This window comes from Ambystoma mexicanum, chromosome 8, assembly GCF_040938575.1.
Source record: "Ambystoma mexicanum isolate Mex_15411 chromosome 8, UKY_AmexF1_1, whole genome shotgun sequence".
NCBI classification, from domain to species: Eukaryota; Metazoa; Chordata; class Amphibia; order Caudata; family Ambystomatidae; genus Ambystoma; species Ambystoma mexicanum.
Genome location: NC_090929.1, coordinates 562,128,315 through 562,200,403, shown reverse-complemented (window position 1 = coordinate 562,200,403; position 72,089 = coordinate 562,128,315). Strand labels below are relative to the sequence as shown.

At 43.8% G+C, this 72,089-nt stretch overlaps 1 protein-coding gene across 1 annotated transcript; it reads left to right on the top strand.

Annotated features, from left to right (window-relative positions):
• Nucleotides 1-32,020: 32,020 nt before the first annotated feature.
• On the top strand, nucleotides 32,021-44,851 carry LOC138472214 (uncharacterized). The gene is made up of 2 exons (XM_069610267.1): nucleotides 32,021-32,258; nucleotides 41,872-44,851. Exon 2 carries the CDS (start codon nucleotides 41,924-41,926, stop codon nucleotides 43,712-43,714), a length of 1,791 nt encoding a protein of 596 aa, XP_069466368.1. The 5' UTR covers nucleotides 32,021-32,258; nucleotides 41,872-41,923; the 3' UTR covers nucleotides 43,715-44,851.
• The last annotated feature ends 27,238 nt before the right edge of the window (nucleotides 44,852-72,089 follow it).

Genomic DNA, 72,089 nt, shown 5'->3' with positions numbered 1-72,089 from the left:
CTCAGAAGCCTGGATACAACACTCCAAATTTAAAAAGGAGTTAAAGACACTCCTGTTTAACATTCCGACTGATTAGGCTCCATTGTTCTGATTTTGTCACAGCTGGTGCTATTTGACTTAGGGTTTCACCTCAGGTATCCTCCTTCGTACCCTTCTAATGCTACTTGTTCAGGTTGTCTGTTTGTGGTCTTATGTGTGAGCGCCATGAGGCCCATGGGCATGTGGCGCAATGATATAAGAATGTTTAATAAATAAATACATAGCCGGGCCGGAAGGGTCTGCAGGTGTTTTTTTAGGAGAGGGTCTACACAGGTGTGCTTAAGGGGTTATGGGAAAGAGCCAGTGTCAAAGGAATGGTTGTAGAAGTCAGCCAAGGTAGGGGCGAGAGAGGATATGTTGTCCATGAAAGTTCTGGAAGAGCAGGTGAAAACCTGTTTGCATGAGACTTTCAAAGAGCCGACTACTTTAGAAACCTCATCTGGTCCAATGGGAGAGAAGGAGGATAGTATAGGGGAGATCAGGAGGGGATCCAAGGGTGGCATTGGGGAGTGGGAAGAGCAGTAGAGGAGAGTGAGGACAGGATGTCCTGGGTTTTAAAAAGTTCAACCATGTTATTTGTGGCCCCAGAGATGCGTACTTGGGAATTAGCTCTTTTCTTAGAGTGGATGGAGAGTCAATATTGCCTTTGGAGCAGGCGGCAGGCCAGTTTGTCAGAGGATGTACTAGAGGCCTGCCACTTCCGCTCAGCATCTCTGCACTTGTGTTTCAGAGAGACCAGGTCGGAGTCATACCAAGAGTTGCACTTGGAGGCAGACTTCATTCGGATCCTCATGACAGGGGCAATGATGTGCAGAGTGTTTGAGATGGAGAGTTAGAGTTTAGCAAGAACTGAGTCGGTATGAGAGTCAATAGCAGAGGTAGGAGGGGGAGTAAAGGTGGTGGCGAATGCAGCGACTGACACAAACTTCATCGGATGAATGACTGGGAAGGAGACTGACAGAGCAGGCAGAGGCTTTGCTGCAGAGCCTGGAGCACCCGGTGAGAGGAGAGGAGAGAATGATCAGACCAGGAGAGAGTAGTAGTTAAGGGGTTGGAGAGAGGGACATATGTGGAGATAAGCACATCCAAAATGTGTCTGGCAGAGTGGGTCAGAACGGAAGGGAGAATTGTGAGGGAAAGACAGAAATGTCACAGAAGATTACAGTGGCCAGATCCGGAGAGTCCAATTTATAAGTATCTTGACTGATGTGACACTATCCACATCAGAAAAAGAGGTTTCCATCTACCACAAGGGAAGCAAGCTTGCTACCCTGAGGGACAAGCAATGTATGTTATCTTTTTCACTGTCAAAGAGGTTCCCATTGTCCATATTCATTTGGATTAATTAAAAAGGGAAAAAAGAAAATTAACCTGGGATGACGATTGTGCCTCCCGGTCCCACCCCACAGTCATGTGGAGGGAGGACATCTGCAAGACTGCCCATATAAAGTATCCACCAACACAGAATTTACCCATTGAAATGACTGCTCTATTGTCCTGATGAAGGCAAGTCACACTGGGAGCACACACACTGTTTCTTTAGGCCGAAACACAGCATGTCAACTACAAATGTTTGGTTGTGAAGAAATATATGGAACGTATAAGATATTATGTGACAGAAAACAAGAAACAAGAAATACATACCCATAATTGTTGTATTTAGTCAACAATTATCACTAGGTACAGTGTTGGTTTTTATGTTATAGATATGCATGGGGTAATGTTTGTTTCTGTGTAGAATGTGTTCTGTTTGTCTAAAAGTGGAAATATATTGATTTGTGGTGGCATCCTGGGTCACAGGGTGTAAGACTACATGTTATACACAATTTGATTGTGTTTTAGGAATTGCAGTATCTTGAAAAGTCTATATTATAGGGAGCTGATAGCTGCCCTATAGTTAAGGTGAGTCGGAGACACATAGGAACCCTCATAATTCTATTGTTAATAACTTTTGATTTGAGTAATGGATTTGCAGAAATTTCAGAAGTGATTAAAAGTTTGCACACCCCCAGACAGCAAAGTTTCCTAAACATGTTCTTTTAAATCTAAAATTTATTAAGCGTCAACATTTTTTTTCTCCAAAAGTGTGGCCTACTTCCCATTAATTTCCCCATAGACATAAAAGGTCAATTTTTGCCAAAGTGCACAGCCCAAGCCGCTTGACGTATTTGGACCAGGTCCAAAACAACTTGGGCACAAAGTGTTGACTGGCGATCCATGCCTGGTTTGGGGTTCTTCTACACCGTGGTTATTTTAAAATTTTATGGTGAAGGGGATGCACCCTTCTCCAAAAATGATAGTTATATCTCCCATGGTACATTGCAGGATCATGGTTTTCAGAAATGAAACGATAGCCATCTTGCATTCTCTCGATGTGCGAGATATTCGTGGCTATAACTGAAAAATGAAACGCAGGAAAAGTCTATAGGCAGATCAAAAACCATACAAATGCGATCAGGGTAGATGTGGGGGTTGGCTAGAAGGCACTGAGTGAAATATCAGAGTTGGAGGCTGTCTGGGGACCGAGTTTGCAACACAAAGCTTTCTTTAGCCTTGGCTATAGCCACATATAAATGACATCAGAAAGCAAACTGCGTTACAGAAGCAGTGTCTGTTCTGGGGTGAAAGATAGAGGGCAGAGGGGTGAAGAGACCATCTTATGAGTGAGGGAGCTAGCACAGATGAGGCAGGCTCTCGGTAATGGTCTGGGGGGCTGGGAAGCATTTATTTTCAGTCGGTTTGCCGATACTCGCTGCTATATCCGAGGCTATGAAGGCCATGGTCAATGACCTGGCATGTATCAGAGAGTCTTTTTTATTTTGGATGTGTGTTTTAGGACATTTGAGCATGTGAGACTTTGGAGCAAAATAGAAGAAAATAGTTTAATAAAATTAATTTTAAAAGGAGCAATTGTATTCTAGTTTTAGATGTGCCATAAAATGGGCCTCATTACGAGGTGGGCGGTAAGGGATTACCTTACCACCCTATTCCGAGTTCCCTTAGCGGGTCCCTTCCTCAATGCCTGGTTTCACCAGGCGTTATGGAAGGGACCCGTTAATGGACTTCAGAGGTAATAACAGGCCCGCTAATAGTGGGCCCGTTATTAGCTCCATCCCCATTACCATTGAGCCCTATGGGGGCTCGAATGGGGAATGGTTCCTGGAATGGGGACTTACCGGTTGCTCCATGGTCGGAATGACCCGGTAAGTCCCTATTCCGAGAACACGGACCCGGAATGCGGTAAGGGGGTAGCCATGGCGCTAATAGCACCATGGCTACCTCCTACCTCGTAATGAGGCCCAATGTATTTGAGGTTGTGTATTCTCACTTATGGTATTATGTGAAATGTTTGCCTATCTAGTTCATTATGCATTTTTCTATGCTTTCTTATTTTTCAGTTACTTTACATACGTACATGAGTAGAGTTGTACTGTCTGTATTGATCATTTAAGTTAGATTGTACTATGAAACTTGAAGAAAATCAGCCTTTTGACTGACTTTTTGTAGCTGCGGTTATGGTAAAAGTCAATGAACTGTAGGAGCTAGCAGTGAGTATTATAAAAAATATTTGTTGTTATTATTTATTGTATTTGTGTATTTATGTATGATGAGTAGTCCATAAAAGTATTGTTTTGGGGTACACTAAGTGTAGAACTTTGGAACATCAGGAGTAATGTTTTGATGTTATGAAGAAACACTGCATTTCCTTCATTGGTTAGGTGTACTCCCTCATGTCAATCGAAATTGACCATGTTGAACTGTATGTTGTTGTTCGAAATCCATAATTGGTTGTGGTCTATCATGAATGCTGAAACTGCTTTACTAACATTTCTCCAGGATTTCTCAATTTTACTATTAAATCTGGTAGTCCATCTCCAGGTTTGCCTTTGAATGAGATTGGAAAAGATAAAGATGGCGTGATGAAATAGTTCCATTAGTTTTCCCATGTCTTGTTTTATCATGAACATAAGAGACACCCCTCGTAAATTCCCAAAATCATTACGTCCACAATGAATTAGTATGGCATCTGGGTGCCCTTTACTTCTCAGACTTAACAATTATGAAACAACTTGGAACCAACGCATTACCCGCAATCCAAACCAATTAATTATAAAGGGGCCGATTCATGGAACAAATGTGTGCTGAAAATCTTGGCGCAAGCTGGCGCAAGCGTGAAAAAGCGTGCGATTCAAGGAAGAGCCTGCGTGTGTTTTCCCTTGGATGTGCACCAAATTCGTGCGTGGCGCACACAGGAGCACATGTCATTGCAACATCCTGAACGCTGTGCGCGATGCGCACAACGTTGGCACACACACCAAAAAGGGGACAGGACATGGGGCGTAACATGCGGAATGGGGAACAACGTGTGAAAAAAAAGGATTAACTCGGGAAGTACTGCAGGGAAATACACGGAACGCCCACACGCATGCGAACAACACGTATTCATGGAATCGAATACGGGAAACCCGTGCACGCTAAAAGAAGCACACAGGCATCAACACGTCCGCCACACAAAGGCAGGCAGAAGCGTCCCCGAACACAGTATAAAAGTGCGCGCAAACAACAAACACGTATATACAGCTACGATGAATGCCCCATTTGTCGCAGCACTGATCGTGGGACACCGCAGGAGGAGGAGAATAGCCAGGGCCTGCATTTTTCCCCCTGGACTAGCCTTTTTGGGATGTCTGACAACCAGGTCTATGGCAGGTATAGGTTTCCACCTCGTATCATCCTAGACCTGGTCAGGGAGTGGGAAGATGACCTTACATCCCCCACCCTGTGATCCCAGGCGTTGAGCCCCTTGGAGAAAGTGCTCAATGTCCTGCATTTTTTGTCCACTGGGTCATTTCAGCGGACAACTGCCATAGTGGGGGGGTCTCACAGGCCATGCAGTAACGCTGCCTACACTAAGTGTTGGCAATCATGACTGCGCGCCCATCAGCCCGCAGGCACATATACTTGCCCAGAACACCCGCAGAAAGGCAGGCCATGGTCCAGGACTTTTACAGGGTGGCACACTTCCCCAAAGTGCTCGATATCATAGATTGCACCCATGTGGCCCTACGTCCACCTAGGGCCACTGGGCACATCTATCGAAACCGCAAGCACTGGCATTCCATCAAAGTGCTGGTCATATGTGATGCAAAGGGAATCATCATCTCTGTTAATACAAACTACCCTGGCCCCTCCCATGACAGTTTCATATACAGAATGTCAGACCTGAGCCGGGCCCTGGAAGCTGGGCAGCATGGCGGCACATGTTTGTTTGTTTGTTTGTTTATTTATTTATATTGCACAACCAGACCCGGAGGTATACGGGCGCAAAGGCAGAAAGAGGGTTGTTAAACTTAGGTTACAAGTTGCAAGTAATCATGAGATACAGCTTGTGGTTACAGTGCTGTAGACATGAAGTGTCAGGAATCATAAGAATATATACAGTACATGCAGTGTAAGTATGATAAATAGATAGTGCAGAACAAATATACAGAATATGCATGTGATCCCATATGCCAATTCTGAGGTTACAGATCATGGACTTATAGGCATTGGATGAATTTGGATCTGAATTGCTGGTATGGGAGGTCTTCCCTTAGTTCAGATGGAAGGGAGTTCCACAGTTGTGCCGCTTTGATAGCAAAGCTACTTCCGCCAGATTTAGTACGTTTGTATCTGAGTACTAGCAGTAGGTTACAGTTGGCTTTTCGTAGGGGGTGGAGGCTGTCTGCTTGGTGAATCTGTCTATAAGGTATTGAGGGGCTGCCTGGTTAAGGCACGTGTGTGATGGAGGCTGTTTTGAGGCGGATTTTGTCTTTAGTAGAAAGCCAGTTCATGGATCTCCTGAGGTCTGAGATGTGAGCATTTTTTGGGAAGTTTAGGGCGGCTCTTAGGGTATTGTTCTGCAGAGTTTGAATGTTGGAGATGATGTATTGATTACTGCCTATATAGAGGGCATTGCAGTAATCTAGCTTCGACAGGATTAGGACTCTAGCTATGGTGACACAATTATTGGGTGAGAGGAAAGGCTTGGCTGCTCTAATTAGTTTATAGGAGGTGGCTGAGGCCATGGACTTTACTTGTTTGTCGAAGGTAAGCGTGGAGTCTAAATAAAAGCCAAGGGTTTTGACTACTTTAGCTACAGTGATGGTATTGTTATCGATAATAAAGGAGTCGTATTCGGTGCCCAGTTTTTTTATGTTAGAGGAGGTGCCTAGAATGAGGAGTTCGGTTTTGTCATCATTCAGGCATAGACCATGAGCGGCCATCCATGTCTGGATGATGAGGTAGACTTTGTTCACAAAGGCCAAATCCTTGTCATAATCTCCCGTCAGCGGGATGAGGATCTGGGTATCGCCTGCATAGTTCGTGTAGGTGATACCAAGACCATCTAGATCATCGAAAAGGGGCTTCGTGAAAATATTATAGATGGTGGGCGATACGCAGGATCCTTGGGGTACGCTGCACGTAATAGGTGCAGGGTCAGCAGCTGCTAGGGGAGAGAAGACTCGCATGGTCCTGTTATCCAGGAAGGATTGGATCCATGTGACAGCTTCCTGGGAGAAGCGGGCTGCCGTGACCAGATGATTTCATAGTATTCCATGGTCTACCAAATCGAATGCGGCGGACAGGTCCAGTAGTAGTAAGAGAGAGGTTATGCCATTGTCTCTTAATAAGTCTATTTGAGCTTTAAGGTCCAGGAGTGCTGTCTCGGTGCCGTGTTGTGGCCTGAAGCCGGACTGTCGGACTCCTAGGAGGTAGTTTAGTTCCAAGTGGTGTTGAATTTGTTGGCAGGCCACTTTGTCTAGAATTTTTAATAGGAACGGCACAGTAGTTATAGGGCGGTAGTTGGTTGGAATGGCGGGGTCCAGAGTTTGTTTTTTGAGGAGGGGTAGGACCCAGGAATGTTTCAGGTTACTGGGTACGGTGCCTGATGTGAAAGAAGCATTTATGAGTTTCGTAATGAAGGGTGAGTGTTCACGGGCAGCGTCTTTTATGATTTGGGCTGGACATGGGTCGCCCTGGCAATTAGAGGGTTTGAGGGTGAGGATGACTTTCTTGACTTCTTTGATGGAGACTTTCTGAAAGTGGAAGTGGGGGGCATTCATTGGTATCTGAGTCGGTGGTAGAGTTTGTGGTGGTTATGGATGCTTTTTTGTTGTTAATCTTCTCTTGAAGCAAGGCTATCTTGTTGGCAAGGGCGTTTTGAATGCCTGTGCACCAGTTTTTGTCCTTGAGGCAGGAGTCGGGAAATTGGGTGGGAGATTCTACTTCCTTCAGGATGGCGAACAGTTCTTTTGTATTGGATTTGGCTTGTGTGATGCGAGTGTTATAGGAAGTTTGTTTTGCTAAAATGATTTCTTTTTTGTATAGGGAGGCTATTTCCTTAAGGTTGTTTTTGTTGGTATCCGAGGGATCTAATCTCCAGGATTTTTCGCATATTTGTTTCTTTTGTCTGATGTCTTTCAATAAGAGTGTGAACCAGGAATTTAGGTGTTGGCGAGGTTTGCTCTTCCTAATTTTTAATGGTGCAATAATGTCCAGAGAGGCAAGCATCACTTCATTATAGGTTTCTACCATGGAGACTGGGTCAGACTGGTTTGGGATGGAGTTTAAAGTGGGGAGGATAAGGGGGATGAGCTTTTCGACTGTGATTTTTTTTTGTTTCTGGTGGGTGCGGTGGGGCTGAGGTACTGTTATTCGTAGGTATGGTGGCTTCTAGGGTAAAGGATACCATATGGTGGTCGGACAATACAGATGTGATGGTGATGGGGCAATTGTGTACGGCGATCCAATCAAGGGTTCTTCCTTTGATGTGTGTAGGAGCTGTGATCTTTTTGGCAAAACCTAATTCCTCCAGGGTGTTGCTGATTTGTAGGGGATTAGGGTCGCATGGATCATTGAATCCGAGGTTAAAGTCGCCTAGGGTGAGACTCTGAGTGGAATTTTTTAGATTATCAGATAAGAGGTTTGTGAGATCTTCCTCGAACGAGCCTATGGGGCCTGGTGGGCGATATATCAGGTGGATGGTGATGGTTTGATTGTTGTCAATGGTAAGTTTGGCTGTGAGGGATTCACATGAGTTGGCTTTATGAGATGTGGAGCGTCTAAGGGCTAGGTTATTTTTGACAATTATAGCCAGGCCGCCACCTCTAGATGTGGTACGATCCATGCGTATAAGAGTGTAGTTATCTGGGGTAGCTAGCATAATGGCTGGTCCTGCTGCGGGATGGAGCCAGGATTCTGTAATGGCCAGGAAGTCCAGTTTTTCATTTAAGATTGTGTCTGCTATTTCGGTGGCATGGGCTACCATAGAGCGGGCGTTAAGTAAGGCGCCTTTTATTCCAGGGAGGGTGGGTAAGTTCGATGACGGATGGGCTTTGAGTTGGCATTTAGAGGGGGCATCTCTGAAGATTCGACTGTTGAGTTGTAGTCGATGTTGGCTAGTGTGGAATGTAGATGAAGGGGTGTAGGTGGTGGGCAGGGTGTGTGTGTTGTGGATAGTGGCAGGTTGTTTGTTAGCTAGAAGGTCGTAGATTCTTGGGAGTCTAGTCTAAAGTTTCGCTGTTGGCAGCTACATGATCTGGTGGGCATGTTAGCTAGCTCTGGGGGTGCATTGCCAGGAAGTGGCTGATTGAGTGGTTGAGCTAAATTCATGTTGTAGGAAGTGGACAACTGGAGGATGGTTCTCAGTAGGACTGTGTAGAGTAGTGGGAGAACCATGGTGGTAGGCTAGTGTAGGTTAGGCAGCTTGAGCACTCATTACTAGAGCAGGAACACTGGATACAGGTGGGAGTCTGTGCTAGGGATGCATGAGCAAGCAGTTCACCTAGATTTAGGGTTCAGGTTAGGGCTTAAAGTGCAAACAAGGTACCCTTAGTATCAAGATTCCAAGTAAGGCTAGGAAGCGTGTGCAAACAAGGAGCACCTAAATTTGACGGTCAAAATATGGCTAGAGATGGAGGGCAAACTGGGTCCTCCTAGATGCAGGAATCCGGAGTTTAGCTAAAATGCATGTGTAAAGAGGGTACATCTCAAGTCAAGAATCAAAGACATGGCTGAAATACATGTGCAAAGCAAGGTCCTACTAGATGCAAAAGACAAGAATTTAGCTAAGATACATGAGCAAACAGGGTACAACTGGCTGCAAGATTCAGGAATATTAGCTAATATGCATGTGTAAACAAGGTACATCTCAAGTCAAGAATCAAAGACATGGCTGAAATACATGTACAAGCAGGGTACAACTAGATGTAAAAATCAAGAGTGTAGTTAAAATGTGTATGTACGCAGGGTCCTACTAGATTCAAAGTTCAGAAATATGGCTGAGATGTATGCACAAGCAGTGTACATCTGGGTTAGAACTCTTAGCGAAGCTGAAATGCATGTGCAATCTGAGGTTCACATAGATTTGAGTTAGTACTGTAGGTGGACATACCTATATATAATGGTGCGGTAGGTCGGGGATTGATTTATAATTCCGGAGTCACATTAGGCTAGAGGCGGGAGGTGGCCGATATAATTGCATAGATTCAACGCGGTACCTGGGAGCAGTGTGCGAATAGGCAAGGTAGTCAATCACTGCTGATGAGAGTGAGCGTAGTGAAAGTAGGTTTGCGTATACAAACAGGATAGATAAGTAATATCGGGATGAGGTGGGGCCTGCACCTTCGAGTCTGCAGGATCTATTAGTAGCCGGGAATTCTGTCGGAATGGAGATTAGAGTACTTTGGCATGGTCGTGTGGGCACACAGCTGTCAGAGGGTAAAGTACCTTGAGGGCGCCGCACTGGGAGAGCCCAGGATGGGCTCACATGGCTCCTAGGTGAGTACAAATGCCTGTGCACATGCATGCATGTCACACTCAGACAAATACACAAACCCTAATAATCACAACCATTATCACCTCCCCAGGGGACAGTGCCTATCCTCTGAGCAACCACATGATGACGCCAATCCGGAACCCCACCACACCACCCCAGGTAAGATAAAATGCTGCCCATATTACAACTTTTCTTGCTGACACCGCTAGACACATCTGCAAAGCAAGACCCATGAATGTACCACATGCTCCCAGGGTCTGCTCCATTTTCTTGCAGCACGTCTCGGTTTACGGGAACACATCCCCCGTTACGTATCTTATTCTGACATTTTCCTAACCAGGTGCAGTTTATTCGGCAAAATGTTTGTTGCTGCTCCGACTGAACTATAGCATTTAATTTCACATGATCGCGGAACTTTACTAGAGCTTTCACACCCCTTGGTCCCGTGAATGGTAGAGTCCTACCACACGGCATCATGGGGAGTGTAACATCAAGGGTTTCCTTGACTACCAGACGCCTTCGAACACAGCGTATTGTCAGCCTGGCTTACTTTCTCTCTGGTGCTTCGTGAGCCTCATCCCACTCGCATTCAGTGGAAGTTCAGTAAGTGTTTTTTACACTTGATCACGTCTTTTGTAGTGCGAATCTTATCCACTTTTTCTGAAGGATTCGCCTCCCTATGCCTGTCTTGTCTCTACCGACACCTCGCCGCCACCAGCGGCGAACGAGAATGTGAGCCAAGGCGGTTTTTCCTTGTCACATGAACTTTGTCATCACTTGGGACATCTTGCCCAGCGACCTCCACATTTAAGGAGCGCCCCAGTCGACAGCAGTTTGGTGTACTCATTTCTAAGACACCTATACTTCGGTATGCATTTCCCTTTTTTTCACTATGCCACCGCCAATTCCTTGGCTAGGTGCGTTATGGCTTTATCTGCCCCCTTTTACAAATTTCCTGTCCCAAGTTTTTAGCTCGGTCACTATTAACCCTTCCCGCATGACATCTTGTCTTGCCTCTTTTTCACCCACCTCTTTTCACTAATTAACTTGTGAATTTAATTCTTGATATATTTTTTCTACAAAATAGTGCATCCATTTTTGGATTTTAAAGTGTTTCGGGATTATTATTCGGAGACTCATCCCTCGCAGCTCCAGGGGGATAAGGATTTCTGCCACCTACAAATCGGAAAGACTGATAAGTCTGCACATCCCTGTGCCACATACAGGGTGAGTACAGTGCAGTCCTTTCACCTTTGTTTTAGCTAGCAGTACTGTTATTCTCCAACAATGTTTTAACCTCAATAGGAAATACTGTTGACAAACTGGGCTGATTGCATTTATTGCATTTACTGACCTTATATACCTGCCTTACCCCTCCCAATGTTTTGTCTTCTTGGACTCTATTTAGATCCAATTTGCCCTGAGGGAGGCTCTTCAATCAATGCCAAGAAAGATGGCAATAGCTGAAACGTGCCTTTAGTACAGCACATATCAAAATCGCAAGAACTAATGTTTCTGTATGAATTACTACTTACCCATAGTTTCAATACTGGCATGTAGGCAGCTCCACAAAACCTGGTCATACCTTGATCATGAATACACACAAAGGATAGGAACCTTTGATAAAAGACAGTCTGAATAACACTCTGCAAATACAAAATACTAAGTCTAATTTTGCAATTTGTATGCTAAATGTGATTTTTTGTCCATGCTTTGAACAAATCTCTCTCTTAGTATGCTTTAACCATCTACTTTGACAATTCTGTTTAATTCACTGTTTATGTATCTGAACAATCTATGTATAAAAAAATCCTTATTGTACTGTTTAGAACTATTTTCTTTCATTTTTGTTGTACATCAGACATTTTAACCAATTTGCTTCTTGTTTCATTAAAATTTATGGTCAGTTTCACTCCAGTTGTTCTTCTTGGTACTTTCCTATTTTCTGACTCTTTAGGAGCAGAACATACATTGGTTTGGTAAATTTAGCATAAATTAGATCTTAACTTCCTTGTCAACTTACAGTGTGAGTTATATTCTTCTTTGTTTACTTCATATTACAACCAGGGGCATAGTGGAGCGCACATTCGAGTGCTCAAGTCACGCTTCCGCTCCCTTGACCGCTTTGGCGGGCAGCTACTATATGCACCCCCAGTAGTGTGCAGGATCATTGTGGCAGCAAGTGTCCTGCACAATGTCGCAACACGGCAGGGTGTACCGGTGGACATGGTGGTGCACCCACATCCCCAACCACAGCCACAGGCGCTGCCCATGGGAGGGGATAGGGCACGTGGCGAGGCAGCCCGGACCCAGCTTGTGGCCACATCTTTCACCTAAAATCCCACCCCTGCGGAGTGCACACAGGCCTGGCACATACCAGGTGACAATCGATGATGACAAAGAGACAGTCAACTGTCACAACCTTACCACCCTGAGAATGTTGCCATGGAAGTGCTACATTGTGTGCATCCCTAGCTACTTGAACCTAACCAATCCTGTGTGACCAAAAGGAACACATGCAAGGTGTGTATCACACACCCCCACAAAACAGGCCATGACAATCCCTGGTATGTCACCCAAACCCTTCCAACCCACATCACCCTTGTCTGCCACACGATGACATGGCAAGCAATAACAAAAGCCCAACACATCACCAATAAGATACAAAGTGGCATGTGATAAATGGAAAGTGGCTTGAGACAATGACGCCTGACATGGAATCAGATGAAATGACTGACCAACAACCTCCCACACATGCCAAGTCATACACAAATGCTTTCCACCAGTCGTAGCATGAACATAACACTGAATGCCTTTTCACATGCACATTGGGCAAGGCTAAATCCCTAATCCCGAACCTGTGTGCTGTGTGTGTCTCCTGCAACACACTGCTCAGCACACAGCACAGTGAGCAGCCATTGTTTTGCAGATACACCTTGAGCATCACATGAAAAGGACTAATTAAATAAATAACCAATTGACGCATGTACAGGATCCGCAAATGGTCATAGATAATGCGCCGCAGGGACACAGCGGGCCCCAGAAGGCAATCTGTGTGCACCTGTGGCCATGGAAGGGTGGTTGTACATGTGGTTGATCATTGTGCAACTGTGTGTGTCAGTAAGGACATGTACTCAATACATGCATGTGAAATCAAGTGACCCTCAGTGTCCTGTACACATCACATGTGAACATTGCCCATGTGTACACCCCAGCATGTCAAACCACATCAATCCCCTGGCACCTGAAAAGTAAAGACAACACAGGAACAGGCATTGACCAGCAGAACACATTATGTACATAATACCCCACAATTACAATGTCAGAGTGCCCAAAACACTGTAGCCCAAGCCAACTGTCCAACAACAAAAGGCTCTCCCTGATTTACACATCACCATGACCTACTGAACAACTGTGTCTGGGGTATGTAGCCTCAAGTCTACCTGGCTACAGGATCACCCTACCCCTTGGTCTCCATGTTCCACCTTGCATGTAAATAGGGTCCAGCCCCCTCAGAGGCCACCTTGACTGGCCAAAAATAGCAAATCGCAGATAACTCCAAGGAGCCAAACCCACAAACCATGGAAAAAGCCTGTAGGCACCAGAAAACCCTGGTAGAGTCTCCAGTAGATGACTTGAAGTAGCAGAAAATGTCCAAGCACATGTCCAAGCACAATGATAGAACAACCAAGGTAGCACAGTTCAACAATGCTCCAACAGGATGGGTACCATGTTCGGTACAAAATATACATTGATGATGCAACAACTGATGGGTAGTGTCACAGTTCCGGTGTCCAGGTGCAGGAGTGGCACGAACCGACCATCCCCTCCGTAGTCTGGGCGCCTGCAAGGTCAAACTTACACAGGCCTCTGAGACCCCAGCGGGGAAGGAGGGTCAGGGATAAGTTGTTCGGACAGGCATTGGTATTCAGGATAACCGGAAAGAGAGGGGAGTAGGATTGTCAAGGGAGAGTAGGCAAAATACAAAAAAACAACTATTGACAATAACTCATACTCAATCAGTCAAAACATGTTCATCATGCACATTGTACCAAATGAGTCAAATGCAAGCCAAAGAGAGACTTATCTCTGGGTTGAGTGCTGGCCTCCTGCCTGCGCACTCTCAGGTCTGGTAACAGGAGCAGTTCAATGCTGCAAAGAGAGTGTGAGTTACTAATCTGTGTGTGTGTTTACAACACACACACACAACACCATTCATGCCCCAAAGTAAGTGACTCCTCCACAAACAAACACTCTTGTCTGCTGTTTTGCACCCATACACTGTCAATGCAGTAAGGCAGGCTCATGTGGGCGCGTGGGAAATGGAAGACCAATGCATCAAGAATCACACATCATACAATGGTCCCTGGGTGAGCAGCTAGACGCGTATAGCGAGGTGCAACTTCAGTTAAAGTTGTTTTCTGGCATCCGCAGATTTGAATATGTAGTGCACATGTCAATTTGCACATGCAAATGATATGCACTGCAAACAAGTCTGTGCCTCACTGGGTGTCCCTGTGCGCTGCATCAGTTTCTGGCTAGGAACACTAATGCACTCATAACTCTGCTTCTATGGAGCAGAGGGGACCATAGGATATGTGTGACAGCCCCTGTGTGTGCCACTGACAACTTGGAAAGCAGCTTGCCATTTTTCCCCCAACGCATCTTAGCTGTACTGTGTGCTTCAACAACAATATCTGTCCAAGCTCCCCATCAGTGGCACTACTCAGCATGCATGTGCAAGTGGCCTGGTGGAAGGTTGGCTGCGGTGTGGCCCCCTTGTGCTGCTCACCTTCCTTGGAGCTCCTGGAAACACGTCTGCTTCTGTTGGACATCTGAGCACAAGCCCTGTACCACAGCTTGCGCACACATGTGCATGTCTGCCCCACTGAACGTGGCCAGCTATCTGTAGAACTATGCCCCATATCTGCTAGCAAAGGTGGCCTGTGTGTGTCTCTTCATGCTGGTTGTGACTGAGCCATGTCAGAGACCTACATCAGAATTCCTCCCACCATCAGTGTGACTTTGATAGGCAAAGGGTGCCGGCCACTGTCTACAGCATGAAGTGCATCAAGCACATGTACAGCAGAGAAAAGAAACATACATCACAATGTATATCAATTAATGGACACAGCAGCAGACAGGCCATAGATATGACAGTCCAAAGCCCTTGTGTAAATGACTGCAACACCGAACCATCCCTGTGAGCCCATGGATAAGGGAAGCAGGAGTGGCCTATGTGAGTCAGGACCCCAAGCTGCAAACACATACACGAGACAAGCTTGAAGGGCCCAGCTGGAACAGACAGTGGATGCTTTCAAAAGCCACAAAGCACCACACTGTCACATGAATGCACAATAGGCAAGCAATTTTAAAGTATTTTAACTAATTAAACTAACTATAAAAAACCTACATTACCTAATTAAACTATCAAAAACAATTGTAACTAACTAAACTAAAATGAAAAATCAAAAATGGCCACATGTGACCCAGGGGGGGGGCATCCAGGAGAGGGGAGGTACAGGGTGCACCTCAACGCCCACATGCGATGACGTTGAGACAAAAAAAAACCTCCATGGGCTCAACGCCTGCACAGCCCGACCTGTGTGGGAGATATCTCCTCGTCCTAGAGACGTGGCACAGGAGCCTGACCACGTCTAGGCGCGGATTGGCCCTCGTCGGCAGCAAGTCTTCTGGACGGGTGAGCCTGGTTCTGTGCGGCGATGACACGTAGGTCAGCATGCAGAACCTCTCGTGATACAAATGCTTCCTCTTGCAAGGTAGCACGTGTAACACAGAGTTCTTCCTGTATGGCCTGGCTTGACAACTGATGCACCTCCCGGCAAGCACGTAGCTCAGCTGAGATGGTACACTCAAGCTACGCAAACCTCTCCTCTGACCGCTCCCTCTGGGACATCAAGAGCACACCCAGAGTGGATCTGAGGGAATCATACTCAACACTCAGGGCCTCCATGTGTGCCTATGCGTGAGCAGCAATTGCTTGACGCAAAGACACCATTTCAGCCCGGCATGCCCTGTCTGAGGCTGCCATGCCCAGCCTGAGCGAGCGGGCCGTGTACTGTGCCGCCCGCTGCTGGAGCTCCACCTGCCTAGCAGGGATAGCACAGATTGGTCCACACGCTCCATGCTCTCAGCGATGTTATCAATTGCTGCCCCTGGTGTTCTGAATTGGCAACCATGGCTTGCTCCTACTAGGTATACCTCGGTGGCGCACGGCCACTGGGTTGCTGGGCTTGACACCTGCGGGGCCCAAGGCGCCGGCGTCCTTGTTGGGTTGGCACCGCCCGCGGCTGCAGGACTACATTCCCCCATCGACGTGATGCCCCAGGCACATCAGCAACTGGTGTGGAGGGTGACCCTGCATCCTGATCCACCACAGGCGGAGGTCCCACCACCGTCTGGCCCCTCAGTGCAGGTGTCGCGGGCAGGGGATCGTACAAATCAGAATCACTCACCCCTGACGAATGGACCCGATGCACATCCAACTCATTGTCGTTAGAGTGATCAGCCGGGCTTGACTCGTTGCCAGCCACAGACAAGATGGTCTGTAACACATGTGGGTTCTCGTGGTCTACCACCCCACGACCCCCGCTTGTGCTGGGTTGCTGGTGTGATAGCAAACCTGTGTCTGGCATGACAACACCATCCTCTGGCTCGATTGCGTCATCATCTGGAAAGTAGAGAAAAAAATACATTAGTACACATGTCAGAAGCACATAACACACACACACACATATACATCACATAGACAGCCAACCCATGAAGCAGACATGTCACACACAAATGTGTGTGACATGGCATGCATGCCAGGTCACTTTGACATAGCATCAGGGAGTAGGCATGTAGAAAGGTGTAACACAGCTCTGAAGTGGGTTGATGCAGTGCAGAACATGTGTACGTTATCCACTATCTACATGAACAAGTACGTCATGATGTGTATCAATTAACTTGAAGGCAGTGCAAGGGCAAGTTCAGGCATCACATGCAATGTGCATGCTATGTGTTGCATGGCTACAAGCAACCCCTCCCAAGTTAAAATACATGGATGCATTGCATGGCAGTGAAAGGGCGACCAGAGACCTGTGTATTGGCAGGCAGTGCTGGCTAGCATCAATTGCATCCTCTGAGTCAACTGACAACACAGCACATGATGATGGAACTGAAAGCAGGACACATGATGAACCCTCAGTAGTACAGCCATGTGTGCAGAAGCTGCTACACCGGTTCAACAGAGTCAGTGGGCCTGAAACAGGGGGAGGCCTGTGCCCCGCACAGACTGTGACACCCTAAACATGTGTGTGATGCAGGACTGAGCCAGAGTGGGTATGGAATGGATAATCAAATACAAAGAAATGTAGGTCATCCTGGACACGTATTAAAATGATCATCCAGCCAAGAACACATAGGGGCATGCATGGAATACACATGGAGCATGAATGGGAACTCATGTCCCGGCGGAGCATCTGACATCTGCACGTCCAAGTGAGAAACCCTGCATCAAGAGCAGAGGATGTACCCCACTGCATGTGTCTGGCAGGTTGGCTGGTGGAAGTTTGCATGTACACAGGAGTCTTGAACAGGCCATTCCAGTACGCCAACATGATGCACACCTGTGCAATGTTGAAATTGGGGAGCAGGGGTGGTGGAGGGGCAAGGGAGCATGCCTACATGGAGTACCCACATGCATTCTGAGGACACATGCACGTCAGTCATGCAATGACATAGTCCCAGTGCTGAGAGGAAACAAAACACACCCCAGGCTACATGCAGAAGGGCCATTGAGCTGGAACATGGATTGGTGGGGTAGCTGGGTGACTAGCATGTGATTAGGGTGCAAGTCTGGTGGTGAGGACAGTCCCCGTCTGCTCTACATGTCCACTATCCTGCACAGCAGGCACGCATCAGTGAAGCATTGCATGACTTGCACATGAGAACCATGTACACATGACATGCAGTGGCAGTCAAGCACAACACATCACACAAGCAAAACACACATGTCCTTGACGAACAGGCGACAACACTCACTGGACAGGGCATTAAAGTCCTGCATCTCTCCCACTCCTTCAACCATTCCTGTTGGTATGAACAACAAGTGCCTCGTGCGCAGTGAGGTCTTCCTCCTCAGGTGGTGGCCCACCGCCAGTCACCAGAGTCATGTTGTAATTAGAGGCACGCCTCGCCTTAGTGCTGCGTTTGAGGTCATTCCAATGCTTTTTGCACTCTTGCGCTGTGTGCACCTCATGGCCGAATGCACTCACATGATCCGCAACTTGCTTCCAGTGGGTATTACGATGGGCAGCCGTAGTTTGACAATTCGGCCCCACTAGCATGTCACGGTTGTGTTACTGCATGTAGTCCACAAGGAAGTCCAGTTCCTGATTGCAGAAAGGCTTCTTCCTCGAGGTGCCAGAGGCCGTAGCTGTGTCTGGGGTCCCAGCCTGTACTGAAGGTGCAACCTTTCTCCTCTTGGACGCTGGTCCGTTCCCTGAATGGCAAATGCCACCCTGATCAGTATGGGCAGTGGCGCTGGTGGAATGAGCCGAGGGAGTGGCCGGTGGAACATAGAGTGAAGCCCTGACTTGCGTCAGTGGCTGCTGGGTGCCCTGGAATGGACCCTGTGCAGCAACTTCCGCTATGCCAGGGTCATTGACCGGGACTGTACTGGTTGGTAGACTCACAACCGGGGTGGTGTCGGCTGCATCTTCCCCTGCACTTGCAACACCCGGCTGGTCGGGGCGGCAGATGACAATACTGCCCCAGGGACACGTGCCTCGGTCAGGGCAGTTCTGCGTGCACCTACGGTGTGCCTCCTGACCTCCTGGAAATCTTCCATGGACTCTTCAAGTGCCAACGCAGCCTGTGCTGGCAGACACTGAGCCTGGGTGGTGGTGTCCACAGCTGCACCTGCAGCTACCACTACCCTTGGGCCCCTGGCAGTCGATGACACTGCATCTCCCAGAGCTGCAGGGGATGGTGGCATGACTGCACCAACACGTGGTACAACATTGTGCCGAGCTGGTGCACCCCTACCCCTTCCCCCTCTGCAGTCAACCTGGACACCCTGGAGTCCCCCTTCTTCCTGGTCACCCCGGCCACCTCCCTGACCACACCTACCACGTGGGGTATGCCCAGCTGAGGCACCCCTCACCTTTCGTGGCCTCCCAGCCATGGCACAGATGGATAGTGCGGCACAGATGGAGTAGTGCCAATGGGAGGTGTACACAACAATTGAACAGGGCAAATGGAGTGAAGGGGGTGGGATACAAGATGATAACAGCACCCCTGCACCTGCAAGGCTGTATGTGACCCCGGTGATAAAGTGATGGGTCACGGAACGCTCAGGCACTCCAAAACTGCATAAACCGTGCACGCAACCCCCGGTAGCCCACGTGGGTGGAATTAACCTCCCACAGTATGTGTTGGCACACAGGGACACGAAAAACATGTACGCGTGGGAGACGCAGGCTACTATGACCTTGAAAACGGGTACACGATACACAGGGGCACCCGCAGTGGGAAAAATAGCATGCGCGACTCATCATCAGACTAGCGTGATAATGAAAAACAAGCGTAGGCAATAGCACCGCCAAAAGAAGAGGTATGTCCTTGATCCGCAGTGAAGTTGTGATGGCGCGTGAAACAACATGAAGTAGCAACACACTCGTCGGTCTCCACGAAAGGCACGTACAGCGAACAGCCGGGACCCGCTCACCTTTAACCCGTGCTGAGGGACACGCCTGCACACATCACTTCTCTTACATGCTTAGGCCCTTTCCTCGGATCACACGCATTCACACGCTGACGTGTATTTTTTTCACATGCTGAATCACTATGCAAACTATGAAACGCCGGCGCACGTAACGTCACATACGTGCTTACGCGCTAAGGCCCTTTCCTCGAATTACATGCTGATGTGCAGTTTTTTCACGTGCCAAATCACTCTGTATCAATCCTGCCACGCAAGAACACACAAAGACCACACTCCTGCCCAGAAGGCCATTTTCCTGCCCCCCAGATCCCCAAGCAGCCTCCCACAAGCCATCTGCTGCTTCCTGCCTGCTTGCTGCCACCGTGCCCTGCCATTTGGTGCCTGCACATCTGCCATCTCCAGGGGTCCAGTTGCTGTGACCACCCCTGCTGGAACAGAGGACCCCCGACTGGTATTCCATCGCTCCACAGCCCAGCAGCAGGACCCAGTTGCCCATACACACCTGCCTCGGGGGTTGCCATGTCCGACACAACACCTTCCCGCACCAGTGGCAACCCCCAGCCAGAGAGGCAGAAGGCTGCCAGCTTCACTTACAATGAAGTTGGTACCCTGATGGAGCGAGTCCTGGGGCAGTATGATGCCCTCTTCACACCCTTGCGCGCCGACAAGGAAGGACGGAGGAGGATCTGGACGGACATAATGGGTGCCATCAATGCGGAGGGGTGGTACCCCTCGACATCAAACACGTCCAGAAACGCTTGGAGGACTACAAGTCCAGGACCCTTAAGAAGGCCCGGAACCTCTTAGATGCAGAGGATGCAGTGGGGCGCCGGGGCCAGCTTACCAAGCAGATGAGGGTCCTGGAGCGCATTCGCCCAGTGCTTCACCACCAGATCCTCAGGATGCAGGCCCCTTTGGAGTCGAGCGGTAAGTGGCAGGGCATGTTGCAGTGTGCTGGTAGTCAGCTAGTTGCCTCTATGTGTGACATAGGCCATGTATGGATGTGTGTGTGCAGGGACATCATGTTGCTGCATGTGAGACCAGTCATGCGTGAACCACATGGATGCAACATGCGGAGCAGCATGCAGAATTCACACATGAATGCATGCCTGTCTCTGTTTTTGGACATGAATGGGGTTTGAGAGATGGGTGCTGATGTCATGGACATGTATGGTATACATGTGTGTGTGTCTGAGTAGCGTGTGTGTGACTTGTAAACGCCATGGATGCATGACACATGTCCGTGACAATGTTCTGATTCACTGATGCAGCCTAGTCATCCTTGTATCCACTGTGTCTGGGGTGTAAGAGGCCAGATGGATGAAAGTACGGTGATGTGTGTGCATGTGATAGGCATGACCCATGATGCATGTGAGTTTCAAACCACCATTGTATGTTTCAAGAGTTGCTTGGACATGTATGCAAATGTTCTTTGCTTGCGCCATGCCTGTTTCTGCATGTGTGTTGCACTGACCCATGTGTTGTGGAGGTACATAATGGAAGTGACGTTTAACAGTGCCACTCATCTGCTATTGCTTCCTGTCTAGGGGACTATTGTACAGTACCCTGATGCTTGTGATCTATGTCTCCCTTTACACAGCGGCAAGTGAAGAAGAGGGCGGCGACGGCGCTGTGGAGCAAAGCAGCGGGGATGCCTCCACCGGACGGCAACGCAAGGCTCAGTCACCCTCCCAGGAATTACCATCATCTGGGAGCGAGGAGACTGGTGCCACATCTGCCACTACGGCTGCAGCGGAAGGGGTGGGTGAGCCCCCACAGGGGCTTGCAACGGCGGAAGACGATGTGGAGCCATCCAGGTTGGTGGTTCGCACAGAGGAGGAGGTGGCCACTACAGAGCCGCGCATGGGGCCTGGTGGGGGTGGTACCACTGGTGCAAGTGGTGCAGTCCAGGGGCAGGAGGCAGCACAGGTCGCCGTGGAGGGGCCCGTGCATGTCAATGTCCCTGACACTGTGACTGCACCACCATGCACCAGCAAGGATGCCCCATCCCAGGCCAGTCTGCAGGTAGGGGGGAGGTCCACGTCATCTGACACTCCTCTACCTGCGGACGAGGAGACCCATGACCGTATGGAGACCGTCCTGATTGGTGTCGCGTTGCGCATGCGTGACATTCGTGATGACGTGCACGCTTCCTGGGGGGAGCATGCACGTCATCACGAAGAGCTGCGTGCCAACGTGGCCCAGTTGAGAGGGGCCATGTTCGGGGGTTTCGTACATGTGTCGGGCACTCTGGCGGCCCTCTCCTCCTCTGTGGAGACTATGTGCCAGTCATTCTCCATGCCGTCTTCTGGCCCAGATGCCACCAGGGCCCCCTGTGGACCAGCCCCGAACAACACAGCCACCTCAGTGGAGATCCCATCCCTGCCACAGTCGGGAGTCAGAGGTCGAGCAGGGGTGGACACTTGAGCAACTGTACCCCAGCAGATGGAGGATGTGCCAGCATCATCGGGCAGGGCACGTGCACAACGGTGCCGGTGGATTCCATCAGCCTGGATGCCGTCATGCTGGCAGAGGCAGTTGCGTCGGCGGCAGCGGCAGGCTCAACGTGGGAGGCATCAGGGCTCGGGGCCATCAACATCAGAGGGGCAGGCTTCGGCCGGAGGGCAGGAGGACCCTCGAATTGGAGTATCTTCCATGTGGCAGTGGCTGGGCCAGCGGATAGATGCGGAGCGGCGCCGGGCGGAGGAAGCACGGCTCACTATGGTCAGGGTGGAGAACTCCATGTGCAGGGCGCTGAGGTGGGCTGAGCGCCGCAAGGGAATTCGCAGGGAGTTGGAGGTGGACATGGCGTTATCCCTGCGAGACCTCGGAAATCAACTTGTGAGCCGTAGAACTTGCCCGCCGCCATTGTATATAGTTCATTAGTGTTAGGTTTCCTTTTTTGTTTTATTTTGGAGTTCATGGACTTTGCTCCACTTCATGTACATAGCAATTTTGATAGGGTTTTTTGGTAGGTTTCCTTTTGTTTGGCCATCATGGACCCTTCAAAAAAACCTTCAGTGTATATAATTCAAGACTTGTACATACTTTGGTTATTCTGTCATCACCATGGATCAATGTTTTTTTTATTTATTCAAGTACTTTATTTGGACTTTTGAAATGGACCACTTCGCTTTTTTCCACTTGTGTTTTTTTGGTTTACATTGGATTCATCATTTTTTGATTTTGTCTTTTCTTCATTTACTAGTTTGAATTTTCTTTGTGTTTTTTAATTACGTATTTTAATACACATCATATTTCTTCATTATTGGTGTTGTGTACTCTCATTGGTTTTGGGCATTGCTCAATGAGCATTGCCTCTGTCATGTGTTGCCACTTTGTGGCTCTGTTGTACATTTATGCATGCCCATGGTGGTTCTTTTGAGGCTTGCATGTGAAATTTGTGAGTGGGGTCAGTGGCTGTTTACGTGCTTGGACTGGGGGCAGGGCGGATTTGTGTAGGCATTAGGCCCATGGGTCTCTTTTGAGAGAACATGGTGTTTGGTGAGCCACGTATCGGGGCCTGCTGGCAAGTGCCCCTCACTGGGGGTGAGGGTGGGGGGACATGAGTCGGGGCCTGCTGGCAGGTACCCATCACTGGGGATGGGGGTGGGGGGACATGAGTCGGGGTCTGCTGGCAGGAACCCGTAACTGGGGGTGGGGTTGGGGGGACATGAGTTGGGGCCTGCTGGCAGGTACCCATCACTGGGGGCGGGGGTGGGGGAACATGAGTCAGGGCCTGCTGGCAGGTACCCGTCACTGGGGGTGGGGGTGGGTGGACATGAGTCGGGTCCTGCTGGCAGGTGCCCGCCACTGGGGGTGGTGGTGGGGGGACATGAGTCGGGGCCTGCTGGCAGGTACCCGTCAGTGGGGGTGGGGTTGGAGGGGCATGAGTTGGGGTTTGCTGGCAGGTATCCATCACTGGGGGTGGGGATGGGGGGCATCAGTCGGGGCCTGCTGACAGGTACCCGTCACTGGGGGTGTAGGTGGGGAGACATGAGTCGGGGCCTGCTGGCAGGTACCTATCACTGGGGGTGGGGGTGGGGGGACATGAGTCGGGGGCCTGCTGGCAGGTACCCGTCACTGGAGTGGGAGGACATGAGTCGGGGCCTGCTGACAGGTACCCGTCAATGGTGGGTGGGGTGGGGGACATGTGTCTAGGCTTTCAGGTGCATGGTGAAATGCGGGCTGCCTGCGGGGCATGGCCAGGGGTGATGTGCTGCCTGCGGGGCATGCCCAGGGGTGTAGGGTGCTTTCCTGTAGTGTGGCTTGCCTGCAGGGTATGGGGAGGGGGTTAGGGACACACAAGGGAGGGCCCTCACTGCCAAAACACATGTGGAACTTTCTGCGCACCCCTCTGACTACACGTACCCCTCTCGCGCAAGCGAAAACTTGTGTAAAACTCCCCACGCACCCCAGTAATACACGTACCCCGCTTGCACAGTGCCTATCGTGTGCGAGCGGGGTACATGTATTTGGGGGATGCGCTGGAAGTTTCACACGTGATAGGCCTTGTGTGAGCGGAGTCGTGTATTACTGGGGTGCGCGGGGAGTTTTACATGCATTTTCGCTAGTGCGAGTGGGGTACGTGTATTCAGAGGGGTGCGCGGGAAGTTTTACACGCGTTTTTGCTGGTGCGAGCGGGTTACGTGTATTCAGAGGGGCGCGCAGGGAGTTTTACAAATTTTTTCACTGGCGCGAGCGGGGTACGTGTATTCAGAGGGGTGCGCAGGGAGTTTTACACGCGTTTTCGCGGGCGCAAGCGGGGTACGTGTATTCTGGAGCGTGCGCAGAGAGCTTTACACACGTTTTTGTGGTTGGGGGGCTGTATGCTGGTCCACTGGCCTTTGCGCCATGTACTGGATTTGTGCGCTGTTCATGGCGCACAGGGCGGGGTTGTGGGCGTAACTGGCACTGCTGCAGGGTCGCTGCGCCACTCTGCACCATGTGCACTCTGCACCATGTGGTTATGGATGTTGAAATCCATGAATACGTTGTGCACTGAAATGGGTTTTGGAGCAACGCGGCTGGCGCAGACTGCCGCACGCACACACTGTGCGCCAGCCGCATGCGCCACTTGTGCACTGATTTCTATGACTTACCCCCAAAATCTCTCAAACCTATGTCCATGTTTATGTTTTGTTTCTCACAAAATGCCTGTAACCAAAACAGCCAACTGTCTCCAGGTAGCCACACAGTTTTCAAACGAGCCATGATATCTGTAGTATTTCTCTTTTTCCAGGAAAATGATTCCTAGTTTGAATTTCTAGTAGTTTGTATGAGCAGGGTACGTATGTTGTGTGTTGTAGTTTCTAACTGGTTGATGGTGCTGTTGATATTATTCACGACTATACGGCAGCCACCGAGCACAGCATTGCTATTTGTGGGTAGATGCCCACTCCTTCACCTCTCCCCCTGCAGCCGCGGCTATCTGATATTGTGTGTGGGGTGGAATCTTATATGAATTGAGTGGGGGATTGTAAGAGACTAGGGGAGTAGAGGAGGACTATGACGAGTGGATGAGGAGCTGGTAGACATGTTGGGGACAGTTTTGGGAGTTTGGTGTAGTGGAAATGCAATTTTGAATCCATAGTTTTTGTGATTAGCCGCGGTTATCAGCAAACATCCAGGAGTTTTTTTTTTGTATAACTGCAGCTATGAAAAGTGCGTGCATAGGCATGTCGATATTATTCTGCATTTCATTTGTTGTGGCTGGACCCGTGGTTAAATTTAAAGTTGTGTCTATACATATCAATTTTCAGTACAATAATCAGATTCTTATCCGGATGATACAGTACATTATTTTATTTGGGTGTGTTATTTTATGTACTTAGTTGTTAACTTATTTGATTTGAAAGGTTGAAGGCCACTTTAGTTTGATTTGCGGCTTGCAGAAAAATGTGCGTGTAGCCATGGATACAAACCAAGATCAGTAGCCACTTTGAATAGCTGCAGCTATTAAAGATGCTAGGTGGGGAAAAATAGATTTCTGCCAGTTTCATTCTTTGTTATTGGTTGTTGGTACTTTTCTATTTGTGTAGCTGTCTGTGATAGGTCGTGGGGAAAATGTGTTATCCATTTTAGTAGTTTTATTATTATATAGTCCTCTTTTTTGGCATTCATTTTGGAAAGTATAAAAGCCACCATTTTCTCCAGTTTTATCCTTTTGATTCCAGAGCTCTCACTGTGGAGATGGCAAGAGTGTGGCTAGTGTGAAATTAAGTGTTAATAGATTTTAAAATGTTGGAAGGTTTATTTACAGTCTTGTGTGTGTTAGTTGTATTTATCACTGCTATTAGATGGTGATTATGATTGGTTTCATCTGCTTTGATTGTGTGGCATGCATGTAATGTATTTTTCAAGTTTTAGAAATATAAAATTAGATTTGTCAATGAATGACGTTTATCTGCAGGCATTTCGTTTTTGTATGTATGTTAGTAAGGTTGTAAGGTGTGTTTAATTGTAGTGTTTGTAATTGGAATGCACTGTCAGGTGTGCAGTACTGGTAGTTGAATTGACGGTGGTTTGCAAGTTTATTTTAGTCATTTTTGTTTATTTTGTATTTTATTGTAACTGTATCATTGCCTCATCCCAGTGGAGTCTCACTAGATGTTATGCAAATAACTCCCATGAAAGGTTAACCTATATTCAGAATGTAGTATCACAGTTGAAGATGGAGCAGCTGGTAACATTGGAAAAGTGTAGCTGACACTGCTGCTGAAGTTGAGTTTTTTTTTCAGTTTTGGTGATGCTGTACCTGTAGATGCAAGTGCTGGAGGTGGTGCTGATATTTGTGCATGTAATGCATGAGCTTCATGCATTTTTACTTTGTGGTGTTTGTGTGATTTCCAATAGGCATCATCCACATCTTTGCTGTGGATTCACACTAGATGGGTTCTCATTATTGATGTTCCTAGTCTTTGTGATAGGACAGTAGAAGGGGGAAAGTACTGCCACTTAATACAAACTAAAATAAGGATGAAAGGTAATCTGGTGTTTGGTGATTAACCTCTCCCATTCCTTCAATGTGGCACCTCCCTTGGCTACCCATTTCAGCATCGCCTACACATGACTTGGCATCATGGAAATATCGGGACTGCGTAAAATGGGGGGCTGTGCAGTAGGCACAGCTGCAGAAGTTGAGGCTTCATTTGCAGTTGGTGATGTTGCACTAGTGGTTTGAGGTACTGCAGGTGGAGCTGATCTTCGCCTATGCAAGAAATGGGACCCATGGATTTTTCTTTTGTGATGTTCGTGTGATTTCCGATAGTCATCATCAACCTCATCCCATAGTACTCGCAATAGATCATTAATAATAATAGATGATCCCATGCTTTGAGACAGAACATTGGAAGGGCAACGACGTAGAGGCTTGTTGCAGAATGTGCAAAGTACCTTCTCTGCCTCTTTTCTGGAACAGTGTTCTTTGACTTTAAAGAAGCGTAAACTGTCAGCAGTGGTTTTCATCCCAGTTGCTTTATTCCAGGTTGGCAATGGATTGGGTACCCAAACGATAACGTCATCACTACCGCTACTCTCGTGGTCAGACATGTTGGAATGTCCAACTGGGGAGGAATATGTAAAACAATAAAAATAAAAACACCAGAAAGACAATGGGCCTCATTATGAGGAAAGCGGACACAGAATGAACGGTGCCAGTAAGGGACCAGCACAGTTCATTCCGGGCTGCCTCATTACGAGGTCTGCATCGTGTCCCCCTTTGGATGCCTGGCCAGACCAGACATGCAGAGCGGGACCCGCTAGCAGACCAGTATGCTAACAACGGGCCCATCACTAACAGGCCCGTTGTTAGCATCCTCCCCATTCCCATTGAGCCCTATGGGGGCTCAAATGGGAATAGGGATGTACCGGGTATGAGTCCAGGGAAAGGGAATTACCAGGCCCTCCAAGGTCGGAATGGCCTGGTAAATCCCCTTTTGTGGGACCCGGACCCAGTACCCGGTTTGGGGGTAGCCATGCCGTTAAAAACAGCATGGCTACCTCCAAACTCGTAATGAGGCCCAATGCCTCTATATTGTCCACTATCTGTAGGGGTGTTCTTTTTTTTAAATGACAGTAGTAGTGTTTCTACCTGTGTGCGTGTTTTCTATCCCTTGTTCTCCAAGTTGTATTATACCACTGTTTGTATGTTTTTTTAAACCAAGTTGGATCTTTTTCCCAATGACCCAGTGATTAGTCTATGCAAAGAAAACAACAGTGTACTATGCATTAATGTTGTATCTTATATAGTGCATTTGAACCACTGCATAGAAAATATGAGGATGATACAAACTTCTGTATTAAATTGGGTTTATTTATATTAAAGTGAGTGTATCATGAAACTGATTATGTTTTCTCTTTTTGCAGATAGAAGGATACCATTTTTTTTAAAAACATTGATGTATAACCATGGCTACGTTTGTGTAAAATGGGTGTTGGATGTTGGGGGCAAGGTTAACTGCAGCAATGACTGGGAGTGGCCTAGTCGCGGTTTCGATGACTGTAGCCGAGGTTGTAGCTGTAATGTGCAAAAAAGTGAATTATTTACGTACTCTTTTTTTACTGTGTCTTCTGTTATTCATAGTGTGTGCTATACTTATGAAAAGAAAAACAAGCAATAGCATAGCCGCAGTAATTATATTTGGGGCCTCAATGGTTTTTTGGTAACCACGACTATACATCATGAAGAAAAAAACCTAATGTGGAAAGAAAAATTAAGATGTATTGAGTGCAGTGTTTGCAACATTAGAAATACTTTTTATTCATGAATAATAGCTATGTGTACATACTTGAAAATGGGTAAATAAATATTTCAACACAGTTTGTTGAAAACAGGTTTATTTTGGGGGGGGGTATGGTTGTGGACTTTCTTTTAGTTGGAATGCAAGAGACATGTTCTTCTTTAGCCCAATTATCTGGATTTTTACTGTCCATGGTTTGTCTTACATTTTGAATGTCCTTTTCCATTGATTGTATTTCTTGTTGAATATTAAGTGATAGTTCGTTTAGTTCTGTTAAGGAATCCATCATTATATGTGTGGGTACTTGTTGAGAATGGTCTGAGAAGCAGATAGGGAGAGCTGAGACAGAGGATGCAGTAAACAATGAAACAAAGATCAGATCAAGGGTAGAACCAGAAGTATGAGTAGAAGGAGTATGAAGTGGGGACAGTAAATATGAGTCTAGTATAGAGAGAAAGGGAGAGGTTGTATGAATAAAGGAAAGATGGAGATTAAAGTCTCCAAGCAAAACAAGAGGAGTGGGAGTGGGTGAGGTGTGACTGAGGAGATGGTCAATGTCCTTGTAGAATGACCCCAGAATGTTATACACCACAGTACCCACTTCTTACATACCACACTAATTTGACATCCACATCGCATCCAGAAAAAAGGGTGTGATATGTCAAAACCCAATACATGCCATATAAGAGAAAACAGGATTTAGAAAATAACAGGATGTAGATAACCTGACACAACAGATGCTGGAAATTCAACCATTTGGTCAACCTGCAATGCCAAATATAGCACATTAAACCACCAAAATAACCTCTACCACTAAGGATGTGGACATGACTGCCAAATTCTCTGAAAGGAAACAGAGGTGCAACTGGCTATTAACTTTGCCAACTTATCTGTGCTTGGAACTAAACCTAAATGAAAAGTGACCTAATCGTATTCACCACATTAGTCATTTCTTACATAACATAACAATTCTTAATAAAACATATGCATAATATACATAAACCATTATTGACAAAGGTATCAAGAGAGAAAATCTGTAAAATAATGCACTAGCACTATGATATTCCACCCAGCTCCAGTTTCCACACCTAACAAACCCCTGCTTAAGGACTGTAGGTCAACTCCAGATAGACAACATTCCATCTACTGCTACTCACATAACTGTGCTCTGTCACAACCTTCATCCTCCTAACACCCATTTAATCAGTCCTTCTTAGACATCTTCATCCAATAACATGTAAAGTCAAATGCATCACATGTGTCTATCTATTCAACTATCTATTCAACTATCAATGGGGCAATAGCCAGTCCCATTATCCTACATTTCACCTACACACTAATCACCACTAATCAACAAAACATATCAACGTGTATGTCCTCCCTTCACTTCCCATCCCCACTGCACTAAACTTCAATGGCCATGTGACCTAAGCAGATCCAGAAAACCATTTTAGCAAACCTCATCCATACTACTGTTTCCCCCAACCCACTATGCACCCCCATTCATTTTACATCTCTCTATGTCAGTGCATTGCATAGCAACATATTGCATTACCCAAATGCAAACCCAAATAGATTTCAGTACTTTTGAAGCACACTGCAAGCAAATTGGAAAAATGCCTAAAATGATTGCTCATTATTATTTCTAAATTCCTACCAACAATTACATGATAGTTAACATCCTGCAGTATAAAAATATTTCCCATATACTATGACAATATACTATTTCCCATATACTATGAAACCCTACCCCCTTAGCCACTATAACTTCACCTTCTTCTTTTTGTAATTTCACACTTCCACAATTCTAACACAGTAGAAAATCATCAATATAGGGTCACAAAAATAGCTTAATATCCAACTACAAAGCACACACACAGCCTACTTTGCAAACAATACTTATCAAATTGACCAAATGAGACACCTAAACATAGTCCAGTTATCTTAAAAATATAATATTTCAAACTATACATATAATATATAAAAACACACTTTCACTCACCTTCTGCTACTCCAAATAATGAATAGATCTTCACCAGAGCCAAACACAGAACATATGCACACTCTGAGTACTCAAATCAAACTGTCAAAAGTTCACACAAAAGTCACTTTCATAGCTTTCACAATTCAATAGCACAAAAAGAGTACTGTAGAAAACAAACAAGTACAATGACAAACACATTTCTATTACAGGCTATATCAGTCAATATACCCCAACACAATCTTTCAAGAAATACTTTGCACAATATTTACACACAAGATTAAAAAAACTTTTAATTTTTTTCCTAATTTTCCCAATAACATAACCAAGGCTATATAACACTGGTTACACGATGAAAACAAAAATCAATTCGCATTAGTCTTCAGGTGAGAGCACCCAAGCAGAAACCCATGTACAAATGTGAGCTAAATCAACGATAATAGAATATGATCACTGCACCAAACGACAATCAGCTATAGTTGCGGGTATAGTGACAGATCCATACCCGCGGCTATGAAAGACCGCCAAATGTGTGATTAGCCCGTTCATAGCATCAACCAGCATTAGTTGCGGCTACCCGTAACAGTTTTATAGATTCAAAAATACATATTGACAAGCTGTAACAATTCAAACAACATAAAGGTACACATGAGGGCATGGAATCAGAAACACACGTGAAATTGTGTGGCGGGAAATCAATAGAACAACATGATCAATGCATAGAAATTGGAATGGTTATACCCGCGGCTAAAACACGATAGTTTTAGCTGTGGCTGCACCCGCCAAAAATACAAGACGTGCCCTTTGACTGCCCGTACCCACTGCTATAACTGATCTTGTGATTGGTACCCGCGGCTATCAAAGACTGGCAAAAAACATGCCGTGCGTTTGCTCGTTCATAGCCAAGAACCCCATCAACCACCAGTAGTGGTGGCTACTCGTACCATTTTTACAGATTTGAAAAGACATACCTGTGGCTAAAATGTGATAGTTATAGCCACGGCTGCACCCACCAAAAATATTTGACATGGCATTTGCTTGCTCATACCCGCAGCTATAACCTATCCTGTGATTCGTACCCGCAGATATAATACACCTAACAGGACACAACGTTTCACTGGCTTGTAAGGATATTTGGCATGTTACAGCACAGAGTACAGTACTACTGCACAAGTAGCATTTTTTTTTTTGCAGCACCACCACAAGGGTGCGGTGCATTGCTATATGGGTTAGCAGATTAACAAGGAAAGACAGGCTATTCAGTCAAAAAACGATTTTAATATATAAGATGCAAAGCTATTTTACAGTTAAAAGCACACGTGTTCATTTAAAAATGCACACTATTTTTCACCTGAAATGCCTATATTGCTAGAGACACATTTGAAAATTAACAGCTAACATATTAACAATTAACCTGACTAATAAAACCTTATTTTAATATAACCCACTAATAAAATGTGTTCTCTACTGCAGAATTAGGCATACTTTGAAAACCATTTAAATGAGTGTGCAGATTTTTCTCTTCTCTGCCTGATTATCCGTGTTGTTGTGCACAGTAACGGCAGGAAGGAGGAAGTCAGATTTGCAACAATTGCAAATGTATAAGCGAAGCTATTGTTGAAAAGTAGGAGGATGAGAGATGATGGATTTCATTGGAACACGTCATAAAGAGGGCTGAGAGGAAAGTTTTAGTGGGCAGTAGCAGGGAAAAAGACAGGCAGACATCTTTCTGCACTACTGGGGAGAAGACCTGGCTGTGGGGGTGTCCTGCTGCAGTCGAGACTGGGGAAAGCTGAAAGAATTACATTTCCACTGGCAGAGGCTGTCCTATCTGAAAAAGCTGAGAATTCCAGGCAATGACCCCGGCTTGAGAAGGCAAGCGTCCTTTTTCGTTGGAGTTAAGCCAAGAGAGCCACATTCACAGAGAGAATCCTCTAAACAGATAAGGTAATTACCTAACTGGGGGAGCTGTGTGTGTGCACGAAAGTATGCAGTCAGTTTAGAAAAATGAAAGTCCCGTGCGTGTCTTTATCAAGTGCTAATGTTGCAATTTAAGTTCTGTTCTTCGCCACTATAATTGCAGTGTGTCATTGAAAATGCTTTGATTGTTCCCTTTTATTGCTGTAAAAATGAGATCATGCCTAAATGCAAATTTTATAATACAGAAAATATTTGAAAACAGACGGGTGGTTTATTTTCTATTTACCATTACAATGCCAATGATGTGGGGAGATTTTTAAAAAGTGCAATGGTCATTTTAAGACAGATGTGTGTATGTCAGAATCAGTATGAATAATTGTGAGTGACTGTAGTATAACTTGTTGGAGGTACATGAGCCAACGGGAAGAGAGACTCTCTGAACATAGCTCCCTACCGTATATAAGGTAGTGGAAATTACCACAAGACTACCACATATAGCTCTCTGTCGTAAATAAGTCAGTGAGTTTGCCCATGGTGGCGCACCAACACTATCCCTGGAAATTGTGGTTTCCCTAGAATGCAGGTCTGAGGTCTCTCTAGTGATCACACGAAAAATCTAAGCGAAGATAAGGGATTCTGGACATTGGGGCCACAAATAAAACAAGGGAATTATGCTCACCAAAATACCACCAACCACGTATACCAAATATGCAGGTCTGGGTGCTGAAATAATGCATGTCCATTGTATTATTGTTGCACATGGCCAAATCTGAATACAAAGAGTGATTATTGCTAAGTTATTTCTCGGCGGTAATAAAATACCGTCAGGCCCCAAATCTCCACAAAATACCCTACATATTTATGGTGCGTTGCAGGCCGGGAAAGTGATCATAGAGTACCTACTGGGCGTGGCAAGCGTGTCTCACACTGCCATTTGCACATTAAAGGGAACCCATTTTATAATAGCAGTGTGCCACTAAAAACGAATTTCAGAATGTCACAAAGGGAAACCACATTCTCAGATCTAGTGCAATATTTAGAGGCAAAGTTATTTGCACATGGGAATTGGTCTTCGAACAGTACCTTAGAATGGAGTAACCGCATTCAGGGTGAGGTGCAGAAAGAAAAACTAGACAATATTTTTGCAGAAGGCAGCATAATTCAGGTCTGCCTTACGAGATTATTGAATGCAGCCGATAAAAGTGCAGAGAAAGACTGTTTAATACGGCTATGCGGCAAAATATGGTTTATTTTAAACAAGTCGCTGCGAATGCAAGAGAATGATACTCAGCTAATTAACAGGTTAAAGACTGAATTAGATGGGGCAAGTAAAAATCAGGAAATGTTGAGAGCAGAATTGGATGTATGCCAAAAAGACATGCAATTAAAATGCAGAGACTTTGATACTCAGTTATCCAAAAGCAAGAAACAATTTGAAGATAGTGAGCAAGAATTGACACACTTAAAAGCCTTAGTGGATCACATTAGGCAGGATAAAGATGAGGTTGTTTCAGAAATGCAGATTTTACAAAAAGAACATTGCGAAAAAGAAGGTGATCTCCAGAGTGTAGAACAAGAAATGATTAAAATGATTCAAGAAAGAGACAAGAGAAATAAAGAGTTCAATGAATGCCAAATGCAAATGTGCGATATGCAGGAGGCAATTAATAAAATGAGTGATGAAAATAATTATTTGCATGATGAAGCCAACAGACTCCTTAAAAAGTGTAAGGACTTAGAACAGCAAATGTGCATTCCCAGGTCACAGGAGAGGCGGCAGGGTACCACATTCAATGGAGTGGAGGTGAATTCTAGCTCTGCCCAAAGAGCTAGTGCCCCAGTGACTGGGCCGGTGACTGAACTTGGTTGCAGCGCCCTTGGGGGATTTGATACTCCCATTGGGGGCAGCCACCAATCTCATACACCTGAAAACAGGATTGAATCACAAAATAGTGCAATTCCATGCATTGCAACAAGTAGCCCCATAAAAATAATGAAATCCATTAAAGCCCTGATCAAACCATTTAAAAAGGGAGGTGAATGCTGCATTGAGGATCACTTAGAAGCGGTGCATGACATTTTTAAAGCACTCCAGATACCTAAGGAACAGTACAGACAATATTTTCATTTAACTTTAGATGCCCCGACGGCCAGCATCATAAGGGGATTAAATGAACAGCAGAATATGACATGGCTGGAGTTTGAAAAAGAAATTAGGCGCCATTTTTCTCCTTTTCAGTCATTGCAGGAGGCAAAGAAAGTTGCGTACACTATTACTGCTGGACCTAATACATCACCTCGCCAATTTTTACAAGACTTAAAAAGAGCATTCTCTCGCTTTGATGTATCTTTTGACTCAAATTCCAATGAGTTTAAAACCGCATACTTCTATGGGCTACAGAAAGACATCATATCCCAATTGGTCCGTGAATTTGACCGTGACAAGTCCCTTGAATGGATTGTACATCAAAGCACCAAGCTATATGAGGTACTCTATTGTCAGGGTAGAGAAAGTGATAAAATGAAAGATACCAGGCCTAAATCTAAAGAACCCTCAGCCACAGTAATGGAAATCAGGTCAGCCAAAATGTCCCTTGAGTCTGCTCAAAGCCAAGGTAAAAATAATGTGACACCTGAACAAAGGGGTAATCAACAAAGATCGCCATTGCCTGTACCAATGTTCCAATCACATGATCCTAGTAATAGAGAGAGCTACATCAGCCCTAGATATTTAGGAGATAGACCCCGGGTAAGATACCGGTCTGATATGGCAGGTATGAACAATAACCAGAGACAAAATCAAGATCAAAGAAATGATGGTCCCTACCAGTCATTGGGGACACAGAGCAGATTTGATCCCAGCACCCTGATATATGGTAATCAGGATAGGCCCCGATATGTGGATCGATTTACTGATAATGGAAATCAATATAGGGGCCAGTACCCACAATCTGAGAGACAGGACATGAGGCAAAACGTGAACTACAGTCCACGCCAGTACAATGATTCCCCACCAGGGGACTATAATCAAAGGATGGGTGCAAACCGCTCCCCTCCACAAATGAATCAAGAATTCAGAAACCATCCCAACCGGTATCAATCACCTGAGAGGTATCAGAATAGATCCAATCAGGGGGAAAACAACCAATATCGACCTAGGCCACAGAAAGAGGATCCTAGAGAGGTGGAAAGGTTCCAATGCCTTGAGGCCCAAGTGAAAATGTTAGCTGAGCAAATAGGAAAGCTCTATACAGCGCAAAAACAACCTTCCAAAGAGGGGGCTGATGGCCATAGCAATGACCGGGGGGCTTCCGAAAAGTGACTAAGTACTCATGATAACTGCAGTGCCAAAATGACAGATTGCTCTGATATAACTTTGCATAACGACTCTGAGATGACTAATGGATTAAAAATGAAAGTACCAGTAAATGAAATTGTGACAGAAAGTGCAAATACTTCTAAAAAAGAGGTACGGTTTAACTTAGAGCTAAATAAAACAGTAAAGATTTGCACAAATGAAAAAGAAACATTAGGAATTCCAAAAGAACAAAGGGACAGATTTAAGAAAAATGACTCATGCATGGGGAATACCAGTGAACAGGGAGTAAATGGGGATGCCATAGCTCCTTCCCTGGGCAAGCAAAACAATTACCAAACACAGACAGAAAAAGGAAATACTCACAAGGAGGGTACAAGTCAATCACCTGAAAAATTCTTTGAGCCACATATTTTTGAAGAGGCTGAAAGGGCTGGTATTACACTAAATGATCACAAATGCACAGAATTAAAAAATGACAAATTGCTGAATGATGTTGTGACACATGTTCAGTTGGAAGGTTGTAATGTGGTCTCTGATGTTACCCAGATGGATGGGCGAACGGTGGCCACACTCCAAAAAACCTCTGAACATGGAGAAATGAATAAAATATCTCGCACAGAAATGGGTAAAAAGGAGGGAAAAATGTCTTTTCATTTACCAATGTGCTTAGCCAAAAGTGAAAAAGGCCTGAGAAAGGTGAGCCCTGAAATCAGTAAGAATTCACATTTCTTATGTGTATTAGAGGAAGTTGAGGACAGATATTATGCACCCATCACTGTAGAAGAAAAATGCCACACCTTTGCTATGATTGACACTGGCGCACAGGCCACAATTATGTCCAAGGAGCTGGTAAAGAGTATCAATGAAGGGAGGCCTCCACAGAGTCAGATCACAGTGAAGGCAAATCAAGGCCCAGTGCATAACTTTAATGGGGAGGAGGTGCCCATCATAGGTGTAACTGAGGTTGACATAAAAATAGGAAAGCACAGAATGAAACAAGAGGTATTGATCACATCTATTTGTGAAATTCCATTTCTGATGGGGACAGATTGCCTGAAAAGATTGTCTCCTCTCATAGATGGGGTGAATGGAGTGCTGTGGTCCTTAACCAAAAAACCATTGAGGCCTAAGAAACTAAAATCACAAAACAGCAATATAAAAGAATGTCACACCGTTGCCAAAACAAAGGATGCTGTGGAGGTATATCTACAGAATAGCTGCATACCTAGTGTCACTGTTATATTAAGGTGTCAAGACAAAGATCAGAGCGACAATGAAAAACTACCTGTACAAATATACTTGGACCCAAGGAAAGATTGGCAGACTGCCATAGACGAACACACATTACGTTTCTATTTAAAAGAGAATACATGCAAACAGAATATTGTTCCTAAAACAGATTCAGAAAAACACATTACCACTCTGGCAGAGATACACATGGAAGATGAGCAACCATGGGTTCACGCTGGTATAAATGATTATCTTAAAACAATAAAAGCCACTTTAGCGCTTGAACATGAAAGGAGTTTCATTAATGAGAAATTGTTGCAAAAAATTGTGGAGAGGGAAGAAATCCCGAAATTTAGGATTAAAAACCAATATGTTTCTGGGTTGGACAGTCCAAACTTTGAAAACCGAATTACAGGCAGATGCATGCTTAAAATTAGCATTGGGCAGAAAGCAATTTACCATAATGTATGGATAGTGAGTGGAGCACAAAATGAATTTTACATGGGCAATGACATCATGCACAGAATGTGTATGGTGTTAGATTTCCTTAATCAAAAAATATGGTCGCGCCTAGGTGGGCCGGCGCCTGAATTTGAAGACAAAAGAAGGGCTTATCATTGTGCACAACTAGTTCCTTATGCAGTCGAATTACAGATGAGGAAAAATACTATTATTCCTGCATTTACAAAACAGTTTGCAATAACACTGAAATGCAAAAATGGACAGCAGATGAAAGGCTCTGATGCATTTGTATGCCTGAATGGATCCATAAAACAGCAAGGCCTGGATTATGAATACATTCCATTGGTAGACATTGGTGAGGGATCTGTAAAAATCATGGTGAATAATAAAGGTTGTCAGGATATTCATTTAGAGGAAAACTCCCCATTAGGAATGGCCATACAAAAATCACATTATACGGCAGATTTAAATAACATGGTGATTGGGAATATTCCTGAAAAATATGTAGATGCCAAGGGCGAGTTGCCAGAACACCTGGACTCTCAGCCCAAAGGAATGTTTAAAATTCATTCTGTGTATCCTTATGATTCAAATGAGACAGTGTGCTGCCATCAAGAGGATTGCATAATATTTAATTTAAATGAAAATGAAACAGGAAATCAGCCCATTGAAGTGGAAGCTGATATGCCAAAATATTTGAAAGTGGCAGCTCTACAAAAAGACACAGCCACACAGTTAGAGGAAAGCGCTGAGATTCCTTTACCAGAAGAGTTTCCAGAATTTTCCAGAATGGTAGAAGAGCAGATCTCCTTAGCGGATGCATGTAACAGCGATGAGGATCGACGCACTCTGAGGGAAATATTTATGGAGTTCAAGGATGTATTTGCAAAAGATGCTTATGATTGTGGTTTAACTGATTTACATGTGGCCACACTACCAGAAGGTTGTAGCAGAAATCCAGTGTTTGTACGCCAGTATAGACTACCGCTGGCATGTTTAGAATCATTGGCAGAGATTATTAAAAATTTGGAATCACGGGGAATAATTAGGCCCATTCATAGCACATCCAATACGCCTATTTTAGGTGTGTTAAAGCCAAATGGTCAATGGCGGCTGTGTGCAGACTTAAGAGAGTTAAATAAAAGAGTACCAGTATCTAGATGGCCACTACCATTCATTGATCAGGGCCTAGCTCAGATACATGGTTCAAATGTATTTACCACGTTAGATCTCACATCTGGATATTGGTGTGTGCCATTGGCAGAGGAGATACAACACCTATTTTCCTTTACATTTGACAGGACTCAATATGCCTGGCTTAGAGCTCCGTTCGGGTACATCAATAGTGGGAGTGAATTTGGCATATTTTTGAGAAAGGCCATGCCGGATGCAGCGGAAAGAGGGACAATAGTTTATGTGGATGATGTCTTGATAAAAAATGAAAACCTTAAAAGCCATTTTGATGAAATAAGACATGTGCTTGGCCAATTGCAGAAAGCAGGCGCCAAAGTATCTTTGCAAAAAGCACAATGGTGCAAGAAAAAAGTGAACTTTCTAGGGCATGAAGTGACTGAACATGGGCTAAATCCACAAAGGAAGAAAATAGAGGCCATACAAAGATTAAAAGATCCTAAAAATGTGAAAGGAGTAAAAAGTTTATTAGGGATGACAGGCTATAACAGAAAGTTCATTGAGAATTATGCAGAAATCACTCAACCATTGACTAAACTGCTTAAACTAAATACTCCCTGGAGATGGGAAAGAGAGCAATCTGATGCAGTGGCTAGATTGAAGGAATGTCTTGTAAAGGCACCATGTTTAGCATACCCCATAAAGGATAGGGATTTCTTTATAGAAATAGGCTTTTCTGAACATTGTATGTCAGCAGTGTTATCACAAAAACACGATTTGAATCACAAAACCATTGCATATGCAAGTAAGGCATTTTCCCAAGTTGAAATGAAATTTAATGAATGTGAGAAGGCCCTATTAACCACTGTGTGGGCGCTACAACATTTTCGCCCCATTGTTCAGGGAGAAAAGGTGATTATTGAAACAAATCATCAACCTTTGCAATTTTTAGAAAGTAAAAGAATTAGATCAGGCAATCTAGCGCAATCCAGAATCACTTCATGGACGCTGGCATTACAAGGTTTTCCCGTAGAAGTAAGATATGGACAAAATAAAAAGAGCCCAATTGCTCAAGGGTTAGCTGACTTACATGACTGTGCAGCTGAACAAATAACAAATGAAATGGATGTGGAAGCTAGTTTACAGGAATTTGAACAATCACCACACAAAGCTTTTGATGAAAAAACATGCAAGGATTTGCCAACTGTATACGTGGATGGTTGTGCTTTTCACATTGAAAATGACAGTAATAAACAATTAGTGGCAGGAATAGGAAATGTCTGGTTGAAATGTGAAGGCGTTCCTAGTATAGGGATGAGGATTGGAGATAGGAGCAGTCAGGTGGCGGAATTGGCAGCCATCTATAAAGCAATTGCTACTGCAGTTGATAAAAAGTTCAGTGAAATTGTCCTGGTGACTGATTCTGACTATGCACGGAATAGCTTTGTGGAGTATTTGCCTGGTTGGAAAGCAAGAGGCATGGTTACATACAACAAAAAGCCACTTAAACATGGAAAAATGATACAAGCCATAGACAAATTGGTGTCAGAAAATAATTTAACAATATACTGGAGAAAAATTCGTGGGCATTTAAAAACACCAGGAGAGGATAAGGAGGGAAATGATAAGGCAGACCATCTGGCTAAGATTGGGGCTGTGATGGGAGAATTGCTACCTATTGATTATTTAATGGGTGAAATACAAATTGATGCAGTCACACGGTCTAAAGCACCAAAGGAGGTAGATCAACCGGTGGTGCAGTGGAGTCATGACACGCCAGACCAAGATTTGATTGAGGCACAAAAGAATGATCAAATTTTGGGAATCTATTATAATCATTTGATAGATCCTGAACAAAATCCTTTAACAGAAAATGATTGTATGGGAAAAGAAGAGTTGAGGGTGCTATTAAAGAACAAAAAACGAATTAGATTACAGGATGGACTCATGATTAGAGAGTCCATAACAGGGCAAATACAGTGGGTAGTACCCCTTTCATTCAGAGGACTAATGCTACACCATGCACATGATGCCATAACTGCAGGCCATAGAGGTTCACAAAAGACATTAGAAATACTAAAAGATTATGCTTACTGGCCACATATGTCCCAAGATGTGGAATTATATACTAGAGGATGTCTAGTATGCGCCCAATTTAAACCTGCTTCACCAATGCATAGAGCACCATTGATGAAAAGAGGCCTAACTCTCCCATGGTCAGATTTGCAAATAGACTATGTAGGTCCTTTAAAAAGGTCGAGCAGGGGACACCGCTATATTCTGAGTGTGGTATGTTTGATGTCAAAATGGATTGAGTGCATTCCCGCACCAGATTGTAGTGCGCAAACAGCAGCCACATTGCTGGTGAACCATGTGTTCTCAAGGTTTGGGTTGCCACAAAGAATTGAGTCAGACAGAGGAAGTCATTTCACAAGTACTCTAATGAGCAAGGTATGGCAAATACTAGGTGTGAAAAGGAAACTACATATCGCATATCGGGCGGCGTCTTCAGGTACAGTTGAAAGAAGCAATAGGTCTGTTGTGGACATTTTAAAGAAATTTGTGGCAGAAGCAGGTTCCAGCTGGGATTTGCGTTTACCATTGGTTTTGATGGCAATCAGGTCGACTCCTGCCAAAGCATCAGGTGTTAGCCCCCATGAGGTCTTAACAGGTAGGAAAATGGTGTTACCACAACACCTACTATACAGAACACATGAGCAAACTCTAGTGAGTGCATCCACAGTTCATGAATATATTGATGAACTGAGGAGGCATTTGCAACATGCATTTGCTTTTGTGCAGAGAAATCTGGAAAGAGCTGCTGACAGTGCTAAGTCATATTATGACAAAAAGACATCAGTAAAGGAATACAATGTAGGGGATCAGGTGTACAAGTTTCATTTTGGAAAAAGTAAACAGAAAAATTCTAAATTTCTGGCAGCCTGGCAGGGGCCATTTCAAATTATAGATAAAGTCTCTCCTGTAGTGTATAAAATTTTGAAAAATGAAGGTGAAACAGCAATAGAGCAGTTTGTCCATGTAAATCAAATCAAACCATGCCATCCCAGACATGAGATCAGGCAGCTTGAGCATGTGGAAACGGATAGAGTCCATTGAGAAAATAAATGGGTGTAATCAGGAGGCAGTGACAAAGAAGTTAAAAAAAAAAAGTTGATTGTTATGATGGCACATAAACACTGTAATATATGTGAAAATATATAATATAAATAAATAAATAAATAAATATATAATATAAATAAATAAATAAATAAATGCACATATAACGGAAGCTCGTGGTTGGTGTACAGAGAGAAAGTGTATTAAATATTGAATGCTGTTTTATATGTGTTTGTTTTCTTTTAACTTGTGTTTAATTTCAGAAAAAAAAAAAAAAAAAAAAAAGAAGTATTTTTACCAAGCATGTTTTATTTTTGGCAAAAAGGTGGAAATTAGTATTGTGCTATGTACTTAATCTGTTTATTTTCTATTTTGATTTAGACAATTAACATTATTTGGTCGGAGGTTCCGGGATCAGAGGCCACGGGAGACGATGGAGTACTGGAGACCGCGAGGACGGATTCCGGGAAAGCCCCAAAGAGGGGTGAAGACCAAGGCTACAAAGCGATCAGCATTGAAGATGATACCGATGACATGTTTAACAATAGTGATATTTGGAGGGATCTTCAAGAATTCAGAAGCACAGGTTGTCATTGAACCTGGACCAGCATCTGGTATCGCGGTAGAAGAAGCACCAGGATTCATCATGAGTGATAGAAGGATGATTTTCCAAAATATCTACATACCATTGGATCCTGAGATTTTGATTGAAAAACATTTGAACAATACCGGAATTAAGATTGAACAGACTAAAGAGTGGCTGGAAATAAGAAAAGAGGACGCTAAGCAGTCAATAAGAGATATATTAATGCAATTGGAAAAAACATTCGTGAATTCAGCAGACATTAAGAAGAAGAGAGGAAAGAGAGGTGCGGTGATGCTCGCGATATCAATGGTAATGTCTATAATTGGGGCAATAATAGGTACTACAATATCAACAGCCAATTCTATTTCGGTAGGAACACTGAGTACTAAAGCACAACAACTGAGTATTGACCTAGAAATAATACAAAAGACATTAGATGGAATTAGAGGGGGACTGGATGAACAAGTAAGATTCATAAATGAAACTGCAATCATTCTAAATGAACAAGCGGATGTGATGCAACGGGCGACTAAAATAATACTTAAGCATGACAGAACTTTAAATGAAATATTGAACATAATGAGTCCTGTTGATAGACTATTAACGAATTATATGAGAGAAGTTCAAACTGCAGTTTCACAATTGATTCAAGGACATATTCCCTTGTATTTTGTTTCGCAGGATATCATTCGGCAAATGATAGAAAGATTGACCAGGAGGGAAATTGACCTTATACAGATAAGAATTGCATTCGAAATGGGGAATGCAATGCCGTTATATGTGGACTTGGAAAGACTAGAGATCGGATTTTTGCTATGCATCCCATTTGTAGCCCCTGAACTTATTTATCAAACGAAGTGGGTACACAACGTGGGATTTTGGCAAGAGGACAAATTCATTAAGATTAAGACTCCAGAAGTGGTGGCATTTCAGTCATGGGAACCTGAAGTTTATTTAATACCAAACCTGGAAACATGTGTAACATTTAAAGAACAAAATTATATGTGTCCAGGTAAACCGTTTGTTCCTGATGCCACAGATGCTATTTGTGGATTGAAATCTGACCCAAGTATATCAGAGGGATGTGAAGTGATTATTAGTAATATGGGGAGTGAAGAAATGGCACAGGCTAAGATGGTCAGAGGTAAATGGTTGGTCAGTACCTGTTTAAAGAACATGACGGTAGTACATTTAAACCATGGAACATACGTGGTTAAACAGGTAAAATATAATGTTTTTTATTTACAGGTTCCAAAGGATGCAATTGTGTCAATTGGGGGATTAACATTGTTCCATGTAACAAATGATGTTTGGGAAAGCCAAGTGGAAAATATCGATTTTTTTCAAAGGGATACTTTTCCAATAGATCCAGATGTGGAATATTTATTGAATCACAAAGAAAGACATGTTATGAAAATGAATTTGCGAAAAAACAATATTACAATTAGTAATCTGGGCATAATAGAAGTGGAAAGATTTAATTGGGGAACCTGGGGGGAACGCTCAATAGTGGGTTTGGCTATCTTGGTGCTAATCATGGGTGGATGGTTGATTGTGCTATCAGTAAAAATGAAAATGTTACTGATTTTACTGACTACGTCAGGAAGAGAAAGATATCCCAATACACATGCATTTTAAGAGAAAAAGAAAGAACAAGTTGTTTTTAGAGATTGGCTTGGATTATAGCCAAGTTCTAAAAAACAAAAGGAGGGTATATGTAAGGATATTTGGCATGTTACAGCACAGAGTACAGTACTACTGCACAAGTAGCATTTTTTTTTTTTGCAGCACCACCACAAGGGTGCGGTGCATTGCTATATGGGTTAGCAGATTAACAAGGAAAGACAGGCTATTCAGTCAAAAAACGATTTTAATATATAAGATGCAAAGCTATTTTACAGTTAAAAGCACACGTGTTCATTTAAAAATGCACACTATTTTTCACCTGAAATGCCTATATTGCTAGAGACACATTTGAAAATTAACAGCTAACATATTAACAATTAACCTGACTAATAAAACCTTATTTTAATATAACCCACTAATAAAATGTGTTCTCTACTGCAGAATTAGGCATACTTTGAAAACCATTTAAATGAGTGTGCAGATTTTTCTCTTCTCTGCCTGATTATCCGTGTTGTTGTGCACAGTAACGGCAGGAAGGAGGAAGTCAGATTTGCAACAATTGCAAATGTATAAGCGAAGCTATTGTTGAAAAGTAGGAGGATGAGAGATGATGGATTTCATTGGAACACGTCATAAAGAGGGCTGAGAGGAAAGTTTTAGTGGGCAGTAGCAGGGAAAAAGACAGGCAGACATCTTTCTGCACTACTGGGGAGAAGACCTGGCTGTGGGGGTGTCCTGCTGCAGTCGAGACTGGGGAAAGCTGAAAGAATTACATTTCCACTGGCAGAGGCTGTCCTATCTGAAAAAGCTGAGAATTCCAGGCAATGACCCCGGCTTGAGAAGGCAAGCGTCCTTTTTCGTTGGAGTTAAGCCAAGAGAGCCACATTCACAGAGAGAATCCTCTAAACAGATAAGGTAATTACCTAACTGGGGGAGCTGTGTGTGTGCACGAAAGTATGCAGTCAGTTTAGAAAAATGAAAGTCCCGTGCGTGTCTTTATCAAGTGCTAATGTTGCAATTTAAGTTCTGTTCTTCGCCACTATAATTGCAGTGTGTCATTGAAAATGCTTTGATTGTTCCCTTTTATTGCTGTAAAAATGAGATCATGCCTAAATGCAAATTTTATAATACAGAAAATATTTGAAAACAGACGGGTGGTTTATTTTCTATTTACCATTACAATGCCAATGATGTGGGGAGATTTTTAAAAAGTGCAATGGTCATTTTAAGACAGATGTGTGTATGTCAGAATCAGTATGAATAATTGTGAGTGACTGTAGTATAACTTGTTGGAGGTACATGAGCCAACGGGAAGAGAGACTCTCTGAACATAGCTCCCTACCGTATATAAGGTAGTGGAAATTACCACAAGACTACCACATATAGCTCTCTGTCGTAAATAAGTCAGTGAGTTTGCCCATGGTGGCGCACCAACACTATCCCTGGAAATTGTGGTTTCCCTAGAATGCAGGTCTGAGGTCTCTCTAGTGATCACACGAAAAATCTAAGCGAAGATAAGGGATTCTGGACATTGGGGCCACAAATAAAACAAGGGAATTATGCTCACCAAAATACCACCAACCACGTATACCAAATATGCAGGTCTGGGTGCTGAAATAATGCATGTCCATTGTATTATTGTTGCACATGGCCAAATCTGAATACAAAGAGTGATTATTGCTAAGTTATTTCTCGGCGGTAATAAAATACCGTCAGGCCCCAAATCTCCACAAAATACCCTACAGGCTGTTATAGTAACTGCAACTATTTTAAAAAAGCCATCAAATCGATTTTCATTTTCTAATATACCTAAAATGTTCATTGGGCAGCTTTTTAAATAGCCTTTGGGTTCTTTTTCCAACATATCACCAACATTTTCAATCAGAAAATACTCTTCACCTCTATGCTGATTGAACACATTTTGAAAAACGTGTCTGTGCTTTTTCTTTAGGGGATGAATTAATCTTCTTTTTCCAAAGAGAAAAAAAACTGTACTCCCTGTCAAAAATATTTCTCCACAATCGCAGCATATACCTCTCATTTCAAACACTCCATCTAAAATAATATTAAAAAAACAAAAAGTCTTGCAAGCCAATGATTTGAGAGCTCATCACATATGTCCCCAACATCACTATTAACCCCATTCTCAAAAGATGTTCCACAATTTTCTGAAAAAAGATTTCTCTCCTTCTGAAATTGGCCCCATATTTCAAATATCAAATGAAAAAATAAATATACCCCAAAAACAGCAGTATTTCCTAAGGGTGCACCTCACACTCAAACAATAAAAATGTACTATGTACAAAACTCATAATATAATAATACAATGTTATCTACAATTTTATTGACGTATTTAAACATCACTCAAAAAACATACACTCTCTCAAAGGCTCAATACAATTCAACAGCATCTGAGGTACTTGAAATCCTATTGTCAGCCACCCACCACACAAACAATGAACAACCAATCACAAAGCAAACACAAACATTCCACCTTATCCCCCCATTAATCTTCCTCCATTCCAAATTCTAAATCTGAACTGACAAGAAGTGATTCTCCAGACCACTACAACAATGGAACAATACATGGAATGGCTGGAGGAGAATTACCACACGGAGATAGAGATTAGAAAAGAAGACGCTCAAAACAATGCTCCAGAAGAAAATACACTGCAATCAGGATTTTGTAAGTACATTCTATATATTCATGTAAAATTAGACTAACAATTACTTTTAAAGGAACAAATATCAGTCATCAAACACATATAATGTATCTACCCATTATCAAACTATCAAATGTGTATATAGCTAACACACATATTTTGAAAGTGTATTATATCTTCAATTGTTTACAGATATTTCAAATATTTTCAAACAGATGAAGAAGTGATTTAAGTCTCTAGAAGATTCAAAGAGGAAGCACCAAAACAAGGACCCACACATATGATTATGGATTCCTAGACAGAATTAATGGTGAATATTCAAGAAAACATGCAATCAATGAAAAAGGTTATTGAACATTTAAAACTAATCATGGGCCCTCATTAGGACCCAGGCGTTAAGGGGTTTACGGCGCCGTAAACGGCGCCGACCCTTAACGCCTGATTCCAAGGTCCCTTTGCGGGATGATGATTTTAACGCCTGCTTTTTGCAGGCGTTAAAACCCATGCCGCAAAGGGACCTTGGTGCTAATTACGCCACCGTAATTTACGGTGGCGTAATTAGCGCCTTTCCCCATTCCCATTATGCCCTATGGGGCAAAAATGGGAATGGGGAAGGGTAAAATGGGAAATGGGGATTTACCGCCCCACTCACCTTGGAATGGGGCGGTAAATCCGCCATCCACCATGGCGTAAACGTAGTTTACGCCATGGTGGTAAGGGTACGACCCAGGCGGTAACTTACCGCCTGGGTCGTAATGAGGGCCATGGAGAGTAAAATTATCCAGATAAATTGGCTACAGAACAAGCTATATCTTAAAGAAATCCCACAACCACATTCCCTCTCAAATAAACCTGTTTTCAACAAACTGTGTTTGAATATGTATTTAACCTTTTCAAATATTTACACTTATATGCATTATTATAAATTAAAATGTATTTAAAATTGTACACTGTTTGCAAACACTGCATCAATACATATTTAAAACATGTTCCACATTTATATATTTTTAAAAATAAATATGTTTAGCCACTTCTACCCAAATAAAATCCAATTACGTCCCAAATCACATAGTCACGGCTATGTGATTGCATGCCTTTCTTACAATGAATTTCATGCAAAATATGAATAACAAAAAAAAAAACAGTAAAAAGGGAGTACGTGAAGAATGCATTTTTCACACATTACATTTATAGCCGCGGGTATGCGTCATCGAAAATCGTACCTAGGACACCTCTTGGTCATTGCTGCGGTTACCCTCATCTCCAAATGCCTTTGGCTCATTTGGCTGGATCGTAGCCGCGGCTATACATCTATGTTTAGAATGATATATATAATATCCTTCCATCTGAAAAAAAGAAAACAGAATCAGTTCCATGACACACACACATTAATAAACACAAATTAATACACACATTTTTATGACCCTCATATTTTATATGCAGTGCATCACAGGAACTATATAATAGATACAACATTAGTGCATAGTACACTGTTGTTCACTTTGCACATACTAATCATTGGGTCATTGGGAGAAAAAAAAAATAACCCAGATTAAAAAATCCCATACAGCAATATAAAAAACTGTAAGAAAATATCACTACAAAAACAAATGGGGATATATAAACTGGGTGAAAATAAACAAAGAATATTATACTAGTTGCATGCAAGACAAAAGATGGGAAGGTCAAGTAAACTTGGAAAACAAGAGAAAATAGGGTAAAATAAGTGCTTGAAGAACAAGGGAAAATAGGGTAGGATAAGTAAACTTGGAGAACAAGTCACCAAACAGATCAAGTTTATCAAACTACTTTCCTTCTTTTTCGCTATTCCATTTTTTTCAGCATTTTATTTTAATAGTCTTTTTAAAAATATTACTCTTTACTTCCTATGTCTGGACATGAGAGCTTGAGTAGTGACAACATCATAATTTGGGTTGACAATCCTTCACCGTCAAGGAAAAAGTACAAAAAATGAAAGAAACACCTGACAGTTGGCACTTCTTCAAAGTGAAAGAACACTGCTTCAGAACAGAACCACAGTAGGTACTGTGCACCTTCTGCAATAAAACTTGAAGCCATGGGCTGTCAGATGTTCCTTCTCCTAGCCTGGGAACATCCATTATGATTAAGCATCTAGTGCAAATCCATTGGAATGAGGTTGATAATGACTATCGTTAAGCACATGAACATCACACAAAAAAAATGTGTGTGGCTCATTCCTTGCATAGTAGGCGATCAGCACCACCTACGTAACCTCCATCCACCAGTGCATCAACAACTCCAACTGCAAATGAAGCCTCTACATCAGCAGTAGTGTCCAGTAAACAAACTCCTCTCTTACCGACTGCCAATCTAACCATGATGAAAGTCATAACTCTTCCCAGATTCAGTGATGAAAGTCCTGTATGGACAATGGCTTGAATAAGTAGCCAAAGGAAATGCCACAGTTAAGGAATGGGAGTGATTCCACTCCATATTAACAATCATGATAAATACTGCATGTCACTAAGAAGGATTTCCAAACATCTCTGGCTTCCATAAGCAGCAGTACCACTATCTTTTGAATATAGGCTAACCTTTCACGGGAGTTAACTGTACAACATCTAGTGCAAATCCACTGGGAGGATGACAATAATCCAGCTACAACAAAATGCAACAATGAGCACATTACAAACATGAATTTGCACAACACCAGCAATTGAACTACCTCAAAAAGAATCCAAACTCCTACAAGTACTGCATACCTCAAAATACATTAAAAGTACAAGCACAGCAAATGAAGAAAATAATAATGAACACCATCTGATAGCAATGGTCACTGCAACTAACACACACGCACACACACACTGCAAATAAACCTTCAAATGTGTAAAGAAAGACTAACCCTTTCACTTCAGCCACACTCCTGCCATGTGCACAGTCAGAGTTCAGGAATCAAAAGGACAACACTTTAGAAAATGGTGGCTTTTATACTTTCGAAAACAAACACCAAAAAAGTGGACTATATACCAATTAAACTACTGAGATAGCTGACACATTTTCAGCACAACCTATCACTAAGCCAATAACAAACAATGAAACTGACGCAAACCCATTTTTACTCCACTTAGCATCTTTTGAAGCCGCAGCTATTTGACGCAGCTACAGTTTCTGTTTTGTACCCACAACTACAAGCACATTTTCCTACAAGCCCCAAATCAAACTAAATTGGCCTTCAAACCTTCAAATCAAATAAGTGAACAACTAAGTACATAAAATAAGACACACAAATACAATTATGACCGATGTCATCCACATGAAAATGTGATTATTGCACAGAAAATGTATATTTATAGATACAGCTTTAAATATACCTGTGGGTCGAGCAGCAACAAATGAAATACAGAATAGTATTGACATGCCTATGTACAAACTTTTTATAAATGTGGCTATACAAGAGACCCTCCTAGACATCCGCTGCTAACCAAGACCATTCGCAAAATCAGCAAATTCAAAATTGCATTTCCACTGCGCCAAACTCCAAAACTGTCCCCAACATGCCTACAAGCACCACTTCCACTCCTCATGGTCCTCCTCTACTCCCCTTGTCTTGTACAATCCCCTAAAACACTCAATGCATATAAGATGCCACACAACCCAAAATTTTGGATAGTGCCGGCTACCACATGTCCACAAACAGACAACATGTCACTTGCTTGAATATAGCCACGGCTACAATGGGGGGAGGAGAGGGTGTGTGAGAGGACCTACCCAGGATTAGCAATGTTACATGCTAAGCAGCTATTGGCTAGCTGCAAATACTAACATTAACATTAGCATCATCGAACAATTAAATAATACAAAACACACACATCATACATACCCTGCTCATACAAACTACTAGAAATTCAAACTAGGAATACTTTTCCTGGAAACAGAGAAATACTGCAGATATCATGACTGGTTTGGAAACTGTGTGGCTGATTGGAGACAGTTGGCTGTTTTGGTTGCTGGATTTGTGAGAAACTAAATATTAACATGGCCTAGGTTTGAGAGATTTTACAATTAAATGGTTTTGGATTGAAGGGAATGTGTTGGTTCCAGGTTTTTCCAAAATTGTTAAGTCTGAGAAGTACAGGACAGGGAACCCAGACGTCATACTAATTCATTGTGGAGGCAATGATTTGGGGAATGTTATTTTATTCATTAAACAAGAGATGGGAACTAATGGAACTATTTCCCTAAACCATCTTTATCTTTTCCAGTTACACTCAGAGGCAAAAATGGAGATAGACCACCATATGGTAATATTGAGAAATCCTGGAGAAATGTTAATAAAGCAGACTGCAACCAATTATGGATTGCGAACAACATAAAGTTCTACATGGCCAATTCTATAGACATTACACAGTACACCTAACTGATGAAGGAAATGCAGTGTTCCTTCATAACATCAAAACAGTACTCCTGATGTGCTAAAGTGCTACACTCAGTGTACCCCAAAACCATCCTTTTAATGACTACTCACCATACATAAATATACAAATACAATAAATAATAACTAAAACAAATGTGTGAGTTCGATGACTTTTACCATCCTGCAGCTACAAAAAGTCAGTTAAAAAGGGGACTCACTTCAAGTTTTATACTACAATCCAAATCAAATGATGAAGACAGAACAACAATACTTGTGTACTTATGTAAAGTAACTGAAAAATAAGAATCATGAAATAAATACATAAAAGTAAACTAGGTAGGCATGCATTGCACACCCACACAACATAATACCATAAATGAGAATACACAAGCAAATTTACATTGTATGGCGCATCTAAAACTAGACAATCGCTCCTTTTTATATTGATTTAGTTGACCTAATTTCTTCTATCTTTCTCCAAGTTCTCAGATGCTCAAATGTCTGAAAACACACATCCAAAATAAAAAAAAGACTCTCTAATACCTACCAGGTCACTGACCATGGCCTTTGGCCTTATCCAGTGATTTTTCAACCTCTGGCGTCACTATACCTAAACAAAGTGCTTTCTGAAAAATATAAACCACTGAAACGACAAACTACATAGCTGTGATTACCGTACTACACATACTCTCGGTTATCTGCAGTTTTTAGTAGCCTTGGATATAGCCACGAATATCGGCAATACGCCAGAAGAGAAAATGCTTTCCCAGCCCCCATGCACCTCAACAAGTCCCCCCTCATCTGTACAAGCTGCCCCCACTTCCCAAATGGCCTCCTCCCCTGCCCTCTCCCTTTCCCCCACAACACACACTGCTTCTATGATGCAGTTTGCTATGAAATGTCAGCTATGTGCGTCTATAGACCACAGTGTGGAATAACCCCAAACCACGCATGGTTCGTGAGTCAACACTTTGTGCCCAAGTTGTTTTGGACATGGTCCAAATACGTCCAGTGGTTTGGGATATGTGCTATGACAAAAATGTACCCTTTTTGTGTATGGGAAAAAGAATTGGAAGCAGGCCGCACTTTTGGAGAAAAAGAAATGTTGACGTTTCATAACTTTCAGATTTTTCAACAAATCTTTATGAAACTTTGCAGTCTCTGGGGAGTGGGGTGGGAGGGTTTGTTGCCGCAGACTTTTAATGACTTTTGAAATTACTGCCAAATCCGTTACTCAAATCAAAGGTTATGAACAATAGAATTTTGAGGGGTTCCTATGTGTCTCAGACTCACCTTAAGACTTTTAATATAGACTTTTTAATATACTGCATTTCCGAAAACATAATGAAATTGTGTATAACAAGTATTTTTACACCCTGTGATCCAGGATGCCACCACAAATCTATTTATTTCCACATTTAGACAAACAGTAGAAATCCTACACAGAAACGAACATGACCCCATGCATATCAATAACATAAAAAACAACACTGTACCTAGTGATCATTTTTTACCCAATAAAACAATTATGGGTATGTATTTATTGTTTCTTATTTTCTGTCACATAACATCTTATACATGCTATATATTTCTTCACAGCCATTACCACTATATTAACCTGTGCCCTAGACTGCTACCACTATATTGAACTGTGCCCTAGCCTGTTACCACTACTGTGAAACTGTGCCCTAGACAGTTACCACTGCTGTGAAATTGTGCCCTATCCTGCTACCACTATATTGAACTGTGCCACAGCCTGTTACCACTACTGTGAAACTGTGCCCTGGCCTGTTACCACTACTGTGAAACTGTGCCTTAACCTCTTACCACTATTGTGAAATTGTGCCATAGCCCGCTAACACTATATTGAACTGTGCCCTAACCAGCTCCCACTATATTGAACTGTATCCCAGCCCACTACCACTATTTTTGAGGTTGTGCCCCTGACTGTTGCCAGTACCTCAAAACTGCACCTTAGGCTGATACTCCCACTTAGTACCATGCTCTAAGGACACCACAGCAGTGCCAGAGCCACCTGAATCCCGGGCACCCCTAAAGCCAGAGAGTACTCAAGCCCCAAACACACAGCCAACCCCTGCTAGAAACCTAGTACCTTCCTTGCCCTTCCCACCCCAATTCAGAAGATACTGCCACCACCACCTAGCCTGTCAACAACTAACTAACATGTCCACCACACTTATCAAACACCTCATTCACACAAGGCATGACCCTGCCCAGCTGCAGACTACCCCAGTTCAGACCCATACCACTACAACTACCAGACTCCTGCTCCACCCAGCGGACCCACATCCCACATCACAGTTTGGGATCCTTGGCAACCCAGCAATGCCTCATTCATCCCATCAGTCACCCTTGTCCCCTGACATTCAGAAACGACAACCTAGCAACCATTACAAAGCCCACTAGAGACACTTCCTATGCTAATTCCCCGATCACCCCAAGAAGGAATTAATTCCTAACACTCAGTACTGCACAAAACAGTTTACACCCACCCAACCCCCACCACACCAACATCAGCACACCTAACAAGAACATCCTAGGAGCCCTCATCAATGCCAGATCCTTACCCGCCCACGCACTAGACATCGCAGACACGATCACATCACATAAACTAGACTTCATAGCCATTACAGAATCCTGGCCCCATGCTGCAGCAGGTCCTGCCCTCTCACTCACCATCCCAGATAGTTACTCTATCTATAGCATGGACAGACCCTCAGCCAAAGGTGGAGGCGTTGCCATCATCACTAAAACTTCCCTGAACATTAGACAGACCTCTGTCACTCACATTACTTCAGGTGAGTTTCTATCAGTAAAAATGTCGCTTTCTGCAACTGCTACACTCAATATCCACCTCATATACAGACCACCATGGCCTGTACTCGCCTACGAGAATGAGGTAACAGAAATCCTCTCCTCCAATGCCAAACCTAAATCACAAACCATAATACTGGGCGACTTTACCTTGGGCCTCAATGACCCACTTGTCAAAAATGCTCTATTCATGGCCAACACCATGTCAGCACTCGGCTTCTCGCATAGGATCCAGGGACCCACTCATGTGAAAGGTCAACTCTCGACTGGCTTGCAGATATCAATTGCAACTCTGCCATCTTATCGACTCTCCCTGCCGGTCTGATCACCACCTCATAACATTCAATATCGATACCAAGATCAACAAGAACAATATCCAAAAACTGGTCCCTGCTGCTCCGTCCAGAAACAAACGCAACATCACGGCCAATAACCTACTCCCGTTACTGCAGCCCGTCCTGGCAACACATTACACAGATCATTCTTCTGACCCAAATAAAATGACTATACATTGCAATGACACCATACTCGCAGCCATAAATAAATTATCTCCACTTGCCTAACGCAAAGCCAAACAGCCTGACCACTTAAATGGATGGTTCACCCCAACCTTAAAAGCACTAAGAAAGGCTAAAGGGACGGCTGAATCTCATTGGAAGAAGTCACCGACAGTACTAAATAAAAATAATTTTGACAGTAAATAAGATTTAAGTTGGCCAAAGCTGGGGGCGGCAGCTTCCAAGTCAGAGCGGCACAACTCTGGAGTTCTCTACCACACTCCTGAAGAGCAGAGCTATCCTTCCACATGTTCAGACTTAATCTCATAAACTGGATGAAAGCTAGGGATACATAAATCATTATAAGCGGAGACTGCCTGGCAGTATAGACTGCACTGCCAACTATTTTATAGCCACCAGCCACTTAATGTAGGTTACCTATATGTATCCTTTATGTCCTATCTTTGTTATGTACCTTTCCCATCATCACTGTCTGTATATATATTGTGTCTCTCTTACTGTGTAACCATGTAACTGAAGCTGCATTATATCTGCAGCATCCACTTTTTGTCTCTGTATCTGTATATTGTACCTGTATATTCCTTGATGTATCTATTTCCTGTACCTGCTTTATTCCTATGTATATCCTGTAACATGACTACTTAAGCTTTGCATAATCTTCTCACTGCTTCGCTCTGATACCCCTGGGTCTAGTGCGCATTCTAAATTATTAAACAAACAAACAAACAAAGAGTGCTGCCAGAGAATACAAACAACAAGTACTCCTTACAAAAAGTATGTTGTATTATGACAGAATCATCAAGGCCAACTCAAAAACTAAGGAACTTTTCGAAATGCTTAGGGAACTAGAAACCCCAATTCCTCCAGTGGAAAGCTGCAACAAGGATGCAAGCTGGTGTCTGAATACACAGAACACTCTCCAAGACAAGATTTCACAACTCCAACTCTACCACCTCTGCCACAACCTACACCTGCAAACTCATCAATGCATGCAGACAATTCATATCTCCAGATAGCTGTATCACTCTGGCCAGAGGCCTAGTCCTGTCCCAACTAGACCACTGTAATGCTTTATATGCCAGCACTAAGATCCAGAACATCCGTAAACTTCAGGTGCTGCAAAGTAATGCCCCCAGGGCTGCGCTCAATATTCCCAGATTGGCACACATCTCCTCAATAAGACAAAGACTCCACTGCAACCGGTACAAGAACAAATCAAGTTCAAAACACTAACTTTGACACACAAATGCCTTCATAGGATGCCCCCCGTCTACTTATCAGGCAAATTCACAATACCTCACCGGACAAGGCCCACAAGAGCAGCATATTTGCACTGCCTTCCAACCCCAAGGGTTAAGCTCCAAAAAGTGGGCGGCAGTAGCTTCCGCACCATTGCTAGCAAGCAATGGAACACCCTCCCGGTCCAATTAAGAGTGCAAGAGTCCTTTTGGATATTCCGTAGACAACTCAAAATGTACCTCTTCACACAAGGCCTGAGTAATTAAAGCCCCCAACCTTACCTGTCTCCCACATGTAACTATGTACATTTTTGAACCTTTAATAATGCATTTGAACTGTATTTATCATACCGCTGGACTAATATAGTAGTGGCCATATAGTTATGGTTAAGTTGCTGTTTCCATAGGAAGAGCACTTTTTGGGCGGCTTATAACTTCCCTCTCCCTGGACGGATCCTCACCAAACTTTGCAAAAAAAGTAAATAAACAAAACACTCGCTGTGTCCTGAAATGTTCGCAAATATGAATGGGGTTGTGGCTGACAAGTTGAATGTGTCTTGGTCACACATGGGTAGTGTCATACCATGTACATCTACCATGATTGGTTGCATTTCTTTACTTAGCATGATTTCATTGAATTTGAAACAGCTTGCAAGAGTTGGCATTAAGGCCATACAATTGACATTTTTGTTGGCTAATTGTTCCATAACATCTGTAGCACATGCATTATCGCCATAAAGTGCATTAATGTGCCGGGTTTTCAATATTGCGTCTGCTTCTTTAGAAAGTATACCAACTTTGATACTTTTTAAAATGTTGGCATAAGTGAGATCTGCAAATTGCCGCATGTTTTCTGTTAATTCTCTGTATTGGAAATGTTGCCAAAGGTTGACATTTCCAATGCTGCCAACAGTTTTACGGCAGAGTTTGTGTCCTAATGTTTTAAAAATAGGCTCACCTTTTACTGGTGTTAATTGAAGCAGATCTCCAAAAACAATAATGTGTTTTCCTGCAAAGAGCTCTTCATAGTCTGTTTTGAGTACTTCTTGTAATCTGAGTTGAATCAAAGCTAACATCACGTTGGAGACCATGCTCACTTCATCTATTAGTAGTATTTTCATTTGTTTCAATAACAGCGTAATTCCATTGCAGTTTCTGCAGAAAGTGTGTAATAGTCTAATTTGTTCTGGTGTTGTACTTGTAATAGTAGCAATCGGTGTAATGTAAAACCACCTATGTTGTAGGCAGCTAAACCTGTGGGGGCAGTGACAACAGCTGACAGTTTGTTGTTTGTCAATTGTTGAAGGAACTTACTAATGATTTTGATTAGGAATGTTTTGCCAGAACCAGCTTCACCACTGACGTATAGTAGTATAGGTTTATAATTATGGCAGGAACATTCTTTATTTTCATGTTTTACACCATGTGCAATTTGTTTTGTTACTTCTTGAAGAATGCTACTTTGCTCATTGTTTAGTTTTGATTGTAGTATAGTTAAGTCTTCCTTATCTTCATACTGACACATGGTGTTTTCTACTTCTATCATAGCTAATTCTTCCTCATTTATTATTAGTGGTTCTCCCAGTGGTTCTTGGTTTCCTGTTACAGATGATTGACTACTGTCAGGAGTGACCTTATCCAGTTGGGCTTGGAGTTCTTCTTCGTGTTGCTGTTCATTGTGCAACATTGTTTTGTAATGTGTAAAGTTTACATCAGTTATAGTGCTTTCATTTGCTTTCAAATCATCCTCATATGAGTCATAGTTATCTAGTAATTGTTAATCTTTTCTCCATGGTTTGAAGAGTTGTAGCAGGGACATGTAATATACTTCTTTATGTTGAGGAGTCTTTAATTACAATTTGATATGATTAATTAAATTTGGTTTAGTGAGTTTAACTAAGCTGCCTTCACAGTTTGTCACTCTATATTTACCTTTTTTTTCATCAGGTTTCATATTATTTTTGTATGTGTAGTTTTGGGCTATGTGGTATAGACACATGTTTTCCAAAGTATTACTTCTGTTTGGGTAATATGTGCCCAATAAATTGTTTTTTAAAATGTCTTGGCTGTTGGGATCATGTTTGGCTATTGTTTCTATATATTCATATGATTTTAGAACTCTTTTTCTAGATTTAGCTGGACCAAGACTTAGCCATACTATATTTTCAGATTTACCATGAAATGCAGTACCCGTTAAACAATCAGCTGCTTCATATGATCCACATTCTCTATGGGTGAGCATTTTTATGCGCAAGCTGTATAATTTCTGAGATACTGTTTTATCTGATGACAGGTCATTCCAGAGGTCTTGGAGCTCTGTCTTTTCTGCTTTAGTTAAGTATGCTGTGACATATCGTGCAACTGCAGTAGAATTGTCTGCAATGTACTGCACATCTATGTTTGCATTCCATTAGTGGGCAATGATTGCATTATAATCATTGATATATTTTTCTTCTTCTTATCTTTTTATGTAATATGTATTTTTAGGTGACTTACCTTTAACACTATGTCTAACTGAAGACATGAGGTTGTTCACTTGACCCGTATTTGTAACTGGTCCAGGGAAACCAAATCGGCATTTGGTGTAGTATTTCTCTTTGTTTTTGTATTTGCGACGACAATATTTGCCACATTTGTGTCTTTGAAATTGTAAAATTTGTGCATGAAGATCACTATTTGTGGATTCTGATGGAATTTCACAAGTGACATATTTTTCAATAAACTGTAAAACAGCTGCATCACTGTCTTGACCAAATTTAGGAGCATCTTTAATCCAACAAAAGCATGTGGATATGTGGTGCTCCTCTGGCTTGGTATTCTTTTCTCCAAAAGAAGTGTTGCACTTCTCCAAGTGGAGGAACAGTTTTATTACAAATAAAATGTAGCATAGCAATGAAGTGATGGTGAAAATATCTTGAAACATTAACAGGATCCAAAGAACAAAGTTCTCCAGGTGTTAGTATATCTATGTTTGTTTTGTTTTTATTTGATATGCATAGGAAATCATGTAAATCTTCCCATGCATATTCTGCACAACTTAATGTAACAAACCAAGTGGGTGGGCCAAGGTTTCTTATCATACAACGTACATCTCCGTGACGTTGAAACCAGTACTCATTAGTACCACGCATATTTGCTAATAGATTTGTAATATTTGATTGTAAAACCTCATCCTTTTGTTGCACTTTTTCTAATATTTGTGTAGCTGTCATATTTTGAAAGTGTGATCCTGAGTTTAATATGTGTGCAACTCCGTAACATAAAGTTGCTAGTTCACTTTTAAAGAGTAGGTGGAATATGTATTCCACATTTTGTCTAAATCTGGGATCTTCAGAATACATCCGTAATGAGCGGTATTCTGAAGCTGATATTTGAATAGATCTGTCATCATACCTTCCTCCTTTGCCAGCAGGAAAGAGAAGAGGAAAAGCACGTGCTTCTATACTTTTTTCCCATATGCTGATTGGCGATCCTTTTGTTTGACGAATTTGGTAAGTTTCCAGTACATCTTCTACAGTGTCATTACAGTGCAAAGGATGAATTGTATAATGGTCTAAAGTATTTGATATTGTAGCAGGATCTAGTAGCTCAAATTGACCAGCTTCTTGTGTTTCTTGAATTATTTCAGTTTTATCTTTCAAGTTTTCTTCAATATTAATTTCTTTGTAATATTCATTATTCTCTTTAAGATATTGGAAGGCTTGCCTAACTTTATATAAATCTACCATCTGTTGCCATATTTTTTTGTCTTTTGTAGGTACTCCATTTACTAAGATAATTAAAGATTGCTGCATTGGACGTTGCACTCCTGGACTATGCACATTTTCTTTTAGATCTATTGGTAAATAAACTACTTTTCCACGAATGCCTTTTACCAATTCAGAGGGAGGTAATTTTGCTGTTTTTGGTTGAAGGCGTATTATTGCTTGAAATGGGTGTACTGTTTGAATTATGATGATATTTTGATAGCACGTGAAGGAGTTTGGTTGTTGTCAAGTTTTGTAGTGCAGTAACTGCAAAGTATTAAGGGCTCAAGGTAGAGAGCTAATTCAAACCATTTAGAATCTTCATTGTCTTCTATTTTGTGTGATAGGTCTACAGGTTTTGTGTTACTTTTATAAAAAGTTCTACGGCAACATACACATACATGGTTTGGTACTTCAGCTGATGTACTTTTAAATTTTAGTATTTCTTTTTTGTATGTGTTTAGCAAAAAGTTGCCATGTATAGAATTGTTGCTTAATTGGTTTAAAGCTACTTCATTCTGTAAATGGCTTTCACTTCCAAAATATTTTTTCTCGATATAGTGAATTTCTTCAAGTAGGTCTTTTGCTGTACCATGTAGAAGGATGTTATTTAACTTTGCTAGTGCTAAAGCAGGACTTTTAGCATAGTAAATTTTATAGACTAGATTTCTTATAGTTGAATGATGTGTTGATATCCTTTTGATATCATGGAAAGTGGTTTTACAAGTAGGTCCCTTAATGCAGGCCAATGAATGTCCTTGTTGTCCTGTGTACTTGCGCACTGGACAGGTATCCATATTTTGTAGTAATTTAATTTTGATTTTGTCTTTGCTTTTTACATATTTATTGAGGAATTGGCGTAAAGATTTGAAACATTGTTTGGGAATGCTACACATTGACGTGCATGGCCATTTGTACACTAGACATTCCGATTCAGTTGAATGGAGGGGTAATTGTAAGTTTTCAGGGCATATTTTTGTAATGAGTACTTCTTGTTCCATTATGGTATTTTTCACTTTTTCATAACCTCGACCACTGCTATGTATGGCAATTGAATTTGTTTGCTTTTGTTTGTACGCTTCTTCATTAAAATATGGTTCTGTGCTCGTAGTGTGATTCCATTCACCTGCGCAGATACTTAAGAAGTTCTTTCTGTTGACATTTCGCTTATTGAGAAGTCTTTTTTGCAATTTAGTTATTAGTAGTTTTGTTAGTGGTTTCATTTTGTTTAACAGTAAAATAAATAACTTTCTTTTCAGAAGAATTGCACTGTCCATCAACGCTTCTAAGATTAATTTCCGACGATAGGTTTTAAGCATTGAACCTGATTTCTCTCCTGTTTTCATAAGATTTTGAAGGACTTTGTGACGGTACATTTTGGCTAAAATACTTTTCTTGGTATGCTTACTTTGCACTATATTAAAATTTGAAGAAGTAGTTTTATCTGTAGTGATAGCTGATTTTCTGTTAATTGTTTTTTGGTTTGTTTTACATTTTGATAGAGGAGGCAAAGTTTTTGTACTTGAAACTTCTTGTGTTTCACTAAATGACTGTATTAGCTGTTTTGTTTCAACTTTTTTTACAAATTCTGCTAGAGATGGATGCTTATGTTGGACACTTTTATTTTCATTTGCTCTACTTTTGCGTTGCTTTCCACGGACTTGACTTTTGGTAGGCATTCTTTAGGGTCTGTTGAAAAAAATAAAGAAGATATGGGTTGGGGTGTTCTGGAATGTATTTGTGCTGTGTGCATGAGTGTTTGAGTAAGATGATAAAGATGTATGTAATGATGTGTGATTGTGCATTGGGAACTACAACTAGTAGGGATAGGTATTCTTGAATTTATGTGTTACTAATCATGGGTTCAGATGACAAAAAAAAAGTAAGCTAGTGGTGTGGAAAAGTACAAATAGTAAATCTAATGTATACAATTAAAACAGTTGTTTGTTCTATAATATGAAAATTGTAGCGGTTCAGTTGGGTAATTTGTGTGTCCAAAAATAGGAATTTGTGGGCCATTCTGGCTGTAAATCGCTGTTTAAGACATGGAGATTTTTGGACAAAATGGTACACAATCTCTATTTTTAGGCACCAAAATAGCTTGTATTAATGTTATAGTATGTTTGATTAATATTACAAATATTATGGTGATATTCTACTTACTTCTTTTCTTAAAATAACAGGTAACTTCTTAGTTCTTCTATGTTCTTCGAATTCGGCTGCTTCTTTTCGGTAGACTGGTCTTCACTGCAATTGTAAAAGCTTCAAATTAGTAACTTTGTTTGTATATAGCGCTGCTTTTAATTTAGATATTGATTTTTTTTAATTGAAATCCTCAGTGCCTTCTTTAAATCCATTAAACTAATTTATTTACATAAGATACATTGCATCAGTTCAGTACATATGATATGTTCTTAATGAACAAATTGTATTGAATGACTAACTGTAGCAAATAAAAATATCTTTACTATGTCTTGTGAAATTTATAATATACCAGTGAATACCACCATTTCTGTAAGTAAGCTGTTCTAGGTAATAGCGCCTCAATGTCATGTTTAAATTAAAGTAATTAAGTAAATAAATAAATAAAAATAAAAAAATATGCAATTGTATAAGTATTTTTATAAAGGTTTAAACATAGATTGTGCTTGCATGCAATTTTGTTTGAATATGTGGAGTCTATAAATTTCATTTAAAAAATGTTAGTTTAACATGATTTGAGTGTGTGTGTATAAAGAAAGTAAATAGTATAAAGGTTTATAAGTGATAGTTCATTTTAGGATATTGAAAAAAATACAGTAAATTCATTTTACAGATTACACAAGCTAAAAGTCTGTTTGAAAATGTGTTCATCTACTGTACAGAAAATATGCATACCTGAAGTTTGTGTTCATGCATATGGATATGCATGGAGCTGTAAGTAGAAATCTTGGAGACGTGTACAGTATTTCTGGTAGATGGTGCTTGCCAATGATATGACACTTGTACTCAGAGAGATTCACAGTACATTTGCAGTGCTGATCTATGATGATGCAGTTAGAGCTAGAGGTCTTGAATGTGATTGGTGCATGTTCATGTGATTTTTTAGCTACATTTAATGAGGGAACGGCAGAGAGAGTGAAGTGGAAATGGTAGAAGGGCTGTTCATGTTACGATATGTCCGCGGACATGGCGGTAGTTCGCGGACATCGGGAGTTACATCCGGGGATTTTTGGGTTCAGAAGTCATGCAAATGAGAATAAGCACTGAAAGGTATTGGTCAGGAAAGTTTAGTGGGTGTGTTGTGCCAGGAGAGAGTTTCCCAGATACTCTTTTTGCTGAGAGAACAAAAGATAGCTATGGCTGTGTGTTTCAGAAAACAGATTGTTTGGATTTTGGGAGATTCGTGGATACATTGGTTGAAGGTGCATGCAGAAAGCTGTGGAGTAGCTGTAGATCTTGGATTCCCACATGTGGAAGTACACTGGCATGGAGTACGTGGAATGAAGTGGTTGGACTTGCTACCTCTCTGTGCTACTTTGGAGACAGAGCAACATCCAGACATAATTGTAATTCATTGTGGAGGGAACAGTTTAGGACATGTGACTGGAATTTTTTTGCAATTTGCTATGAAAGAAGGACTTGGGAAGGTTATGGACATGTTTCCTAATTCTCAAGTGATATTTTCAAGGATTGCGCTGAGACAAATGTGGCTTCGTTCTTCTTCATTGGGTCCACAAATGGAAAAAGCAAGGTGCAATGTTAATAAGGCTGTTTGTGCCTTTCTAAGAGATTTTGGCATGTCCTCTTTTCACAATGAAAATATTATGTTTCGTAGTACATACATTTTTCGCAGAGATGGAGTCCATTTTACTTATGCTGGCAATCAGATTTTTCTGAGAAATGTACAAAATGCATTGTGACCTTTTTTGGGATTACAACAACCATTTTGAAGTAGGTGTTAAGCATTTAAAATTTTTGACTTACAAACACCACCCAAAGGCTCTTTTCAGAGCCACCACTTCTTCCCAGAGAAAATTGCAATGTTTGTGATGGGGTAACAATCCAATTTTTTAAATGTTTGCAAACTGTCCGCAGACTTCTAAAAAATACAAAGGGCCCTGCTTCATTTATTTTCACTTCTATTTTTTAACTGTGAAAGGCGGCTCTGAAAAGAGCCTTATTTTTTTTTTATTTTTGATATTTTGTATTTTTTTTGGTTTTTTATACACGACACACTAGGAGAGGAGGGGAAAGGAAGGTAAAGGGGGGGTCACCAACCACAGGGATAAGAAAGGGCGAGCTGAGAGAGGAAGATGTAGAGTGGGTTTTATTTGGGTAGTGAGCAGATCGTCTCGTGCTCTGAGACGATAGTCTCAAAAGCACTACGAAGTCGCTCCCCCCTGCAGAGTACTGTGTCACAGTACATACATACAACTGTGACCCCTGAAAGGTAAGGGTCATCAGCATTCTGTATGGCCTGTGAGGCAGCTTGAGGAAGACGCTGTCCCACATTGGTGGTCCTTGTGGTGACAGGATCAGAAACAGAGGATGAAGTAGAGGAAATCAACCTGCTACGTTCTTCGCAAGGTACAACCCTGCGAATAGCCCCAGAGTGAAATGACCTCAGGTGTAGCTTCATAGTAGTGGTCCCAAAGCTGTACTTACTGTGCTTCCCATGACTGAGTATCATTTTGCACTCATTGCAGGTAACACGGTTTGCACAAGCCTTAGGAACATTACCATGAATGGTAAATAACCGCCAAACCCAAGACTCACGCCTAGTGCGGGTAGTAGGGTTTTCCTCTACCTCATTCTCATCATCTTCTTCTTCCTCCACCGCATCCTCACTCCTGTTCCCCTCTTCAGGCCTTTGGGGAGGTGGTGGTGGTGGAGGGGGTGGGGGTGATGCTGAAGCAGGTGCAGCACCAGGTGGCAGTTCTGCAGCAAGGGATGCCATCTCGATGGTGTAATCAGCAAGTTGCTGGAGAAATAGCTGTGCTCTGAAGAATAGCTAGAAACACAATGAGAATAAGCTCTAGGGCGTGGTCTTTTATAGGGGTGCTTGTGCGCGGTTCGCAGACATGCGCGCTGTCCGCGGACAGATGGAACACAAAAAAAAGCTTGAAAAGTTTCAAAAGGTATGTAGAAATTCAGGATTACTATGTGGGACTTGTGCCATGGTGAGATTTTATTGAAAAATATTATGGATTAATTGAAAATGTACTTTTAATTTGTTCGGGGACCCGAACAGTGTCCTCATTCAGAACACGCGATCAGCATGGGCGCGGTCATATGATCCGTTCGCGAACAAGTCCGCGAAGGAAGCGCTTGTCCGCAGGACACCAAATGCACGAGATTGGCTAGTGCATGCGCGTTGATGTTCTACGGACACTGTTTGGGTCCTGAACTAATTAAAATTGCGTCACACGTCAAACGAACATTTCAGGACACTGCGTGTGTTCTTAGAACAGTTTAAATTTGCTAGCGAACAGTAAGGACAGATATACTGTTCTTCAGGACACGTTCAATTTCGTTTATGTACGAACATTTCAGGACACCAATTGTGTTCTTAGAACATTTTCAAGCTGCTCGCGAACAGTACGGACAGGTATAGTGTTCTTTAAGACACCTCCATTTTCGTTTAATTACGAACAATTCAGGACACCACGTGTGTTCTTAGAACAGTTTGAACTTGCTAGCGAACACTACGGACAGATATAGTGTTCTTTCGGACACTTTAATTTATTTTTTTTACGAACATTTAAGGATACCGCGTGTGTTCTTAGAATAGTTTCATCTTGCTAGCGAACAGTACAAACAGGTATAGTGTTCTTCAGGACACCTCCATTTTCATTTATTTACGAACATTTTAGAACACCTGCACTGTCCGCAGACACCTACATTGTTTTTTGTTTTTTTTAAAACGAAACTATTTAGAACACAATATAAAAATTAAACTTTATTTAACATATATTAATAATTTATGACAGAGAAGGTGAGGCAGAAACAGAAACAAAAACAGGAGAATTAGGGGTTTCATCATGATTGTTATTAGGTGAAGAAGGGATGGAAGCCTCATCAAAACGTTTTGGATTATGGAGAGGGTTTGGGGATAATTGACTGGGATATGGTGAGGGGGGACAAATACATGTGGGGCAATGGTATGACGTTTTTGTTTTAAAATGATCTTCTTCAAAAGTTTTCAAATTATTAAAATTGGTCAACAATAAATCAATTTTTTCTTTTATGCTGTCAAGCGTGTTTTCCATAATAGCTTCTTATGAGGTAGTTTCTATTTTGTTATGCTCTGTACAAAAAATATATATATATGTTAAATGTATACAAAATAATAATAATTAAATGGTTTATATTATAAAGTGTTTACCATTAGTTTCACTATCTTGTGACATTTCCTCATGTGGGAAATGTTTCGCTAGCCATTCCAGAGTACTAGACATTTCTGTGAGAGAAAAAAAAGATAATATATGTTTTTATCTAATACAGAATGTTTATAAATATATGAATAAAATTAAGTACACTTACTATTTCAGGTAAGATATGTCCTATGTACTCAGTGGGTCTGCTCTTGTTCTCAGTTCTGTAGTGTTTGTGAGGTAATTATGTTGGAAGCCAATTTATTTTCTTGTGGTATGTTCCATTTTAGAACATAGTGCATTTAAATGAATGGTTAGTGTGTTGTATATATGGGTTACATTTCTTATGTATTAGTACATTTACAGGCCGATTCATGGAATAATTAGCGCGGCGCAAGTGGGCAAAAACGTGCGAATCGCAGTGGGATAGCGAAAATCGCAGTGCAAGTGCGAAAATCGCACGAAAAGCAGCGCACATCGATTCATGGAAGGCCGTGCGCGAGAAAACCATTGGATGTGCGATAAAAAAGTGCGCGGCCCACGTTGGCGCACAGGCCATCTAACTGCGTGCGCCAGGTCACAGCGAAAATCGCACAGGCCACAGCGAAAATCGCACATAGCGCGGCGCACGCAACAAAAGTAGGCGGAACACGGGGCGTAACACTCGGAATGGGGAACAACTTGCCAAAACGTGGGCGTCACGGGGGAAGTACAGGGTACAAGTGCGCGGAACGCCCACACGCTCGCCTACAACACGTATTCATGGAATAGAATAGGGCAAAAAAGCGCACGCTCAAACCAGCGCACAGGCACAAACACGACCGCCACAAGAAAGCAGGCGGTAGCGTCTCTGCGCCTGGAAGAAATGTGCGCCAAAAGGTGCGCCAACAAATAGCACCTATATACAGCCATGATGAATGTCCTATACTGTGGCCCTCCAGGACAAATGACGTGCAAAGGGGTACCCACAAACAAGGACACCCGCTGACAAAAAATACGTGTGCGTGTATACCGGGGTGCGCGGGAAGTCTCACACGCGATTTCGGCAGGGTACATGTATTTCAGGGATGCGCGGGAAGTTCCACACGCGATTGGCCCAGTGCGAGCAGGGTACGTGTATTCCATGTGTGCGCGGGAAGTTCCACACGCGATTTCGGCAGGGTACGTGTATTTCAGGGGTGCGCGGGAAGTTCCACACGCGATTGGCCCAGTGCGAGCAGGGTACGTGTATTCCATGGGTGCGCGGGAAGTTCCACACGCGATTTCAGCAGGGTACGTGTATTTCAGGGGTGCGCGGGAAGTTCCACACACGATTTCAGCAGGGTATGTGTATTCCAGGGGTGTGCGGCAAGTTCCACACGCGATTTCAGCAGGGTATGTGTATTTCAGGGGTGCGCGGGAAGTTCCACACGCGATTGGCCCAGTGCGAGCAGGGTACGTGTATTTCAGGGGTGCGCGGGAAGTTCCACACGCGATTCCAGCAGGGTACGTGTATTTCAGGGGTGCGCGGGAAGTTCCACACGCGATTTCAGCAGGGTATGTGTATTTCAGAGGTTCTGGGGAGTACTACACGTGAATTGGCCGTGTGGGTCCTCCCAGGTGTACGCTCCACAACCTCCACGGCCCCTGCAGGCAGCCCACACCACGGGGGACTACCCTGCACCCCTGCTCATGTCCCGCAGGCAGCCCATCCACCATGGGCATGCCCCCTAGCCAACCCACATGTCACCTTGCACTACTGATCAACAATGCATGTCTCCCACAACCCCCACCCCCAGCCACCATGACCAGCTCCCACCAGGCCCCCACTCATGTCCCCTATCACCCCCACCCCCCAGCAGTGCAGGGGCAGCCTCCACCAGGCCCCCACTCATGTCTCCCACCACCCCCAACCCCCAGCAGTGCAGAGGCACCCTCCACCAGGCCCCCACTCATGTCTACCACCGCCCCCACCCCCCAGCCACCAGGGGCACCCTCCACCAGGCCCCCACTCATGTCTCCCACCACCCCCACCCCCCAGCCACCAGGGGCACCCTCCACCAGGCCCCCACTCATGTCTCCCACCACCCCCACCCCCCAGCAGTGCAGGGGCACCCTCCACCAGGACCCCACTCATGTCTACCACCACCCCCACCCCCCAGTCACCAGGGGCACCCTCCACCAGGCCCCCACTCATGTCTCCCACCACCCCCACCCCCCAGCCACCAGGGGTACCCTCCACCAGGCCCCCACTCATGTCTCCCACCACCCCCACCCCCACCATCCAGGGGCACCCTCCACGAGGCCCCCACTCATGTCTCCCACCACCCCCACCCCCCAGCAGTGCAGGGGCAGCACCACCAGGCCCCCACTCATGTCTCCCTGCACCCCCACCCCCCAGCATCCAGGGGCACCCTCCACCAGGTCCTCACAATCCCCAATCATGTGCGTTATGGTCAGCCTCCACAGCCAAAAAGCCCTACCAAGTAACCCATTCACCCACATGGAAATGGAAATTACATGTTACACCCCCAATGTTCATGAAGCTAATAAACCCATGTCCGTCACACACAATGGTTGCAATTGAATGTGAAAACACCCAACATGACATGCATGAAACCAATGAGATGATACCACACAGTGAAGTATGAAAACAAAATTGTATTGAAAAAAAGAAAGAATGCTAAAGAAATGAAACAAACTACAATGGGAATGAGAAAAAATAAGCTGCATGTCCGTATAAAAAAAAAAAACAGCAAATCCGAATCCAAAAAAATGTCGTCCAAAGTCAAATGTAAAAAAATATCTATCCAATTAAGAACTATGTAAAAAACTTCCAAGGGTCCATGAGCCCAACTGAACAAAGGAAACCTACAAAAAAACCTAACTAAAATGCAACTATATACAAAAAGTGGAGCAGTGTCCGTCGACTCCAAATCATAAGAACAAACAAAGGAAACCTAAAACTAAAGAACTATATACAAAGGCGGCGGGCAAGTCCAGCGGCTCAGTCCGTGGTGTTCCAGGCCAGGGCATCATCGAACTCCTGTTCGAAGTCCCGGAGGCGGTCCAGTTCCATGGCCCCGAGGGTCCGCAGGGACGACGCCGTGTCCTCCTCCAACCCCCTGCGGATTGCCTCGAGGCACTCGGCCCGCCTCAGGGACCTCCGCATGGAGTTCTCCGCCCTGACCATTGTGAGCCGCGCCTCTTCCGCCCGCCGCCGCTCCATACCTATGGCGTGGCCCAACCGCTGCCACACGGAAGACACTCTCTGTGTTGGGTCCTCCTGCCCTCCGGCCGATGCCTGCCCCTCCGATGTCGAAGGCCCCGAGCCTTCATGGCTCCCACCATGTTGCTGCTGCTGCTCTGCCTCTCCCCGTGCACTGCCTCCTGCTACCTGCACATCCCCCGCCGGCTGGGGAGCAGTTGTTGATGTGGCCACCCCTGATGGACCTCCGACTCCCGACTGTGGCAGGGATGCATCCTCCACCAGCCTGGCCGCACCGTCAGAGGCAGCTCCACAGGGCACCCAGGTGACTGATGGGTGGGAAGATGGCACAGAGGACGACTGGCGCGTAGGGGGTCCAGTTGAGGAGGGGGTCGGAGCAAGCCCCATCAGACGGAGGAATCCGGTCTGGGTGACCTGTCCCAGCAGGCTGACGTGCTCAACGAGCCATTCGAGATGACGTGCAGTCTCTCCATGAAAAGACCGCCGGTCACCTCGCATGGCCCGTTGACGCAACGCCACACCAGCCAGGACAGGCTCAACCCGGACCTGGATGGCCACGTCCGCAGGCAGAGGAAGGCCAGTTGACGTCAGCTCATCCCCTGCCTGAAAACGGGTCTGGACGTAGGCATCCCTGCTCGTGCAAGATGATGCAGGGACAGGATCGGGGACAGGATTGCACACAGGCACCTCCGCGGCGGCCTGTGCTGCCTCCTGTCCCTTATCCTGTACTGCACCACTAGCACCAGTGGGATCCCCACCTCCAGACCCCGTCTCTGGTGCTTGCACGGCCTCCTCCTCCACCAAACCCCCCACCAACCTGGATGACTCCGTGCCATCTTCCCCTGTTGGGCCCTGTGGGGTCCCAGCTGCCCCTTCTGCTGCCGAGGAGTCCAACTCCAACCTCCGCCTCTTGGACCTCCCCCCGGCAGCTGCGGCCTGGGACGCGGCACCGGACTCCTCACTCCCCGACGAAATGACAACACGGGAGGGGAGCCGGGCCTTGTGTCTCCGGCTGGCAGTGGGATCCCCGCCACTGTTCTCCACAGCACCTTCTCCGCCCTCTTCATCAGTTGACGCTGCAGACAGGGAGAAACAAAACACAGGCATCAGGGCACTGTACAATGGACACATACACACATGACAGTTGCACATGAGTGGCATTGGCAAACCTCAGACATGTCATCACAATCCCCAACACGCATGTCATTGCAACTCGCACACATGAGCCATACCACAGCCATATCGCAACTGCCACCACCATCCATACACATACAACAGCATGAGCAGCCAAAGGTGAGCCAGACATCACATGCAACACAGGAAGTGCACCACACATGTACACACACCACCACACTTGCATGCATGTGTACACCTCTGCCAAGTGTCGCACTGTTCAGACGGGCATCCATGTCACATCTGCCAATCAGGCTTCCACATACCGCTGTCACATGCATCCATGTTGCATCACTGTTGCACCCTTGTCAAATACACACACATGCACATGTACACAGTGCTCATACATGCAGCCGAAAACAACATACATGCGTGACATCACGGACATGTCTACTTACATACACATTCATCCAAACATGTGTGCACGCACAACTGCATTTGGCATGCAAGCCTACACACACAAGCACCATCCATGTCTCACACATTACATCCCTCGCATGTGTCAGCCCCACGGCCCTGTACACCCCTACCCATACTCGACCCCATACAAACAGATGTGCAACCTGCACAATACCGAATAATCACCACACGCACTGCTCACAATCAGGATGCATGTACACTCACCGCTCGACTCCAGACGGGTCTGCTTCTCCAGGACCTGGACGTGGAGCGCTGGGGATATGCGTTCCAGGACCCTCATCTGTTCTTCCGACAAGTGGCCCCGGCGCCCCTTGGCATCCGCTGCCTTCAAGAGGCGCCGGGCCTTGTTCAGGGTCCTGGACCTGAAGTCCTCCCAGTGCTTCCTGACATGTTGTAAGTCGCGGACTGCCACCCCATCCGCGTTGATGGCAGTCACGATGTCAGTCCAGATCCGAGTCCATCCTTCCTTGTCAGCGCGGGAACTTCCAAAGAGGGCATCATACTGCCCCAGGACTTGCTCCACCAGGACACCAACTTCGGTGGCACTTAAGCTGGTGCCCCTCTGCCTCTCTGGCCGGGGGTTGTCAGTGGTCACAGATGGTGTTTGCCCCGACATGACAACCCCAGAGGCAGGAATGGGTGGGCAACTGGGTCCTGGGGCTGGGCTGTGGAGTGATGGAATCCCAGTCAGGAGTCTTCGGTTCCAGCAGGGGTGGTCACAGCAACAGCACCCCTGGCTGATGTGCAGGCAGCAAATGGCACTGCACGTGGGCAGCAGGCAGTCAGGCAGCAGCAGATGGCAGGTGGGAGCGTGCTCGGGGCTCTGGGGGGCAGTAGTTCGGCCTTGTGGGCAGGAGCGTGGTCTTCCGTGTGCATACGCGTGGCCAGCTTGATACGGAGTGATTTGGCACGTGAAAAGTCTGCACGTCAGCGTGAAAATCGAGGAAAGGCCCTTAGCGCGTAAGCGCGTCAGCACGCATACGCGATTCTATTGGACCAAAGGCCCTCAGCGCGTAAGCGCGTCTGTGACGTGACCCGCACGGGTGTTTCCCACACAGCATGTGATGACAGAGCACACGTGGAAAGACTGCACGTCAGAGTGTCATCGCGTGTAATTGGACAGCACGTCAGAGTGTCATTGCGTGTAATTGGTGGAAATGGGCCTAGCGCGTACACGCGGCAGTGACAAAGCATGTAATTGGTGGAAATGGCCCTACACGCAGAAGTGACAAAGCGTGTAATTGGTGGAAATGGCCCTAGCGCGTACACGCCGCGTAAGTGACGCTGGACGTGTGGGCCTGTATAAAAGGTACGTGTAGAACACCATTTCCTTGTACGTGCTTTTCGTGGAGAGCGAGTGGTTGAATTCTGTACTTCTTGTCTTTTCACACACGATTTACTTCACGGCGTTTCAAGTTCGTATTCCCTGTTACCTCTGACAGCTTTTTCTCTTTTTTCTCTTTTACTGGTTTACCTGGGCCTGTTCCCTCAAACAGTGTTCCCTTCTACTGTTGTCCTGTCTCCTCAGACAGCGTACAAATCTTCTTTTGGCGGGGGTGTTGCCAACCAAACGCGCTCCTTTTTCACGCTCTTTTACCTGGCAGACGGTGAGTCACGCACGTATCTAACATCTGTGCTTGCCCCGTGTGTAGCCTTCCCCTTCAGAGGTCATTCTAGGCTGCGTGTGACACGCATATGTTCATTCTTGTGTTACTGGGTGCCACAGCGTAGTGCAGGTTTTTCTTTCTGCACACGTGGTATAGGAGGGGTTGCGTGCACATCATCTCTCTTTTTTGGGGCTCCTGTGCGTAGCGTGACCCGTCATCTTTCCCCA

What these genes read in the sequence shown, in the direction of transcription:
- LOC138472214 (XM_069610267.1), top strand. Translation starts at nt 41,924, where the DNA reads ATGGAGTACTGGAGACCGCGAGGACGGATTCCGGGAAAGCCCCAAAGA.